The 71697-nt window shown below is 47.6% G+C and overlaps 1 protein-coding gene across 1 annotated transcript; it reads left to right on the top strand.

Annotated features, from left to right (window-relative positions):
* Positions 1 to 14621: 14621 nt before the first annotated feature.
* Positions 14622 to 67711, top strand: ADCYAP1R1 (ADCYAP receptor type I). The gene is given in 18 exon segments (XM_007945359.2): positions 14622 to 14675; positions 16450 to 16555; positions 31340 to 31447; positions 34029 to 34049; positions 35134 to 35175; positions 42818 to 42927; positions 43646 to 43743; positions 44264 to 44396; positions 45632 to 45785; positions 46187 to 46247; positions 46918 to 46987; positions 52432 to 52523; positions 59958 to 60041; positions 63368 to 63497; positions 65608 to 65649; positions 67523 to 67631; positions 67634 to 67665; positions 67667 to 67711. Coding segments are annotated over 18 exon segments (1491 nt in total).
* Positions 67712 to 71697: the final 3986 nt, after the last annotated feature.

Genomic DNA, 71697 nt, shown 5'->3' with positions numbered 1-71697 from the left:
TCTGACCACAGGGGCATCCTCTCTATGAGCAACATTTGAGGGCACCCAGACAGGCACTCAAAACTAGCTGACCTTCTCAGGTCCAGTCTGGGGGGTGGGGGCAAAGGAGCTCTAGGAGGGTCTGGAACTTGCTAGTAAGGAAAGCTTCCAGAATCTGGAGGAAGAGCAGGCTGACAGGGAAGCACGAGGACGTGGGACGCAGAAAAAGGAAGCTGACTTTCTCTTGGTGGGTATCTTGGACAGCACAGAAAGGAGGACTGTAAGCCCCCTGGGAAGGCCTGACCCCGGAAGTTCAGCGACCAAGAGGGGGTTGTCTCCGCCGCACGCCCACCTCTAGGCCTCAGCGCCCACCTCTAGTCTCTGCGCCCATCTCTAGGCCTCCGCGCGCCGATGGTCTTATTTGTGTTTGCCACGAGGCCAGGCAAGCACGGCGGGCGGGGTCCCGGTGGGCTGCCGCGAGTTCCCCACTCTGTTCTCCTCTTTCTAACTCCGCCCCCGGCCGTTCATTGGCCTGCACCCCAGCCCCCAGCCTGAGAGAGGTCCACGGGTGGAGGCGGTGGTCTGTCGCCTCCCTCCAGTCCCTAGCCTGGGTTCGCCGCGGAGGCGGCGCCTCTCCTGCGGACTCAGCCGGGCTGGGTGGCTGCGCGGCGCGGAGTGGGCAAGGGCAGGAGGGGGGCGCAGCGCTCGGGTCTCGGGCTGGTGACTGACAGCGGCGGCGGCTCTAGGATAGCGCGGTCTCCGCGTGCGCACACGTACACGCCGCCGCGCATAGACACACGGACACCCGCCACCCCCGACACACCGACGCGGAGACCTAGGCTCGGCGCGCGTGCTCCTTGGCTCACACGCTCTCAATCCTCGGCGGCGAGGGGCGCGCATCCACCGCTGTGTGCCCTCTCGGTGGAGTCGCCCCAGGCGCAGGTCAGGCGGGCAGCGGAGAACCGGGGCTTCAGGCTGATCATAGCTTCGCAGCCCGGCGGCGAGGCTTCCTGGGACCAGGTAAGGGCCGCCCTCACTTGCCCCTTTCCTTCTATAGACCCCCATTCTGGGATCCAGTACCTTCTGAGACCTAGTTTCAGAGACCTCTGACCTCCTCCTCCAGCTCGGCGGTCTTCGCAAGCCTCGTACTCGACCGACTGAGAGCTGGCAAGAACCAGTGCGAGGCAGAGGCAGAGCTCCCGAATTCGAAATGAAGCCTCCTCCCGCCATAGCTCGCATCTGCGTGTCAGTCTAACCCCATTCCTATACCCCACAAAAAATGGCTCTGGGGCTATGCGTGGGTCGACCTATCCTTGTAGATCCCGCGGCAGATGTACTTCTAGCCCTTCCCGGTGCTGAGAAAGGAGAACCAGGTCCGGGGACTGGGGCGGGGGGGTGCATTACGGCCGCAGGGACCCAGAGGGACCTGTTTCCCTACCTCCAAGGCGAAAGGACGCTCCTACACATATCCGGGAGGCAAAGCTGGAGGGTCCCAGGGTGCTGGATACCGCCGTCCTCAGAGGGTTTGGGAGGTGGGCAAGAGATGTGCTGGATAGCGGGTATTGAGACAAGCATAGAATGCCCCCCCCTACGGTGCTACATTTGCGATTGTGCAAAAGAGCCCCGTCTCTCGGTTTCCCGCGGCGAAGAGGGGCTGGGGTCGGGATGCTCGGGATTTGGCGGTTTCTCTAGGATACGCCCTAAGGGAGCCCCTAGGGGAAATGCGCAGGTCTCCCAGGCCTCAAGTGGGATTGTCTCAGATCCCTACGAGACCCTTGCTGGCCTCCTTAATGGCACAGGCTTCTGCGGCAGATGCAGTAGGGGGCAGAACCCACATTCTCAGCGGGACCTTAGAGAGTAGGGTGAGGGTGGAGGTCAGAAGGCACCAGGGCTGTACTGGATGGAGTAGACCCTTAGGAAGGAGTTCAGCCAAAGGCTGATTACATTTTACCTGGAGCTGGGGAGTGGTGCCTCTCCACTGGAAGGGGCTCAGGCTCCCTCTGGAAGACCCTGGGGATAGAGGGGTAAACCCCTGCTGATTCTGAGACCATTCCTACCGTTTTAGGGTCCATGTGCCAGTTTCCCTTTCTTTGCCTCTTCCAGCCTTTTAGTGTCACACAAGGCCACCCCCATCCCAAAGCAGGACATAGGCACTTGGCTTCTCCTGGGAACAGCCAGTATGGGATGGAGGTTAGGAGGGGGTAACACACAGTCCATGTGTCTTGTGTTGGGGCTGCAGTCTGGGCCCAGGCAGCCAGGCGTCCTGAAGGTCAAGCTGGAGCTGTGAGCTTCTGAAGAGGACCCGGCACTATGTTCACGTATTTGTGGGGTCATCAGGCAAAACCTGGGTTTTCTCAGGAGGCCTCAGTCTGAATTTGGTACTGGATGTAGGTGGAGCTGCTGCAATCCCCAGTCCCAGGCTGAGTCTGGGGCTCTTGCTCCTCTCTGACCTTGGGTAGGGCAGGCAGAGGTGCCAGTCTGGACAGCAGCTGAAATTTGAACATACAAATTAGAGACAGAGGACAATGGAGCCGGCCCTGGGCCAGATTTTCCAACCAATCCATCAACAAGTGTGTGTGTATGGGGTGACCAGAGAGGCGGAAGGAGACTTGGTCCTTTTCTCCTCTGACATGCATGGTCTGTTTGCTTATGTATACAGTGAGGGGAGATGTCTGTGGTGAGCCTCTGAAGGACCCTTTCTTCACTCTAAGAAGCAATCCAGGCTGAAAGGTTGCATGATGGTCCTATTTTGTGTAAGGATCAGGCTGGCAGGGGGTTGATTGGAGAAACACATGGGAAGCCATCCTTTTTTCTCACAGTCTTTCCTCTGCCACGCTCCTACTGTGGAACACTCTTCAATTTGTGTTGAATAAATAAGCTCACAAAATGGGGTGTTTGTTTACAGATCAATATGTGCCACTATGAGGTAGGAAAGACATGAATTGATGTGGCTTCCCTCCTGGGGACAAGCCTCCCAGGGATGATGGTTATTCCACTGGTGGACGCCAGCAGTGATAGTAAACGACACCTTGTGCTGCCTGCCAGGGTGCAGAATCAAGGTGCACCAAGCACAGAAGCAGGGGCTCAGCTCAGTGCCAAGAAGGCTTTGCTTATGTTAGAGCCACCCATAATAGAGCTGACACCTGGGGGTGGCAGTGAGTTTCTTGTCCTGGGGAGGCATTTGAGCAGGGGCCTGATGCCTCAGACAGAGCTGCCTGAAGGCTGTCTACACAGTGGAAGGGCTAGAGGACTCGACCAGCTCTGAACAGAAAGTCAGAGATTCCTGGGTCTTGGATGGGTTGAACTTAGTGGTCTACCTGCCTCATTTTTTTATGTGCATAATTTTTTTGTGTGCCAAGCTGTGGATACTGTCAGAAGCACACAGTGACAGCCACCCCCGCAGTGACACACAGGGAGGGAGTGACACACTGCCAGGGAGATATGTAGGCTTCCCATGACACCTGCCAGAAAGCTGGGGCAAAAGAGAGACAAACAACATCAGAAAAACAAATGGATGTTGAGATACACCATCTCACATAGATCTGGACCCACTTGGATGTTCACAGACATTATCCCAAGGAAACCCACAGAAATCTTCCATAATGAAAAGTCCAGGTACATGTTGAATGGAGGAAGAGTGTGTGTGTGTGTGTGTGTGTGTGTGTGTTGCATGAAGCTAGCGCAAGTAGAGCAGGAGTTGCAAACTTTTTCTATAAAGGGTCAGATACTAAATATTTTCATTGTAAACAAATGAGCATCCAATAAAACTTTATTTAAAGACTCTGAAATTTGCATTTCATACAGTTTTCACATCAAGATATGATTTTTCCTTTTAATTTTTTTCTTACCATTTAAAAATACAAAACCCATTCTTGGTTCACTGCCTGTACAAAAATAGGTGACAGGCTGGATATGATGTGCAAGAAGGCACTGCCAATCCCTGGGTCATAAGGTTGGAAAGAAGAAATGGTTGAAGGGAAGGCCTTGGAGCTGAGAGCCAAAGAGATGCCTTTGGCACCCGGATGCTTTCTTCCATTCTGCCTGGATCTCAGATGCCCGTATGTATAATGAGTTGGTCCAAATAGTGGCTCCTAGCCTGGCTGTAGCACCTCACTCCAGGCAGGCCTCTACCACATCCATAGGATAAATCTCCCACCCTGGGGATATCTACTAATGGAAAGGTTGGTGATTTGAATCCAGTCAGTGGTATCATGGAAGAAAGGCCTGATGATCTACGTCCATAAAATTGCAGCTGTTGAAAACCTCGTGGAACACAGTTCTGTTCTGAAACACGTAGTGTTACCATAAGTTGGAATTGACTTGGCAGCAATGGGTTTGATTTTTTATTTATATGAGGACACCTGGGAAAAAACATTCATGAGTAAAAAATTGAGTGAGGTCACTTGAACTCATTGAATACTTCCTTAGCCCCCTCTCCTGTTCACCTTCTATGCCCATGTCTGTGCCCACTTCCACTAGGAGGGAGACCAGAGGGAAAGCTGGGTGTACCCTTCTGTTTCCAGACAAGATTCACAGCTCACTGAGTATAGGACAAGACTTGAAACAGCCCAGACAAGAGTGAGGGGCTTATCTCAGGGCTTGGAGAGGGGTGGTCAGTGGGGTAGATATAGCCTGGGAGGGCTTCCTGGAGGGTGTCGAGTTGGCTTTGAGGGATAACCAAATGTGCTATCCTAACTCTCCACAGACTCCATGCTTTGCCTTAGCAGTCCTCACCTTTCCCCCTGACAAATGGGAACCGGGGAAGGTTGTGTGAGAAAAAAATACATGGCTGCTTTGTGGGCCCTTCTGAATTACCCAGCTTCTGATTTCGGGTTTGTGCAGTAAACCCAGGTCCTGTCTTGTGTGTTTTTCCCTCTCTACTGCCCTCTTCTGACATTTTCCTTCTTTTACCTCCTCAGAGGTAGGCCATTCAGACTGCCCTTTCTCCCACTTTCCCAAGTCTTCTGGATTCTGTCCCCACCTTTCCAGTGCAGCTGCCCTTGCCCCCCCCCCCGGGCCCTCATCACCTCTATCCTGGATCTAGAAAATAGCATCCACTGTGGATTTTCTGCCTGCAGTATTCCCTTCTATTCTGCTCCCAGCCTTCCAAGGGATATTCCCTAAGCAGGAAGCCCTACACTCTTCAGTGTCCATGCTCTGTTCCCATGGAACAGCCATCAGCTTCATTGGCTCCAGGACCTGGCACCAGAGCTTTCCACCCTCTCTTCTACTCCCTCTGTCACCCTCGTATATCTTGCCTTGCTCCCAACACCCCTGAATCACTTCCCAAATCATCCACTAGACAAGTCATCAGAGTTTTCTGGGCACTCATTGTGTGCCTGCTCTTGTACCAGGACCCAGGGCTTGGACCTCCCTTCCAGGGGCTCACTGCCTCAGAGGGACTGCTGGTTATCAAGGCATCACAGTGTGAAAAGAGAGGTGCTGTTGGTCTGGCCTCCACCCCTCTCCCAGTGTGTCTGTTTAGTAGGGCTGCTATAACAAAAGATCACAAAGTGGGTGGCTTCAAAAAAACAAGTGTGTTTTCTCACGGTTCTGGAGGCTGGAAGCCCAAATTGGAGTATCTGCCGTGAGAGTTCCTTCTGAGAGCTTTGAGAGAGGAACTGTTACATCTTTCCCTTCTACTTCCTGGTAACAATTCTTGGCATTCCTTTGCTGCTTATAGGAGCATCTGCCTTTGTGGTCACATGATGTCTGTCTCCCCCACCCCCATATATGACCTGGTTTTCTTGTATGTTTTCATCTATTATGAACATCACTCAGAAGGGGTTAGGATTAGGATCCACCCTATTCCAGTAAGACTTCATTTAACTTAACTGATAACATCTGCCAAGAAAAACCCTATTTCTCCAAACATGGTCCCATTCACAGGTGTGAGAGTTAGGACTTCAGTGTTATCTTTTTTGGGGGGCACAATTCAATCCATAGCATAGAGCTATGCCTCCTGCCCGGTGGTGGTTGTTGTTAGGTGCTATCGAGGTAGTTCTGACTCATAGTGACCCATAGTGAGCAAAACACTGCTTGGTTCCATACCATCCTCATAATTACTGCTGTGCTTGAGCACATTGCTGCAGCCACTGGGTCAATCCATCTTGTCGAAGGTCTTCTTTCCCTTTTTCGTTGACCCTCTACTTTACCAAGCATAGATTGGTCCTTCTGACAACATGACCAAAGTATGAGAAATGAAGTCCTGCCTGGTAGATGCTCAGGAAAACATCATTTTGCCGACCATTGACACACAAGTACCTCCTGCTGGCTTTGGCTTCCTGTTCCTCTCCCATCCCTTCTCTCTCCCTCCCATGCCTTCCAGCCCCCTTTGATCACTTCCCTTCCCACCTTCCTCTTTCCCCAACTTTTATCCTCTACTCTTCTTTCTCCTTATTCCTCCTCCCCTTTTTTTCTTGGTTGGCCCAGGGGGTTCTCAGTATTTGGAGAACCCCCATGAATCCCCCAGTCTTGTCAAAGATTTCATATTACTTGGTTGCACAATCAATACCAATGGAAGCAGCAGTCAAGAAATTAGATGACATATTGCACAGGGCAAATCTGCTGCAGAAGACCTCTTTAAAGTGCTGAATAGCAAAGATGTCCCTTTGAAGACTAAGGTGTGCTTAACCCAAGCCAGGTATTTTCAATTGCCTCATATGTCTGTGAAAGGTAGACATTGAATAAGGAAGACCTAAGAAGAGTTGATGTTTTTGAGGTGAGGTGTTAGCGAAGAATACTGAAAGTTCCGTGGACTGCCAGAAGAACAAACAAATCTGTCCTGAGGGAAATGCAGCTGAAATGCTCCTTGGAAGTAAGAATGGTCAGACTTTGGTCACATGGTCAGAAGGGACCATTCCCTAGAGAAGGATATCATGCTTGGTAAAGTGGAGAGTCAGTGAAAAAGGGGAAGGCCCTCAATGAGATGGATTGATACAGTGGCTGCAACAATAGGCTCAGATAGAGCAAAGATTGTGAGGTTGGTGGAGGACCGGGCAGTGTTTTGTTCTGTTGTACATAGTGTCTCTATGAGTCAGAGCCGACTCGATGGCACCTAACAACAACAACATGAATCCCCCAGCATAAGAGCTGTCCCTGTAGTATTCAGTGTGTGAGGGGGCTCTTCATAACACATCAGGGAGGAGGACTTCACAGTGTGACTTTGGGAGCACCTCCTGGTCTCATGGGGCTCAAACTCAAAGTGCACTTGTGCTCTCCAGCCAGGCTCTTCTGTGCTCTGAGCTTGCCACCCTGAACTGATTTCCTGTCTGTGAAATACAGGGCTTGGGTAAGATCATCACAGAGTCCTTTCCAATGCCCTGGCTCCTGTCAACTGCTGTGGGTAGGACCTGGGTGGTCAGGACTCTGGAAGAAGAAAGTTTGAACACCAAAGAGGAGCTTTAGCATCAATGCTTAACCCCATGATTGCTTTGGCACTCCGCCCAGGCATTTGGCTCTGCCCTTACACAGTTCTGGCCTCTTTAAGGAGCAAATAGGTTCTAGAGATTCCTCCTTCCTTCCCAGAAGCAACTTCAGTTCCTTTCTTTGAGGGATGAGTTGGCAGAGGACAGTATTTTCAGCTTTCAGCCTTCCCTCCCTGTTTCCCAGGCAAAGAAAAGCCAGTGATAGAGGGGAGTCATTCTGAGGTTTCATTAATAAAGAGAACATATTGTGAGCCGAGGAGATGAGTGATCTACTGGGTCACCTTCTGTCTGGTGTCCAGTCTTGGCACTGTCTTGTGAATAGGAGGGATGTTGAGCAGCTCAAGGATTCTCATAAGAGGTGTCATAGATGGTCCTGGTCCCATGGCTGTGTGGCCCAAAGAAAAGGGAGGGTAAGGTACTGTCCTCCCCTCTGTGGGGCTTCCACCAGGCAAAGAAGCATGTACTTCTCAGGGATGACCAGAACATGGAGGACACCAACTGCCCACCAAGGGCCTTGGGGCCAGCTGCTAGCCCTCAAGCTTCACAGCCCAGGAGCCAGATCACCCTCCACTGGGGTGCTGCAGAGAGTCCTGCCTGGTTTGGGGCAGTGAGGAGATGGCTAGAGGATCTCCAAGTCCCCTCCCATTCAGAGAATCAGAAAGTTGGCAAACCTGGTGAGTCACTGCTCTGGTGTTCAGGCTGATGATGCCAACTTCCTGTGTGCATGGAGGACAGCTGCGTGGTGCAGTGGGTGACAGGAGGACATGAGCTCTGTTATCACTACCCACTCCTGGTACTGCTGGGGTTGTAAGGCCTGAGGTGGGTGGGCCTTCCTGCATCTGAAAGGCAGGTTTGTGTGCCTTTGAGGTCATCTGAGCTTCCCCCAGGCCAGGTATCTGCCACACATCCCATTGTGCCTGGTGGGGTACCAGGGCTCTATACTGTGTGACCTTTGGAAGTGTCTTCCTCTTTGTAGCCTTATCTGTGGCCATCTGTACCATGGGAAAGTGACCTCTGAAGTCCGTTTCAGGTCTAACATGCTGTGTCTGTAACTGACTCTTCCTAAGGAGGAGCTAGAGGAATGTGGGTGGGGGATAGCAGAGGGACTTACCAGCTCTTGAGGATGTAAGGGGTGTCACTAAGTGGAATACCCATGGTTCTGTGCTGATTCTCCTTACCAATAACAGAGAGTGGCAGGACCATAGGAGTGAAGTGCACAAGTTTTGGAGCCAGCTGTTTGGGTGTACTTCCCAGCTCAACCACATACTTGCTTTGTGGCTTGGGGCAAGTTACTTAGCCTGTCTGTGCTTCAGTCACCTCAGCTGTAGAATAGGGATAATGCTAGTACCTACTTCTTAGGTTTTGGGTAGGTTTAGTTAGTTGATGCATATTTATTGCTCAAAAGAGAGTTTAATAAATGTTAACCATTAGGAAGTAAAGGTGCAGCAGGCTTGCTATTCCCATTTTGAATGTGAAGCAGGGCTATAGGGAAGGAGGTGGCAGCAAGGGAGTTTGAGAAGGCTTAAACCAAAATATTAAGATAATAATAGTAGCTGATACATGCATGGCCCTTACCAGGTGCCAGGCTGTTCTATACTGTAAAGTTTACTTGTATAAACTTGTTGATGTCTTACAATAACATCTGACATAGGTATTATTATTATTATTCTCATTTTACAGATGACAAAATTGAGGCATAGAGAGTTGTGACTTGCCCAAGTCATAAGTTTAAAAACTGAAAAATGGTCCCCAAGTTCACTGCACTAAATACCCGGAAGGAGAGTTTAATAGTTTAAGATCTGCTGCAAAGCCAACTGCCCTAGCAGAGCCAAGGGAGAGAGCGTAGGGAGAGTGGGAGCCAGGTCTTCCTAAGCCATTTGTGTGGCTGGACTGAAAGAGACCAGTTTGCACCCCCAGGGAAGGGAGAGTTCAACCCTGCCTGTAGTGGCTGGGCCCTATGAGGGGGACACTGACATCTTGGGTGAGTCCAGAGAAGAGAGGCAGCTGGGATGAGGAGAAGGAGGAGCAGTTGACAAGGCTGAGGATGACAGACCCAGGGGACACATCTTGGAGGACTGTTCTGGGGGAAGAGGAGCCATGTTTGTGGCCCAGAGGAGCATAGGTTCAGGGCAGGATTAAGACTGTAGTCACAGGGAGTGGTACAGGATGGCCTCAGAGTGGAGGTGGGGCCAGGACTGCCTGGAGGGGCTGAAGAGATCCTGCCCTGCAGAGATTGGATGAGCTGGTCCCCGAGCTGAGATGGGGAGCAGGAAGGCAAAGGCCCAGGGGCTCCCAAGCTTGATCTCTCAACCTTGGAGCTGGTGAGCATCTGTGTCCATTTGGGGAGGGGTCGCACAGTTCTGTGTTGGAGAGAGGGTGAAGAGAGAGGGCAACAATGAATCAAGGACCCTGGGTCTGTTCTAGGGGAGGCCCAGGGCTGAGAGTGCCTTAGCCCCTCCACCTATGTCACTCACATGGGGCACACTCCTCTCCTGATTCACGTCATTGCCTGAGCAGCCTGGTGACAACTTAGGGAGCTCGGGGTGGGAGGGGGCTGAAGCCCTTCCTCCTGCTTGTTCGTAATCCACTGCAGCTGTGACTGAGAAGCCGCCAGGCCTGGAACTGTGCTGAGCATCTTGCAAGCCTGGGCACTTCCGTGGCACGTGCCCGAATCTGAATCTCAATGAGTCTGATTACTTCTCTATATCAGAGCCCCTTTGCAGGATGAGTGTGTGTAAATGTGTGTGCCTTATTACGTATATGAAGACTTTGATAAATACAGCTGAAGAGCTAAATCGCTGTGGGGTTGTATCTGCACGTATCTTTGCTCAGTGAATGTGCTGTGCCTGCATTTCTGAAAGCATGGGGGGGGCGTGGGGCGGAGTTTGTATGTGCAGTTGGATCACCTTCTGAAAGAATCCCATCTTTGTGTATTGCATCCGGGGTGTTGCATTGATTGATACCTTTAAGTAGGTACCCTGGGCATAATAAATATCTCTTTGTTTTTGTGAGGTTGACAAGTCTTTCTGCTCATTCCTGTGAACCTGTTTCTCTTTCTCTCTCAATCTCTCTCTCTCTGTATTTGTGTGTGAGAAAGAGAAACACAGAGGACGTGATGAGAAAATCAGCCAGCCTTTAAAGCACAAATTCATTCTCTGTGTGCCCCCTGCCACCTGCTTGCCCTCTAAAGCCACCAGAGCCATTCAGGCCATTAGTTCTTCCATGCCAACTCCCTCTGTCCTAATACAGGTTAAAACAGAGGCTTTACAAAAGGTGAAAGCAGCTTAAAAATCTATCAACAGATGAATGGATAAACAAAATGTAGTGCATACATACAATAAAATACTTTGTTTTTGTTAGGTTCTGTTGAGTTGGTTTTGACTCATAGTGACTCTGTATACAACAGAACTAAATACTGTCTGGTCTTGCATCCTCCTCATGATTGTTGGTATGCTTGATCCCATTGTTGCAGCTACTGTGTCAGTCTATCTTGTTGAGGGTCTTCCTCTTTTTCACTGACCCTCCACTTTACCAAGCATGTTGTCCTTCTCCAGGGACTGGTCCCTCTTGATAACATGTCCAAAGTACCTGAGACAAAGTCTTGCCACCCTTGCTTCTAAGGAGCATTCCAGCTATACTTCTTCCAAGACACATTTTTTCATTCTTCTCACAGTCCATGGTATATTTAATATTCTTTGCCAGCCCTGTAATTCCTGTTACTCAGCTGTAAAGAGAAAATAAGTCCTGGTACATGCCACAACGTGGATGAACCTTGACGACATCATGCTGAGTGAAATAAGTCAGTCACAAAAGGACAAGTATTGTATGGTCCCACTTATATGAAATCTCTAGAATAAGCAAATATCTAGAGATCAAAGTGTATTAGTGGTTACAAGTGGTTACCAGAGGAAAAGGAGAAGAGGGACTCAATACGTAGGGGACAGTGAGTTCCTGTTAAGGGTGATGGAAGGATTCAGGAATAGTTAACAGTGATGGTTGAACAACATGATGAACATATTTAATGTCCCCTAACTATATATGTAGAAGCTCTGGTAGCATAGTGCCTAAGGCAATTGACTGCTAACCAGAAGGCTGGCATTTCAAACCCACCAGCCACTCCTCGGAAGGAAGGTTGGGCAATCTACTTCCGTAGTGATACTGCCTCGGAAACCCGAGGAAGGGTTGCATCAGGGCAGACTTGACGGCACATAACATCAACAACTATATGTGTGAAGATTGTTGAAATGGCAAATGCTTTGTTACCTATATATTCACCAGAAGAAAGGAACAAAAATGAACAAAAAGAAAACCCAGGAGCTTTATAATCCTATCTCTATAGGAAGCTTTAAGAAATGTTGACACCTGCTGGAGCCTGAGAGATTCTGTTTCATTTGGGCTGGGTGTGTGGCTTGGTGCCACATGAGCTGAGCTATCTGAGCACATGTGGATCCAGGGCAGGGCTGAAGAGGAGGCAGTGAGTCTCCATGTGGAGGAGCCCAGTCCTGAAGGGGTCTTGCTGCTGCCATCTCAGTTGTTGCTGAGAGCAAGGAGAGCCCATTGCATCTCTGAGCTTTTGTCCCTCTTGCCAGGCCTCCCCCTCAAGGAAGTTTTCTTTCTGCCCCAGAACAGAGATCTCCCCCAGGAGACAGACATGGTGGCCGGCTGGCTGTTTCTCAGGGAGGAAACCCTGTGTGTCCCTATGGTGGCGTATTCTGCTCACTCATTTCTCTCCTCTTCCTCCTACCTGGGCCTTGTTGGCTGTGAAGCAGGCCCATGAGGAACAGAGACAAGGAGATCTCTTCCTATAAGTTAAAGGAGCTGAGACCCAAAGAAACAGAGAGCCCAGACTCTGGCCATATGCTGGGACCAGAATCCAGGCTCTGCCTATTTGTACCCCCGACCAAAGTAATTGAAGGGGGTTGCTGGAGGTTCCTGGAAATGGGCGTTGCCCAGGTTGGAGGCTTCCCTGACCTCAGTCCTCATCAGCCTTTAACTGAAGGTTGTCTGAGGTATAGGAGAGGCCAGCCTAGTTCTCAGAGGCCTTCTGCCTTGCACTAGTCTCTCTAACCCCTTACTGGCCAAGAGAGATGACCTTCAGCTTCTGCTGAGGGTCAGTGGGGCCAAGCCTTCTTCTGTTCCAGCCAAGCAAGTCAGGATTGTCATCTCTTTGCTGGCAGGAACTTGGGCTGGCAGAGGTGGTAGAGGTGACCAAGCCCTTGGAGATTGCTGAGGTCAGACTTGTAGCTCATGCCCAAGGCAGTCAGTGGCCACCAGGGCAGAGTCCTGGGGAGGAAAGGGGCTTGGAGGGCCTGGATAGGGGCACAGAGGCTGAGGCCTGAGTGGCCAGTGCATTGCGATGACTGTGGTCCCTTGGGCCTCTCTTGGAGATATCCAATGCCTCCCTTAGCATCTCTGAATGAACCCTGAGTAGGCAAAGGAGGGAACAGCTGAGACACGGGCCATTTTTTGTGGCCTTCATACAGCTGGTTTTGTTTCTTTTTTGGATTCTTGTTTGTCACCAACATGTGCTTAGAAGGGCTGGGAAGGAGGCAGGGATAGGAGGGAGGAAGGCATGGTTAGGCAGAGCACCAAAGACTCAGAGGTAATGACATTTCTGCTCACTGGTGGGGGGTACAAGGGCAAATGGTGGGGATGCAGATGAAGGGGTTCACTCTGTCCTCTGATGTGTCTCCTGAACCAGGCACCTGTGGGCAAGTGGTGCCCTGGGTATAGACCTACTTCATCTTTTTAATAACTGCATAGTATTCCATTGTGTGGCCATGCCATGGCCTACTTAACAGTATCTGCATGATGGATGTTTTGGTGCCCCATTTTGCTGCTGTTATTTTAATTATGCTGCAGTGAATATTCTCTCATATACAGTGAAACTGTGAGAAGTGGAACTCGATGGGACTGATTGTTTTTCTGAGTCTCACACATTTTCCACCTTTGAAGGGTACAGTCTTACCACTTTTCTATTATTTGCTTTAGTGGAAAATATTTGAGTGAGCTTTCCTTCTCTGACAGCTTTCTGCCTTATGGGAATTCTGGCTTTTACAGGTTTTGACTGTACTTCATTTTGCACACGTATAAATATTTCTCTACAATAGATACCCAGATGTGGAATCTGTGGGTTGAAGGGTATATGCATTAATGACTGATTTTAAAAGCAGGCCAGACTCTCCCCTGGGAATGTACCTGTGCTTCCCCAGCTTCCTGCCCTGTGACCAGTCTGGTCCTTACTAGCAGCTCCAGTCCTCCATCCTTACAAACTAACCCTCTGGGAGCTCTTACAGCTCTGAGGCTGGAACCCATTCTCAACACTTACCTTGTTTTGTACATCATGGTATTAAATGTTTTCTCCTGCAGGATAAGTGGGTTGAGGTCGGGTGAAAGAAAGGCATATTTGTTAGGGTACAAGCCTAGGCAGCTATAACAAAGTGGCCCTCTAACATGACTTAAATTAGATGTAAGCTTATCTCTGTCTCACAGAACCATCTGGAGATAAGTAGGCCATTCAGGCTGGTGAGTGGCTGTCTTCCGTGAGATCACTCAGTGATCCTAGTTAATTTCAAAGTGTTGCTCCCAACCCTTAGGTATTGTCCTTGTCTGCATGGTCATAGCTGGGGATAGCACTTGGGAAGCGGAGTGGAAGTGGAAGGCATGCACTGCTCTTATGAACAAGGGGTGTAGAAGTGGAAACCATGTTCCATGTGTGAGAACTTCATCACATGCCCACACCTGACAGCAAGAGAGACTGGGCAGTCTCTAGGTGGACATGCATGTCCCCAGCTACACTCTCTGTGGAAGGAGAGAGTGAAAAGATTGGAGGAGACCATGCATTTTCTGCAGAGGAGAAAACCATTCCAGACTCTTCCACTAGAGTGACAGAGGCTTGAGCTAACCTTGCTCCTCACTGTATTCCCCAGTGCCTAGCAGAGTAGGTACTCAGCAAATGTTTGATGCACAGTAGACTGAAGAACAGCATGAATGAAAGCATGGAGGTGGGATTACATGTGGTTGCTGAAAGCCTGGTTGCAGGTAGAAGAGGGGTAATGAAGAAAAGAGGTGGCTGGACCCAGGTTGTCTCCAGCCCAGCTACTGCTGGACCCACAGAAGTCATACCTTTTCTTCCTTTCTAGCCCAGATATTCCTGGGGGCTGACCAGCAGCTGTGGGACGTGTGAGACCTGCACCCGCTTTCCAAAGAAGCACCATGGCCACTGGTGTCCTGAAGGCCTCCCTAGCTGCTCTCTTCCTGCTGCCTATGGTAAGGGCCAGAATGTTCCCTTCCACCATCAGCTGGAGCCCCCACCCTGCAGGACCTGTGTCTCTTGTGTCCTCTCAGCCAAGCTCTATTCACCTGGATGCTGTCTCTGGATCTAGAGTAATCAGGAACAGCATCGCCCCTGAGTTATACAACACCTTTGCATGAATAAGGCACTCTGGTGACACAGTGGTTAAGGCATTCCGCTGATAACCAAAAGGTCGGTGTTCGAACTCACCAGATGCTCCATGGGAGAAAGATGAGGCAGTCTGCTTCTGTAAAGATTTACAGCGTTGGAAACCCTATGGGGCAGTTCTGCTCTTTCCTATAGGGTCACTATGAGTTGGAATTGACTCGAAGGCAGTGGGTTTGGTTTGGTTTTGGTTTCTGTATGAGTTAGAAAAGGGGTCCCTTACTCAAGACCCAATACTGATTTGACCAGCAATTGTCATCAGACTTGCATGTCTATTATGATGATGATGGGAGTGGCAACTTTTAGAGTTATGTAGTGCACAACCTGCTTAGCTGTGTGCAGCGACCCTCGTCAGGGCTTCCAGTTACCAATAGGGAGCTAGAAGCAGGGGCTTTGAAGTCATTTGGTCCTGTGTTTGAATTCCTGTTTGCCACTAACCAGCTGTGTGGCCTTGAGGCTGTATCAGGTTAGAGCTCAGAGCAAGGTCAGGGAGAGGGTTCTCAGGCATTAGTTCCACCACCCAAGCTGGGCGTTCAGACCAGCCATGGGTGAGGTTGTTCTCTGAGCCCTGAGTGCCAGTCCTAATTCACTGTGTGACCGCAGACTAGTCCTTTCCCCCTTCTAGAAACTGTCTACAGTCAATGGATGCCTTGTAACTGCTTCCACACTCACTGACACCCCCTGCAGAACCATCCCTGCCGTGGAGTTTTGAGTTAAAGTGGTAGCACTAGGAGTAGCTGTCCTTTTAGCAAAGCATGGGCTTTGAAGTCATTTGGTCCTGTTTTTGAATTCCTGTTTGTCACTAACCAGCTGTGTGGCCTTGAGCAGCAGTTTCTTAACTTTTTTGAGCCTCAATTTCTTCTTCAGTAAAATGGGACAAGAGTAGATGATATACATGAGTAGGCCTTTCAGTGAAACCTACCCCTGGACTTCCCTTGATGCCTTCCTTGCCTGCAGCTCCTGGGGGATATACCTCCTTCCTGAACTCCAGGGGGGAGAGGAGCTCCTCCTTTCCTCCACACCTATCTTTCTCCCCTAAAGTGCAGTAGTAGCCTAGTAATCTTCAGAGCCAAACTGTCTGGGTTTGAATCCTCACTCTACTGTGTACTAGCTGTGTGACTTTGGGCAAGTGACTTAACTTCTCTGGGCTAAATTTCTGCATCAGTAAAATGAGAAATGGTAAAAACAGTAGTACCTGCCTCTTAGTACTCTAACATACATACACACACACATACATGTATATATATATATATATATAAATATACACTTACAATAGTATTGCATCTAATAAAGTGCAATATATATATTTACTAACATCATTATAAGATGTGGAAACTGAGGTCCAGGGAAGGGTTGGGACCCATCCAAGGGCTTACAACTGAGTTGGTGACTGAGATGAGATTTCATAGTATCTGTGACAAGTTGGGTCAAGGCCTGTGCTAGCCTGTAAATCTCAATGCCACTATCCTCTTTCTGCTTTGGACTCCCTCCCACTACAAGACACCGTCCTAGGGCTTAGATAGCAGGGCTTGCAGATGGACTTCTCAGCCCCCTCCCGCCCACCTGTCTATGTGTCTCCTGTAGGCCACTGCCATGCACTCTGACTGCATCTTCAAGAAGGAGCAAGCCATGTGCCTGGAGAAGATCCAGAGGGCAAACGACCTGATGGGCTTGAATGACTCCTTCCTTGGTGAGAGGGGTGGTGGGGAGGGTATGCCATACCCAGCATATCCCAGACCAGTCTTTGAAGTCATTTGGTCCTGTGTTTGAATTCCTGTTTGTCATTAACCAGCTGTGTGACCTTGAGGAGGCCAGTCTTTCAAACTGGTTTCCCTGCCTTGGGCCCAGCTTGTTAGACAGTGATGGAGACTGCTGGTCCCTGGGTACTTAAGAAAGCCCCTTGGGATGACAGAGTCCTGGATCTACTTTGGGCAGTGACACTGGGGTTCCCCACTTTGGGGCCAGCATGCCTGGGGCTGTTCTGGGTGGCTGAATGTGACTGCCTTCTTTCCCACAGGGATTGGGAAAGAGCTGGTGTCTGGGTTCAGCAGAAGCTGTCAGAGAGCTTGTTAACATGTAGCCTGGGCCAGCCTGGGCCTGGTGGCAGCAGGGACACAGCTGTTGCCAGTGGCTGAGCTGGACAGAATCTGGTCACCCAGGGCAGGAGGTTAAGGAGTCCTTTGCTTACTCCATTAGAAGTCAGAGAACAAAGCCACAGCAGCAACCCAGACCTAAAGCCTGTCTGGTGCAGTGCTTCTCCTGGGGCTGCTGATAATATCTGGGGAGGGGTAATGCCTCCTTGTGCTGGCAGAGTCATGCATTGCAGGCACTTAGCATCTTCAGCCCCTCCCCCACTAAATGCCAGTCATACTCCCTGGTCCCAAAAACAACCAAAAATGCCTCCCAACATTTTTCAATGTTCCAAGGGAATGACATGAACCCTGGCTGAGAACCAGTGGTCCCATGTAACCCCTCTCCTCCTGCCTGCCCCACTGTGCAGATGGGAACAAAGGCTCCCTTAGCTTTCTGACTCCCAGTGTCATCAGGGGAAGGGTCTGAGTGGGAGGTTGGAGGTTGGGGGTAGAGACATCTTGGAGAACCCCCCAGTATCACTTATGTCTCAGCTGCTGAAGGGCCAGCTTCCCAACAGATAGGGTCGGACTCTCACTCAGGCCAGAGAGACCCACTTTTCCTTTTGGACCCTCCACTGGAGCACCATCTGTTTAAATACTTAATTAATTTGCAGTCCAGTTAGATATAATAGTCTCCCTGAGCCCCAACTCCCTAGCCAGTTGCTGCTCTGTGAACACTACCTGGTAATGGAGCCACTCACAGCCTTGCAAGCCTTTTCCTCAGTCCTACTCTTTCTCTGCACTAACGCAGTGTTAGTGTACTGAGGTAGAGAATTGATTCTAGTCTCCACCATCTGGGGAGACTGAGGCAGGGAGATGTCCAGATGGGCAAACAGTTGGAAGAGGCTGAAAGGAAATCTAGTGCAAACTTCTTGTTTGGTGAGTGGGAAATGGAGCCCTGAGGGCAAGTGCCTGTTTAGGTCACTGGATGGGTCAGGCTTAGAATGGTCTGCAACCCAGGCATGCTGCCTCCCAGCCCAGGGTCTTCTTCCTGCATCATACATTTATGCAATAAAAGCATGTAGGAGGGAAGAATAGAGGTGAGAGATGTGGTGTGGGCAGGAACTGTGGAGAGAGCTGCCATACTTTGATCCCATGCCTGCATTGAGCCCTGGCTGGGGAGAGGACAGGACACAGACATGTCCCTAGCGACATCCTGTCAGAAGCGTGAGAGAGGGATGTGTAGATGAACTACCCTCCCATGAGGAGGGCAGGCCAGTGCTAGGAGGAGGTGGTGCCCAATTGGTGGTCTCGCAGAGGGAAAGATGAGTTTTTCATGGAAGGGGGTGTGATTCATAGAGAAAGTGGCCATTAAACTAGATCTTTGGTTCTCAAACCTTAGTATCACTAGGGAAATTTTTAAAAAATGTACCCAAACTGTATCCAACTAATTAGATCAGACCCTCTGGGGTGAGACTGGTTATTGGTAAGTTTTAAAAGCTCCCCAGGTGATTATAATGAGAAGCTAGAGCTGAGAACCCCTGAGCTAGGTCTGAGGGATGGGTAGGCATTTGGCTGGCAGATGAAAATAGAGGGCAGGATGGATGGGGAGAACATTCCAGACTAACAATACTTTAGGAGGTACCTGCAGAGGGTCAGGCAGCATAAGCCTGACTTTTTTTGGGGATAGTGAATAATTCCCTATATTTGACTTTGAATTGGAGTGGGTGGGGTTAAGAGGTAGGCTAGAGAGAGCAGCGTTCTGGAAGGGCTGAGAGTCCAGGGAACAGGTATCTGAGCAGGAGCTAGCAGTGATCCGCCTGCCATAGGATCCTCCCACTGAGCTGACACCCTACAGCTCTCCCTTAAGAGTTTACTTGACCCTCCTCTAGCCCAGCCTCAGAGGCCGTCACTCAGGTCACCTCCAAATCCTGACCTTGGATGAGACCGCCAGCATGAGAAAGAAGCTCATTCATCCACCCACCTGTTTATCCATCCATCCATCCATTCATCCATTCTCTTATTTTCTCAGTTTTCCCATTTGTTCCCTCACCCTCTCACTCACTCATTCAGCTCACAAGAGGAGCTGTATTCTGAGGTCTGGGCTGGGTGGAGTGAGGGTAAGATTAGGATTAGAAGAATGCAGAGAGACATTGGCACTCTGATAGCTCTGATTGGCAGTTCAGAAAGGTATGTCATTTGGGGGAGGCAGAGCTAGTGTTATGGGAATGAATTTGGTGGCGGGAGAAAGCACTTCCTTCTGGATCTGTAGGTGGTGGGATCAGGGAAGGAGGGAGTGGCATTCAGGCTGGACCTGGAGGAGGTCAGGATGTGAAGAGTTGTCCTGGAAGTAAGAAAACTGCTCTTGTCTAATCCTGAGTACTTAGAGGGGAGAAGAGGCAGCCCCTTCCCATGGTCTACTGGACGAGAGGACCTCCCCAATTCCTTCCTAAATGCCTGCTTGACTCAGGGATGACACTTTATAGTATAGAGCTGAGACCTACTTAAGCAGAGTCAAAGGGAAGCCATTTGGTGGAAAAGAAGAGGAGACTGTGGGCCCAGGTGGGCCACCACCTCCCTGGCTTTTTCCTGCTCTGAGCTTCAGGACCCTCCTATTAAAATGAGGGAGTGGGGATGGATCTTGTTAATAGTATCTAGAAAGGCTTACTAGGTGCCAGCTACTGTACTAGTGCTTAATTACACCACCACAGCAACCTAGGGAGTAGGATCCATCACCACCCCTATTTTATAGAAGAGGAAGCTGAAGAACACTGAGTTATGCATCTTGCTTAAGGACACAATCCAATAAGAGGCAGAGGTGGAACCTGAACTCAGGCAGCCTGTGCACTCAACCACTATGCTGCACTACCTTTGAAAAATGTCATGCTCTGAGTCCCAGCTTCCCCAGCCACTAAGCACAGGATTTTATGAAAGGAACTTAACACCTTCATTTTCTTGTCTGTAAAATGGAGGAAGGAAAACTAGCTTCCCCATAGGATTGTTGCATTAAGTAACAAAATCCACAGGAAGTGCTAAGGATAGTGTGTGGTGTTTGCTAAGTACTCAACAAATAACATTGTGTCATTAAGAGTAGTCTTAGTGTTGAGTGCCTGAGATATCTCTCATCTTGTGCTGGATCAAAGTATTTTGGGGAAATTTATGGATCTCTCTACGAAATAGGATGGTGCAGTTTGAAACAATCTGAAGTTTTCTGGAAGAGTAGGGGCTTAAGAGGGCAGATGGAGAGGCACAGGATGGTAGGAGAGCAAGCTCCAGGTGGGAGATGATGTGAGTAATGGCAGAAAGCAAGCTATGAGTATGGGAGTTTGCAGTTGTGATAGATAGCACTTGACTAACAGGTTCCAGGTTCTAAATCTTTACACACACACACACAGCTCATAATAAACTTATTTAAACCTCATAAGAGACCTATAGGATGGGTAGAGTTTTTACCTGACTTTTCAGGAGGCAGGGTGTGAAGGATTATCCTGGAAGCAAGAGAACTGAGAGAGTTCAGACAGAGAGAGGTTAGGTTACTTGCCTCTTACCTAGTCATTCATGTGGAGTCCCTGTGTGATTCAAATAGTTAACATGCTTGGCTGCTAACTGAAAGGTTGAGGGTGTGAATCCACCCAGACACGCTTTGGTAGAAAGGCCTAGTGATCTACTTTGGAAAAGTCAGCCACTGAAAACACTGTGGAACACAGTTCTTCCCTGACACACATGGAGTCCTCATGAGTAGGAGTTGACTCTATGGCATCTGATAAGTGATGCAGCAAGTAAGGGTGTAGCCAGGATCCACATTTGAATAGTCCCAGAGTTTACGCTTTTAACCACTTTGCTCTGTTGCTGCTTAGAAGGGGAGTGAGGATGCAAACACACACACACACACACACATACACACACACACTATCCCTGTTTGCCCCTTGCTGGAAAGGTCAAACAGCTGAGGAAGTTGAAATGGGGCTGGAGAGAGACTTTAGAAGAGGGCCTTAAGTGCACCCCTTGAGGCCTGCATTTTGCGTAGCTACAGAGAGGCCAAAGGGTGTTTGTTTTCTTAAGGGCTGGGGTAGCAGAAGGTCTCCTCTGTGGACCTGCCTGGCTGGCTTGCCTACGCCCCAGCTTTATGCAGCTCTTGTGGGAGGAAGAGGGCTGAGCGAGGGGAGGCTGACACAAAATGGTGCATCCCAGCCTAGCTTATCCTTAACCCTCTGCTATGGAGTTGATTCTGACTCATAGCAACTCTACAGGACAGAGTAGAACTGCCCCACAGGGTTTCCAAGGCTGCACATCTTTATGGAAATAGGCAGGCTTGTCTTTTGCCATGGAGAAGTTGGTTTGTTTGAGCCAATGACCTTTTGGTTAACAGCCAAATGCTTTAAGCGCATCCTTAAAGAGAGCCTTTTCCCTGCAAGTTGAAGTTGGAGGACCCCTCCTCAAAGAAGGCTTTGGAGCAGGTGGTCTCTGGGTGCCTTTCTGCTGCTCAAGTTCTGGGAGAGTGTTGGCCTTGCTGTTAGCCACTAGGGAAGAGCTTGCCAGGTACTTAATTTTCCCCAAGTGCCTGCTAAGAGCCTGAGGCCTGCTCTGCTGTTCTTACAGCCAAACTGGACATCTTGGTCCCACATTAAGCATACTTGTGAACCGTGGGCCGCACTTCACCTCATTGCTTGTGTAGCACATTAGAATTCCCAGGGAGTGTATGGAGTCTTGGGGTGGGGGGAGCATTGCAAGTAGTTAACACACTGGGCTGCTAACCAGAAGGTTGGAGGTTCAAGTCTACCCAGAGATGCCTCAGAAGAAAGACCTGGAGATACGCTTCTGAAAAATTAGCCACTGGAAAACCTATAGAGCACAGTTCTACTCTGACACATGTGGGGTCACTGTGAGTTGAAATCAACTTGATGGCAACTAGTTTTGGTGGAGAGCAGTTAAAGATACTGATGTCCAGGACCCTCTCTAGACCAATGTGATCAGTAGTTAGAGGTGGGGGGCTCATTGCTGGAATGTGTTAAAATCTTCCAGATGATTCTAAAGTGTATCCTGAGTTAAAACCCACAGTTGTGGCCTGAGAACAGCATCTACCAGGGCCCTTGTCTCTGGCCAGAAAGCAGCCCCCCAGGTTACAGGCAATCCAGGCCAGCCATCTCAGTGACAGAGGCCTGGGGTTTAGTCCTAGCATGAATTGAATTTTAGTGTAACAAAGAATTTACAGTTGTGTGCTATGTTGTTCATCTGTACTTGGGGTGTATTGTGGGGGGCCGGTCCTCCTGTAGCCTTTCCCTGCACCTTTGCTGACCATTGTGCTCCTGTGAAGACCTCCGTCCAGAACACTGGCTAAAGGTTAGCAGATGTCCCTGCAATACACTTCAACACAAAACAAAACAAAACAAAAACTTGGCAGCTTATTCCAATGCCTGATGTCATTGCCTGATATTCCAATGCACTGGATGTCACAACAGTATTTATATATATATATATATATATATATATATATATATATATATATTTTACATATTTTATCTTACATGTTTATATATAAGCTTATATATGTGATGGTTGTTGTTAGTTGCCATTGAGTGAATTTTGACTTACGGCAACTGCATGTGTTACAGAGTGGAACTACTCTATAGGGTTTTCTTGGCTGTAATCTTTATGGAAGGAATACTGGGCAATCTGCTTCCTTTGAGATACTGCTTTGGAAACCCAAGGAGTTGTCACTGAGTTGGAACTGACTTGATGGCAGTGAGTTCGGTTTTCTTTGAATCTTTACTGGGGCAGATTGCCAGGCCTTTTTCTGCAGTACTTCTAGGTGAGTTTGAACCTTTAGACTTTAGGTTAGCAGTTGCACACAAACCATTTGTGCCACCTAGGGACTAAGCTTATATGGAAAAATCTATACATTATAATATATGGGCATATATACATATATGGAGCTCTGGTAGCACAGTGCCTAAGGCATCTGACTGCTGACCAGAAGGTTGGTGGTTCAAACCCACCAGCCACTACACGGAAGCAAGACTGGGCAATCTACTTCTGTAGAGATATACCATCTCAGAAACCCAATGAGAGTTGCTAGGAGTCAGAATCAACTCGATGGGAGTGGGTTTGGTTTTATCTACTTCCATAGTGATACTGCCTCGGAAACCCAAGGAGGGGCTGCTATGAGTCAGGTCCGACTCAATGGCACATGACAACAACAACATACAAAAAATCTATATATTATAATATATTACATGTGTGTGTGTATATATACATATATGGAGCTTTAGTGGTGTAGTAAAGAGCTCTGATGACATAGTGCCTAAGGCATTTGACTGCTAACCAGAAGGTTGGTGGTTTAAACCCACTAGCTACTCTATGGAAGAAAGACTGGGCAATCGACTTCCATAAAGATTTACTGCCTCAGAAACCCAACGGAGGTTGCTATGAGTCAGAATCGACTCTATGACAGTGAGTTTGGTTTGAGTGGTGTAGTGGTTAAGGCATTTGGCTACTAACTAAAAGGTTGGTGGCTCAAACCACCAGCTGCTTGGTAGAAGATGGGGCGGTCTGTTTCTGTAACGTTTATAGCCTTGGAAACCCAGTGGGGGTCATTATGAGTTGGAACTGACTTGATGGCAGTGAGTTTGGTTTTGAATCGGACTCAAGACAACAGTGAGTCCAGCTCAATCATGTGACACACGGGTAAGCTGAAGGCCAGACATGGCAGTCACTGGTCTGAGTCACAGCAAGGGACAAGGCCAGCTCTGGGATGGGGCCCAGCTGCCTTGTCCAGCCAAGGACTTCCTTTTCTGCTACAGCACTTCGTGCCCAAAGAGAAGGAGGATGGCTGTGCGTGGGAACAGGCTTCTTCAGTGTTACACGTTCAGGGCCCATACAGCCACGAGCACTGCCCGCTGGGCCAGATGCTGTTTTCTCTGCTCAGCCCCGGCTACCTGCCTGCCCGCCTGGGGCAGGGCCATCAGCACTTCTCTTTGCACAGCTGCAGGCTTCTATCTGCCTGAAAGGTTTAAGCAGGGCTGGCCAGGTGTAATCCTCATGTGGGTTTCCCACATTCTGGAGAAGATGGAAGAGGGATGCCTGAGGATGTCTAGGCTGGGGTAGGAGGGAGGAGGCTTGAAAAGAGGATAAGAACACTAGCTTTTTGCTATTTGGACCTGGTCTCTGAGGCCTTTCCAAGGTGCAGGGGGGCCTTGGCCTGGCCCCTACCTCTACCTCAACCCTGGAATTATCTGAGGAGGAGAGAAGTCTAGAGGAGGAGGAGGAGCCACTTCAGGGCTAGGCCCAGGCTTCCTCTCCTTGGAATAAGTAAGCTTCCTGTATGGGCCTCTCTGCTGTTCCCAGATTGAAAGGGATCTGGGCTCTCAGCAAGGGTCCACAGGATCACTCACTCTGGGAAACATATTCATTGTAGGGCTTGAGGCCATATCTGACAAAGGATTCCATTTCTGCCCATATTGTGTTTCCTTTGGTCTGGCAGTTCTCTAAACTTAGCCTGCATCAGAATCCCCGGGTCTGGGATAGCTGCCTCAACCCCTTCCCCCACTCTGATTCAGTAGGTCTGAGTGGGGTCTGAGCTCATGCATTTCTGCCAAGTTCCCAGGTGGCATTGCTGGTCAGGTTCCACACATTGAGCACCATTGCTCTAACCTTTTTAGACTCCCAGATGGGAGGGGTACATCCTTTGTGTCCCCCTATTTCTTCTCTACTCCCTTACCCCAGCTGCCTGCCCTCAGAGCTGATAGGTGCTCTTTACTTTAGGGAACAGAAACACTGACTGTAAAGTAAGTTCCAGTAGATTGGATCATTTTTTCCTTGAATTACATGCTAAATGGGGGACTTGTTCTCACTGTACCCATGCACCCTCGGCAGCCTCTCAAAGGAAAGACTATGACTTCTTCTGAGTCCCTTTGATGCCACTGGTCTCATGAGTTTTGAACACTATGGAACCTGACAAAATCATCACCATGGCAACCTGAGATTAGCTCCTTATTTTGTTTGAGTCCAAGGGCTAATAGCTTTTGCCTTCTCTCTAAATTCAGCTTTCCTAAGTGGACTTCTTTCCTCCCTGCTGTCACAAATCACTGCCACTCCTTGGCTATTTTATGTATAATGTCTTCGGAGGGAGCAACCCTAGAGGTTGTCCATAGCATTCTCCTACCAGAGGCAGGAATTCCCCAGCTCCTGAATTCCTGGAATAAACTTCCATTATGGACAGAGCCAGGAGGATATTGTGGTGGTGGGGGTGGTGGTTAGGACACACTCTCAGGGCTAGCATGTTGTTGTTACGTGCCGTCGAGTCAGACCCGACTCATAGTGGAGTAGAATACAAGGGTAGGGATGAATAGAGAGGTTTTTTGGGAGGCTGTGTCATGAGTAAGAAATCCTGGTTGTGCAATGGTTAAGCACTAAGCCACCAACAAAAAGCTCAGCAGTTTGAGTCCACCAGTTTGAGTCCACCAGCTGCTCTGTGGAAGAAAAATGTGGCAGCCTGCTTCTGTAAAGATTATAGCCTAGGAAACCCTATGGGGCAGTTCTACTCTGTCCTATAGGGTTGCTGTGAGTCGGAATTGACAGCAACAGGTTTGGTTTGGTTTTTGGTGTCAGGAATAGGGAGCCAGGTGGTGCAAGCCATTTGCAATCAGTTGCTAACCTAAAGGTTAGCAGTTCAAACCCACCCAGAAGTTCCACAGAAGAAAGGCCAGGTGATCTGCTTCTGTAAATATCACAGCCAAGAAAACCCTACAGCAGTTCTACTCTGTAATGCATGGAGTCCCCATGAGTTGGAATTGACTCTTGGTGTCAAGATTATGAGGTCCCCCAGGGAAAAAGGCCTGGTCTCCTCCTCTGGAGGAGGCAGTGGAGGAAGAAGACTTTTGGGGTGTCTCAATGACATTTGATACACTTGACCTCCTTCTTGAAGCACTGTGTTCTAACTGTCGTTTCACTGGCCTCCCCTGGTTTTTCTTGTGTGGCCCTGGCCAGCCCTTCTCAGTCATCTTTTCCAGCATCTCTCCTAAATGCTGGCATTCTTCACTTGGGGCCAGGCTCTCTTTTATTGTCTACTCGAATCTACACACTCTCACTAGACTAATGCTCCCATTTTGTGGCTCTCAACAGCATCTCTGTGCTTCTAGTCCTAGTCTTCTTTCTCCAGTTCTGACCTACCCTCTGGACACCAGACTATTATCTAACTGCCTTTTTGACAGCTGTCTCCACTTGGCTCTTAGCTCCATCTCAAACAAAACCTATCTCACCTTGCCTAATACTACCTCCTATCTGCTTCTCTTCTAGTCTTCCCCACTGTGGTAAATGCACTCCTCCAAACACTAAAGCCAGAAACTTGGGTGATGTCCTTGTTTCCTCTCTGTCCTTCATTGTATTAGTCAGGATGACATAGACTATGCTGCAGTAACCAATAAACCCTGACATCTCATGGACTGAACACAATACCATTTATTACTTGCACATGTCACCTGCCAGTAGTGTCAGGGACATCCACTATTGAAACACTAAAGCCAGAAACCTGGGTGATGTCCTTGCTTCCTTTCTCGTCTTCATTGTATCAGTTAATGTAACCCTGACATCTCATGGACTGAACACAATACCATTTATTACTTGCACATGTCACCTGCCAGTAGTGTCAGGGACATCCACTATTGAAACACTAAAGCCAGAAACCTAGGTGATGTCCTTGCTTCCTTTCTCGTCTTCATTTTATCAGTTAATGTAGCCTAGACTGTGCTGCAGTAACAAATAAACCCTAGCATCCCAGGGACTTAGCACAATAGCATTTATTATTTGCATATGTCACTGGCCAGTAAAGTTATCAGTAGTGGTTGTTGCACAACCATACAAGGATCCAGGCTCCTTCCATCTTGGAACATTGCCACCCTCAACATGTGGCCTCCAAGGATGCTGCAGAAGTAGAAGAGAGAGGGTGTGGAAGCCAGTAAGAGATGTGTTAAAGGCCAATTCATGACTACCACCCACATACTATTGACAAGAACTCAGTCCTGGTATACTTGTGAGCACTGTGTCCAGCACACTTCTCATGCTCAACCAGTCTGTCACCAAGCCCTGTCAATCAATCATGACTCAAGACTTCCCTGTGCAAGACTTTTTTCCATCTCTTTTGCCATCACTCCAACTCAAGCCCCTTACTCCCCCACTTGGAACCATAGTCATATCTTAACAAGTGTCCCCCTCTCTGCTTTTCTGCCTCTGAAAGATATTATCTTCCCTACCAACCTAATAAAAGCATGTCACTCTTTTCCTTAAAACCTCCTGTGTTAAGTTAAATAATGGCCTGCGAAGATGTCCACATGGCAAAAGGGAATTTGCAGATATAGCTAATGATCTTGAGATGAGAAGATTATTCTGGATTATAAAAAAAGTTACTGTCAAATGGATTCTGACTCATGGTGGCCCCATGTGTGTCAAGTAGAACTGTGCTCCATAGGGTTTTCAGTGGTTGATCTTTCGGAAGTGGAGTGGCTAGTGAGTTTGAGCCACTGACCTTTTGATTAGCAGCCAAATGCTTTAACCACTGTGTCATCAGAGCTCTTGCTTATTCTGATAAAACCAAAACCAAACTCACTGCCTTGAGTTGATCCTGACTCATAGCGACCCCATAGGGATTCCGAGGCTAAAAGATCTGTATTTTAAAATTTCTGTAAATCTTTCCAGAAGCACACTACCTCATCTTTCTCCCATGGAGCAGCTAGCTGGTGAGTTTGAACCGCTAACTTTAGTTAGCAGCCAAATGCCCTAACACTGCACCAGCAGAGCTTCTTTCTGATTCATAATACCAAAAAAATCCATACCCACGGCCATCAAGTGGATTCTGACTCATAGCGACCCCCTTTGGGTTTCTGAGGTGGTAAATCTTGATAGAAATAGATTGCCTAGTCTTCCTTCCCTGGAGTGGGTGATGGGTTTGAACTACCACCTTTCTGGTTAGCAGTCAAATGCCTTAGGCACTACACCACCAGAGCCTGATTCGTACTAGGTACTTAACATTTCTTGAATAAATTAATGATTAAGGAAGAGGAAGAGGAAAGAGAAAGTGAGGAGAAAAAGGATAGAAGGAGGAGGGGAAGGAAGACCCAGTAGAGAAGGAACGTCAGAAGAAGAGATATCTTTAAATCTTCCAGTCCCCAGAAAGATAAACGTTGTTGGGATTATAGTGTGGAACAGATGAGGGTGTAGAAGCTGGATGTATTCTGTGGCTGTAAGTGGTTGAGAAAAACCCAACGCTTTCTCAGAGGCCAACTCCCACCCTCCTAGGCTCCAGGGAAAGAGCCCCATAAGGCATCAAAGCTGAACCTCCTGAGACCAGTGCTGGTCCCATCCAGAATGGAAGAGAAAATGAGTCTTTATCTCTTCCTACCTGCCTGCCTGCATCAGGCTGGGAGGTGATAACTGCAGGGGGAATGTGCAGGCATGCATTCTGGGAAGCCCTAAGGAGGTGGCCGTGAGTCTCCCATGACCCAGTAATTCAAGCCAGAGGGATGAATGGGGACTGTGAGCTCAAGGTACCCCCTAAACACAGACACTGGTATTTGGGCCCATGGGGATAAGGTTTAGTTTTAGGTTTCTTCTTGTCCTGGTATGGCCAGAGATGTCCTTAGGACTCGTAGTCTCTAGAGGGGACCCTGAGTAGGAACAGAAGGGGGCATCAGGAGGGCTTGGAGAGCTGTGGGAGATGGATCCTGACATCAGGCTTCAGGACAGCAGTAGGGATGAGAGAATTGGCAGACACCTCTTTTGGAGGGAGCCCCAGTCTCCCCCAGGCCATCTTTTGAGGTACCAGCAGATTTTGAATGAGTCTCTGGTCCAGAATTGAGCTCTAGTCACTAGAGATTCAGCCCTCACTATGCACCCAGGAGAACTGAGTCGTGGGAGGATGGAAACTTGCCAGGGTCATGCATTGAGCTCGTGGCAGAAATAGACTGAGCTCAGGTCTTGTGGCTTCTGGTGCAAGTGCTGAGTGAATATCCTCCCTGCCTTTTTCTGTTCCTCTGCCCTCAAAATAACCTTCAAAGTTTTTTATTCCACCCCTTGGCCCCGACCCCGTAGCCCTGGTACCTAGATGGTGCCTGGCATATGGTAGGTGTTCAGTAAATAGTTATGGAAGAAAGAGATTAATCCCTGCCCTGCCTCTGTACCTCAACTCCCCCAACCTGGGTGTACCCCTCTCCCCTTCTGCCATCTGGCCTGAACCTTGCATCCATCCCTCCCTGAACCTCAATCCTTGAGACTCTGCTCACTCCATCTAAAGTGCTTCTGTGACCTCAAGGAACGTCATCTGGCAATAGCAGCTGGCCGTGCGAGAGCCTAATGTTCCACATTAAGGCAACATCTGCTGGCTGGAACTCCTAGGGCATGAGTCCAACATGACCATGCACTATGGCCATTCCGCAGTCAACATGGGACACGGCAGCCAATGATGGGGAAATGATGTCTCAGGCAGCCATGTGCTGGCTAGATGTCACACTATGATGGGTGGACAGGAATAATTGATAACTGGCCTGTTGCTGTAATACTGGGGCCTAGCTTCCTCCCTTTGGCCCTCAGTTCCCTCATGTTCTTGTTTTGTTGTACTCAGAACTTTCCATGGTCCTCTGGCTCCCACGTGCTATCATTCCATGAGAAGGAGGCTAGAGGCCCTCATGATGGTGTGAGTTCCAAAATAGCCAGGTCTGAATACTGATGGACAGGGTTGTCTGCACCAGAAGTTGAGGGGTGCCGCACCCAGAAGTTAGGGACTAGAGCAGAGAGGATGTGGACATGGGAGGATTCCCAAGCCCCTTGCCTGACAGCTCCCTACCCAGGATCCCTCTAAGACCTGTCAGCACCCCTCCTTCCTTCGCACCTTGCAGGGCTCTGTTCCAGCTCCCAGCTGGGCCTCTCTCGGGAATGATTCCCAGGGACACCTGATTGCAATAATAGAATTAATAATGATAATAACAATGATGCATATGCACACAGTGCTGACAGCCCAGTTTTCCCATCTCTGGCACAGAAACCCCTTTCACAGCCCATCCTTACAGATCCCTCGGCACGGTATAACCCTTTCATGAAACATTGTCACACTTCTGCTCCTCCCCACACACACCTTTGACTGCTTACTCTGAATTGCCTCACTATGTGTGAGTCTTCTGCCCCTCTCATAAACATGGAAGTTCCCTTCTCCAAGCTCTTCTCACCTTAAAACCCTTTCTCTGGGTGAACTCTTCCATCCCATGCCTTAAACTACTTCCTGTTATGCTGGAATGAAAATCAAGAGATGGGAGGGTTGAGCCATGAGGCAAGATGGAGGGGGCCTTAGGTACCACCATAAGGGATATGAAGGAGTCAGGAAGCCACTGGAAGGTTTCAGTTGATGCTAGTGAGGTGTATTACATGGCCAGATGTTCATTTTGGGAAGATCACTATTAGCTTTGCAGGGAGGCTTTGAGTGAGGAGACCACTCAGGAGGCTGTCACCACAGTCAAAGTGAAAGTAATTAGAGCCTTAACTATGTGGGGGTAGGGGAGACAGAGAGTAGGGGGTGAATTCCATAAATATTTAGAGGTAAAACCAGCAGGACTTGGTGACTGATTGGATACAGAGATGGAAGGAGGAGGAGACAAAAGACGGACTCCCAGATTACCACCTGGAGGCTGGACCAGGCAACCAGGTTTTAGCAGGAAGATGTTGAGGTGAGTCGCTGGTCCTTCAAGGCGGGGGTATCCAATCTTCTGGGGGTGGTTGGAGATGGAGGATTGGAAGTCTTCCAGTTATTAAGTCAATGAGCATGATGACTCCATTTAAGGTGAGTGGGGCAGATGGACCAAGGTTAGGGTGACAGCAACATTTGAATTGCAGCTGGCAGAGGAATTGTTCCCAGAGACATGATGTCTCATGAGATGAGTATGGCCTGGTGCGGCCCTGTAGAGTAAGGGCTGAACACGTTTGCTGGATTTGGCAGTTAAGAAGTCAGTGGCGACTTTAGTAAGAGCCATTTCAGAGGAGGGGACAGAAGCCAGGCTGCAGCCATGAAGCACAAAGGGGAGGCAAGGAGGTGGAAATAGGGAGGGCATGCAGGGAGCCCTACTGAGAGGCTTGCAGGGCCAGTAGGAGAGAATGGACTGTGGACAGAGGGTCCAAGGATCACTCAGTCCCCAAGGCCCAAAAATCTGAATGCCAAGCTTGATATCTTCTCCCTCCCAGGTCACATCCAATAAGTCACCTCACTATCTCACTGTGTGTGTGTTTGTGTGGGGTGTGTGTGAACCCTCCCTCAGTGTACGTGTGTATGTGAGTCCTTCCTCACACTGTGTGGGTGAGCCTTCCTTCAGTGAGTATGTGTGTGTGTATGGCTGAGCCCACGCTTATCATGGTTCTTTTCATCACAGGCTGCCCCGGGATGTGGGACAACATCACATGTTGGAAACCCGCCCGTGTGGGTGAGATGGTCCTCGTCAGCTGCCCTGAACTCTTCCGAATCTTCAATCCAGACCAAGGTATGTTTATTTAGCCCAGGGCTGTTCAGGATACATTCAGTCTTACCTGCTCTGTAAGCTTGGGCCCAGGCTTTGCTGGGCATCAAGACACCAGGAACTAACTGCCTTACCAGTAGATGTTCCCCACTCCAGAGCTCACATGCTGGTGGGGAAGATAAAGCCATTGACACACATGCACGCAGGTACATGGAAACATCCCTCACACTTGGCACCAGGTGCCTGTGGGGATACTTGTGTCCCTGGTAAGAGCAAGGCTGTGTTCTCAGACTGGATCAATCCCAGCTCTATCACTTACCTACCTAGGGACCTTGAACAGGATAATGTACTTTTCTATACCCCAGGTCCCTAATGTGTAAAAGGGAAATAAGAATAGTGTGGCTAGTATCTCACAGGTGGCTTTATGAGGAATAAAGTAAGATAATACACATAGAAATCACTTAGCTTGAGGGGCCTGGAACATTTTGCATGTTCCGTAAAAGATGTTAGCTGATCCTATCCTCATCACTCATACTGACAAAGGCAGAATGAGATATGTGATAAAGGCAGCTGGACACGAAAGACCCTCACCCACATGCCACTCAAAGACCTACTCAGATACAGGCTCTGAGCCGCAGGGCCTCCTGTGGGTATGAGTCCCAGCCGGTTCTAGCCATTTGGGCAAGGCCCTGTGGACCCTAAAGAAGGCTCATGTTCAGCCAGTCCAGTGTGACTGTGGGAAAGAGCCTCTCCACCACTCCTCCTAGTGTCAAGGGAGGCAGGGCTGAACACTGAGAGCACTGACTGAGAGCTGGGCAGGAATTCATGGGGGTGCTGGCCTCCAGGCAGGTGATGATGGCCTGAAAACCACAGACTCAGAGGTAGATGGAGTGCGGGGCCCTCTGGGAGGATCAGGAGGGGTCTGAGTCATCTGCGTGGCCATACACAGATGCCTTCTGACCAGGGCTTCAACTTTCTCCTCCACCTGCCTAAGGTTTAGGCTGTAATCTGCTGAGTAGGGAGTTCCCAGGCTCTTCTCCCATCAGGAGCTCTGCCTGCCACAGTTCCCTGGCCAGGCTTCCCTGGCAGGCTCTTTCTGTCCTGTGTGAGGCAAAAGGCATATTCTCTTTCTAACCTTGGAATCCAGCCACGTTGATTCTGCCCTGGAGGGGAAGGTGCTTCAGGGGGGGTTGCAGAAGGAAATTGCAGCTGTGCTGGGGCCCCAGGCCCCTGTTTTTGGCTCCAGTCTCAAGACCAGAGAAACTAAAAAACCCAAGTCATTTGTCATCAAATTGATTCTGACTTCTGGTTACCCCATATGCATCAGAATAAAACTGTACTCTACAGAGTTTTCTGTGGCTGATTTTCCAGAGTGAGGTCACCATGACTTTCTTCTGAGACACCCCTGAGTGGACTCAAACCTCCAAACATTTGGTTAACAGCTGAGAGCATTAACTGTTCGAAACACTCAGGGACTCTGAGACCAGAGAATGCAGGCTTATGGATGGTGCACCCTGTCTCTCCCCCCACCACCCTCTCGGGCATCTGAGCTATACCTTCCACCTCCAGACCTCCTGCCAGCCCAGAAGGAGGGTGACAGTTAAACTCTTCCACCCTGAGTGCTTGGGCACTGAGATTGGGACAGAGCAGGAACTGGGAATGGATTTGAAAGAGGAGACTGACAGAGTGATGCTGAATTGAGGGTGCATGGAACTAGGGGTGGCAGCCCCTGTGGAGGCCAGGATGCCACCCATCTCTTATTCGTTTCATAGAAACCAACTGAATCACTTCCTTAATTTGTACATTCCTTCCATTCAGCCACTTATTGAAACTTTATCAAACACCTACTTTGTGTCAGCTACCACGTCAACACAGCCCCTTTTCAAATTTCAACAGGAAAAATGCAAAATGAATCAACAGGGAAACATGATTTGTTTCAGCTACACTTTTCTCCAGTCTGAATCCCTCCCTCTCCACTGGCAATCCCACAGAGCTTGCTATTTACTTGGTTTAGTAAGGCAGGAACCTTTTAGCACCTCTATTCCCAAATCTTGATTAGTAAGACTTTCCTTACATGTATAGAAGTGGGAGCGTGGAATTTCTCATTTGATTTCTTGGTTCTCTGGTAGCACAGGGCTGCATTTCATGTTCATCATAGTAATTGTCTCTTTGCAGGATATTGTAGCACTGATCTCTCTGATGGTGTTCAGTGCCCCTACTTATTTCTCCTTAACTCTGTTTTTTCCCCTGATCTGGAGGTAAAGGTACAAGTCATCAGTGTCCCTAGTTGTTGTCTACATTATAGTGTTCCTCCCTTCTGGGCCCCCAGCAGTCTCTCTGCAGTTGGTGGAACCAAACCAAACCAAACCAAGCTCACTGCAGTCAAGTCGGATCCAACTCATAGCGACCCCTCTATCACTATGGAAGTAGATTGCCCAACCTTCCTTTTGAGGAGTGGCTGGTGAGTTTGAACCGCCAGTCTCCTGGTTAGCAGTCAAATGCTTTAGACAGAGGTAGGGAGAAAGTGACCAGTGGGACCCAGTGAAAGCAGACCCCAACTTCAGTCTCCTCAATGACCTTTGTGTTCTCTTTCTCTCTGTTTCAGTTTGGGAGACTGGAACCATCGGTAAGAAGAACTCTGGTGAGGTAGACTGCTGTCCATATGTCCGTCTGTCAGAAACTCAGCATCAGGAGAACTCAGTGTCTAGCTATAGGGATTGGTCAGGTGGGGTGGAATAACAGACCCATCAGGGATCTGGTTCTGTCCTCCTGCCCCCTTCCCAGCTCACTTCCACCTTGGCCATAATGGAAGTGGTGGTGGTGGGCACAGGAAGATGGAAGACACAGACTGTACCTCAGGGCACTCATGCGCTTGTTTGGGAGGATGAGATTCATAAATGGACAGGTTAGAAAAGAAGCCCATGCATTTACATAGGCAGGTGTGTGTAAACATTCAGGCTTGAATGTGTGCATGAATCCACAGATATTGGCATCACCGGTGGCTGAGAAGTTGAGATGTACAGTAGGAGAGAGAAATGAGAGGCCTAACTATGCTACACACAGACAGAATAATGAAGAGGGCAGGGAAGGCTTCCTGGAGGAGGTGGTATGCTAACTGGGTCTCGGATTTTGAGAAGTGGAAATGAGGCTTCGTTGCTAGCAACGGATTCAGCATAAGGGAAGGTTGAAGTGGAATAAATGGTAGGGAGAGGAGGAGGAAACATATTCTGAGGAAGTCTTTGGAGTTCTGGGTTCCTTTTGATGACATCAATTCGGAGGCTAAGATGGAGAGTTGAACACTGAAGAGGAAACCCCAAAGCCTGGACCCAGGGCAGGCTTCTCTTCTTTGCCCTTTTATTGAAAAGGATTAGTTATCCTTTTCCATTTCCTACCACTCTTCCTATGCTCCAGAGACTCTCCACCATTACATACCCCTGATATGGTCCCACTTTCTGTGGTTCCAGAGGGGAAACTGAGTCATGGACTAACCTGAGCATCAAAGAAATGAGAAGGAAGTGAGGCTGGCTTTAGAAGGTGTAGTGTGTCATAAGGGTGTGCCATTGTTGTGAGGGATGCTACCTCTTGGTCAAGACCCCACCCTCTGGTTCCAGGAGCAGTCCTGGCTTTCCAGGGTGGAGAGTAAACAGTGGGTAGTCCTTGCATGCTGAAAAGCCAGGAATTTTGACTTGTGTTACATCTGTGTTTTGCAGGAGAGTTTGACTTTGCTGACAGTAGCTCGTTGGATCTCTCAGGTAAGAGGATAAACTGGGGTTGCTGATGGAATGAGCTAGTTAGAGGGAGGACCTCTTTTGACCTTTGAGCTTGGGGACCCACATTCTAGCTGGGTTTTGCCCCTCTGTGGCTATGTGATCTTTGGCAAGTTACTTTCCTTCTCTGTTAAAACTATGGATTTTGTTCACTAAAATTGACCTTAATCATACACGCTAAACATTTTGCCTTCCATTCTGGGGAGTTTCAAATCTCTTAAAGCCCCTTCTTGGATTTCAAGTGAAGAACTCCTGCGTTAGATGGTCTCTAACAGCTTTTGAATTCTGATCTATAGAATCCACCCATTGCCATAGAATTGATTCTGACTTATAGTGACCTTATAGGACAGAGTAAGAGTGCCCCTTAGAGTTTACCAGACTGAGAGAGAAATGAGAGGCCTTTAAGGATGTGGACTGCCACATCTCTCTCCCACGGAGCTGCTGGTGGGTTTGAACCACCAACCTTGCAGTTAGCAGCCACACACTTAATCACTACACTGTCAGGACTCCTTACCTATTGAATAGTAGTTCTCAAACTTTAATTGTGCATCAGAGTTACCTGGAAGGTGTGTTAAGTATAGATTCTTGGGCCCCATCCGCAGAGTTTCTGATTTAGTAGGGCTTGGAATGGGGCCTGGTGATTTGCATTTCTGACCACTCTCCCAGATATCCTTGAGTGGTGCAAACAGACCAGCACGTGATTGTTAACTGAAAGATTGGAGGTTTTAGTCTACCAACAAGCTCCTCGGAGGGAAGACCTGATGATCTACTTCCAAAATTCATAATTGAAAAGTACAGTTCTACCCTGACACACATGGAGTCCCTATGAGTTGGAATTCACTTAACTGCAACTGGTTTGATTTTTTGGTTAACCACACCTATAAATGATGCTACTGGACTAGGGAGGTCACAAATTGAGAGCCACTGCCCTAAAATTCAAGGAGCTCTGGTGGCCCTGTAGTTAAAACATTGGACTGCTAACCAAAAGGTCAGCAGTTCAAACCCACCAGCCACTCTGGGAGAAAGATGAGGTAGTCTGCTTCCATAAAGATTTACAGCCTTGGAAACCCTGTGGGACATTCTACTGTGTTCCTATAGGTCAGTATGAATCAACCCTATGGCAGTGAGTTTTGGCCCTAAAATCCTATGTCCACTGTGAAGTTAGTTGTTAGAGCAAAATGGCCTAGGTAGTTCTCAGGGAGTAGGCACAATCACTGCGGGGTTTTGACAATCTGGAGAGCACTCTGTGTGCTAGAGTTTTTTTTTTTTAATCAGAACAATAGAAGTGCAGATTCACGGAATAGCCCTGAACAAAATGGTTTCTGAGCCCACACTGTGTGTGTTACAAAAATAAGAAAGAAGGGGGAAAAAAAATAAAGGAAGTGGCTTTTATCTCTAGGACACTTTTATTATTGTTTTTAACGAAACTTCCCTTTCCTCTTCCCACCACCCTCTTGGAGGCACAGCAAAGAGGAAAGGAGGCCCAGGGTAGGGATGGGACTTGGCTGAAGCAGTGATTCCCCAGGGACATTCAGAGTTTCTCAAAGGAGTATTCAGAGGGACTGGGAAGGAGGTTGCCAGGAGAAGTCTGAGACAGCTTTGCTGAAAGAAACTGGAGTTTGGCATCGTACTGTGGGACACAAGTGAGATCCTTTCTCTCGCTGGGCCTGCCAACCCTCCTGCCTCTCCTGTGACAGAGAACTTGGATTTGGGGAAGTGATGGAGACAGTCTCCCTGGGAAGAACTGCTTAGGGCCAGCTCACTCAACCCTCTGCTGCTTTCAAAGACCCTGGGAATGTGATTCTAGCTCTCTTGGCTTAGGAGAACTGCCCTCAGACCTTTGAGCTCAACACAGCAAGGGTACAGAGATTGGAAAAATGAAGAGGTCTCCTCTCTTGGCCTTGCCTTCTGCCCAAGTATCTGGCCTGATCTCCTCTATGCCTCCGTCTTCCTTCCCCATCGATCACCCTTGGCCACAGAGAGGAGACATCTGCACAGCAACATGGATACAGGAGCTCCTCTTCCCCAAGTGTCTCTTGTTTTATACAATTTCCTGGTCCCTGAGTCCTAAAAGGGTCTCTGGGGATGTCAAATGGTTAAGTGCTAGATTACTTGCTGAAAGGTTGGTGATTTGAACCCACCCAGAGACACTTCTCGGAAGAAAGGTTGGGCAATCTACTTCCGTAGTGATACTGCCTCAGAAACCCAAGGAGGGGTCGTTATGAGTTGGGTCCAACTCCATGGCAGTGAGTTTGGTTTGGTTTGGTAGAGACGCTTTATAAAAAGCACCTGTCAGTCTGTTTCTGAAAGGTCACAGCCATGAAAGCCCTATGGAGCACAGTTCTACTTGCAACACTGTTAGTTGAGATTGACTGTTTTTTTTTTTTTTTTGAGTCCTATGAAAGGGAGGCACTTGACTGCTAACAGAAGGTTGACAGTTCAAACCCACCAGCCACTCAGTGGAAGGAAGACAGGGCAATCTACTTCAGTAAAGATTTACCACCTTGGAAACCCAATGGGCATTATTATAAGACAGACTCAACTCAATGGCAGTGCTTTTTTTTGTTTTTTAATGAAAGAGAGCCACCACTTGTCTATTGGTTTGTCATACTGTGGTGACTTGGATGCTGCTGTGATGTATGCCACTGGTATTTCAATACCAGCAAGGTGAACCAGTTTCAGCAAAGCTTTTAGACTAAGACACTGGAAGAAGGATTTGGCAATCTATTTCTACAAAAATTCACAAGTGAAAACTTTATGAATAGCAGTGGAACATTGTTTCATATAGTGCCAGAAGATGAGCCCCTCAGGTTGAAAAGCACTCAAAATACAACTGGGAAAAAGCTGCCTCCTCAAAGTAGAGTTGACCTGAGTAAAGCTTTTGAAATCTTCATTTACTAATGAGGCATGACTCAAAATGAGAAGAAACAGCTACAAACAGTCATTGATAATTGGAATGTGGAATGTATGAAGTATGAAACTAAGGAAATAGGAAGTTGTCAAAAATGAAATGGCACACATAAATATCAATATCCTAGGCATCAGTGAGCTGAAATGAACTGGTATTGGCCAGTTTGAATCAGGCAGTCATATGGCGACCCCCATTGGGTTTCTGAGGCTGTAAATCTTTATGGAAGTAGATTGCTCAGTCTTCTTTCCATGGAGCAGCTGGTGGGTTTGAACTGCTGACCTTCTGGTTAGCAGTCAAGTGCCTTATCCACTACACTACCAGAGGTCCTTTCTACTATGCTAGGAATAACAAATTTAAGAGGAATTGTGTCACGTTTCAAGATCTATCCTGAAGAGCAGTGCTGTCAGTGATAGGATAATATCCATATGCCAACAAGGAAGAACAATTAATAAGACCATTATTCAAATTTACGTATCAACCACTAATGCCAAAGATGAAGAACTTGAAGATTTTTACCAACATTTGCAGTCCCAAATTGATCAAACATCCAATCAAATTGCATAATTACTGGTGATTGGAAAGTGAAAGTTGGGAAAAAAGAAGGATCATAGTTGGAAAATATAGTCTTGGTGATAGAAATGACACTGGATATCACATATAAAATTTTACAAGACCAATGACTTATTCATTGCAAATGCCTATTTTCAACAACGTAGAAGGTAACTTATACACATGGACCTCGCCAAATGGAATACTCAAGAATCGAATACATCAGTATAAAGAGATGATGGAGAACAAGGCCAGGGGCTGATTGTGGTACAGCCATCAATTGTTCATATACAACTTCAAGTTGAAGCTGAAGAAAATTAAAGCAAGTCCCTGAGGCAAAGTATAACTTTGAGCATATCCCACCTGCATTTAGAGATCATCCTTAGAATAGATTTGATGCATTGAACACTAACGACTGAAGACCAGATGAATTGTAGGATGACATCAAGGACATCAGACATAAAGAAACCAAAGGTCATTAAAAAGAAAGAAAGAAAAGACTGAAATGGACGTCAGAAGAGAGACTTTGAAACTTGCTTTTACACTTAGACTAGAAAAATGAATGACAAAATTATAGTGTAAAAGAGCTGAACAGAAGATTTCAAATGGCAGCTCAAGAAGACAAAGTATTATAATGAAATGTGCAAAGACTTGGAATCAGAAAACCAAAAGGGCTAACCAAAAAGGCAAACATACTTGACCTTTCTTAAGCGGAAAGAACTGAGAAAATTTTCAAGCCTCAAGTTGCAATATTGAAGAATTCTATGGAGAAAATATTCAACAATGCAAGAAGATAGAAAGAATACCGAGTCACTGTACCCAAAAGAATTTGTCAACATTCGACCATTTCAGGAGGTAGCATATGATCAAGAATTGATGGTATATAGAAGGAAGAAGTCCAAGCTGTAGTGAAGACATTGGCAAAAAACAAGCCTCCAGGAATTGATAGAATACCTATTGAGATGTTTCAATAGACAGATGCAAGTGCTCACTTGTCTATGTCAAGAAATTTGGAAGATAGCTACCTGACCAACTGACTGAAAGATATCCATATTTGTGCCCATTCCAAAGAAAACTGATACAGCGGATTACAGAAATTATCAATTTCATTGATATCACACATAAGTAAAATTTTGCTGAAGATAGTTTAAAAATGATTGCAGGAATATATTGATGGGAAACTGCTAGAAATTCAAGGCAGATTCAGAAGACAATGTGGAATGAAGGATATCATTGCTGATATCAGATGGATCTTGGCTGAAAGCAGAATGCCAGAAAGATGTATACCTGTGTTTTACTGACTATGCAAAGGGATTCAACATAGCAAATTGTGGACAGCATTGCAAAGAAAGGGAATTCCAGAACGCTCTATTGTGTTCATGAGGATCTTGTACATAGACCAAGAGACAGTCATTCAAACAGAGCAAGGAGATCCTGTATGGTTTAAAATCAGGAATGATGTACATCAGGGTTGTATCCTTTCACCATACTTACTCAATCTGTATGCTTAACAAGTAATTTGAGAAGCTGGACTATATGAAAAAGTATGCAATGTCAGGATTGAAGGTAGATTCATTAACAACCTGTGGTATGCTTGTTGTTGTTGTTGTTATGTGCTGTCGAGTTGGACCCGACTCATAGTGACCCCTCCTTGGGTTTCCAAGGCAGTATCACTACGGAAGCAGATTGCCCCATCTTCCTTCCGAGGAGTGGCTGGTGGGTTTGAACCGCCAGCCTTCTGGTTAGCAGTCAAGTGCCTTAGGCACTATGCTACCAGAGCTCCCAGATGACACTATATTGCTTGCTGAAAGTAAAGAGCATTTGAAGCATTTACGGATGAAGACAAAAAACTACAGTCTTCAGTGTGGATTACACCTCAACATAAAGAAAACAAAAGTCCTCACAACTGGACCAATAAACTACAACATGATAAACAAAAAGTATTCATCCACAATCAACACTCATGAAAGCAGTAGTCAGGAACTCAAATGACATATTGCACTGGGCAAATCTGATGCAAAAGACTTCCTTGAAGTGTTAAAAAAGAAGATGCCACTTTAAGGACTGAGGTGCTTCTCACCCACGTGGTATTTTCAGTAGCCTCATATGCATGGGAAAGCTAGACAGTGAATACGGAAGAGTGAAGAATACCTGATGCCTTTGAATTATGGTGTTGGTGAAGAATATTGAATATACCAGGGACTGCCAGAAGGATGACAAAAACTGTCTTGGAAGAAGTACAGCCAGAATGCTCCTTAGATGTTAGGATAGTGTAACTTCATCTTACATACTTTGGACATGTTATCAGGATGAAGAAGGATACCATGACGGTTAGTGAAAAAGAGGAAGAATCTTAACCAGATGGGTTGACATAGTGCAACAATGGATTCAAGGATTGTAATGATTGTGAGGATGGTACAGGCCTAGGCAGTTTCTTTCTGTTGTATATAGGGTTATTAAGAGTCGGAATCAACTCAATGGCACCTAACAACATGAAAGGGAGAGGAGTTCCTGGTAGTGCAAATGGTTAAGCATATGACTACTAACCAAAGGTTGGTGGTTGACCCACCTAGAGGCACCTTGGAAGAGAGGTCTGGTGATTTGCTTCTGAAGGTTACAGCCTTGAAAACCCTATGGAGCAGTTTCACTTTGAACACAAGAACCAAAAACAAAACTTCCTGCCGTTGAGTTGATCCCAACTCACAGCAACCCTATAGGACAGACCAGAATTGCCACATAGGGTTTCCAAGGCTGTAAATCTTTATGGAAGCAGACTGCCTCATCTTCATCTCACAGAACAGCTGATGGGTTTGAACCACCAACCTTTTGCTTTGACCACTGCAGCAGCAAAACTCCCTGCACACATGAGGTTGTCATTAATTGGCATTGACTCAGTGGCAGCTAGCAACAACATAAAAGGGAGAACCAACCCCATGCACCTGCTTATAAAGTGAGCTTATCTCGTGTCCTAATGTATTAGGTACTCTCCCTGGGCAGCAGTCTGGGAACAGGTGCTGCAATGGAGCTAAAGGGGGCTGCTTGCTTACTCCCCTTCCCTGGACATCTGTGGCCCACTTTTGCAGACCATCAGGGAATGCAAGAAACAATTGTTAAAGCCTAAAACAGCCTCAGGCAGAGCAGAAAAATAGCTGAGTCCCACTCCGCAGCCAGCAAATGACTCTTGATGGCCACAACTGGTTCCGCCCCCTCCCCACAAAATTGCCTTTAAAGTCGATCATAAGAAAATTACAGACCAGGAAACAAATCCCAAGCCCTTTGAAAGGCAAAACTTATTTTTTATTTTTTTTTAAAGCCTAACCAGATATCTTAATCAGATCTTGTGGTAGGTTAGTGGAGGTCTGGTGACATGTTCACCAAGCACCAAGGCCAGGTCCTCATCTATCTGTCCCTGTAGGCAGTGAGGATATTGCAGCTGCCGGAAGGCCCAAAGCTCCAGGTACAAGTGTCACCTGAAGCTGTGTTTCTAAAGGTGTGGGAAGGATGGCCACTCACAGTCCCCTGAGGTGATTCTGGGGGTTCACCTCAGGATCCTTTGAACAGAATCCCTGGGGGAGTTGGGCCAGGAAACTGCTTTTGAGTCTCCTGGGTGGTTCCACACACTGAAGTTTGAGAAGTGCTGCCTTAAGGGCTCAAGCCTTGCCCTGGTGGACTTGTGCTAGTTCCAGAAGGGAGGGATGCAGTGCTGCTAGATCAGGCCGGCTTGGTCCTCTCACCCCTTGTTAAGATATCAGCTTACTTCTTGTACACCCCCAGCCTCCCGAGGTGTCCTTAATAAAGGTTGAGGTCATGAGCTCCAGGCCCTCAAAAACCAAAAACCAAACTCACTGCCATTGAGTTGGATCCGATTCATAGCACCTCCTCCTTGGGTTTCCGAGGCAGTGTCACTATGGAAGTAGATTGTCCAATCTTCCTTCTGAGGAGTGGCTGGTGGGTTTGAACTGCCAGCCTTCTGGTTAGCAGTCAAATGCCATCAGCAGTCACTAATTTCCCCAGACAGTGGAGGATTTCTTGGACTTTCAGTTCACATGCTTCCTAGATGGGCATAGGGGTTTCCAGGAATTCCCACTTTAGAAGTGATTTTCTAATAAGAATTGCAGGGCCCTGTGAAGTGCCTTTGTGCCTTACTGAGTTCTCTGTTCACTGCAGACATGGGGGTAGTGAGCCGGAACTGCACGGAAGATGGCTGGTCCGAGCCACTCCCTCACTACTTTGATGCTTGTGGGTTTGATGAATATGAATCTGAGACTGGGGACCAGGTAACTGTCTGGGCTCCCAGATGGAGGGGTAGGGGTGTAGGGCATGGTGGGGGGTGTTTTCCCAGGGACCTTGACTCCTGGTGGAACTGCAATGAACTCAATTCTCTGGGCAGTGTATGCAATTCTGCCAGTGTTCATTGTCACCTGCTGTGTAATCAAGCCATATGTGCTGATTGAGGGCAGGACATTCACACATTCAGCCTGGGCTGAGAGAAATAGCTGGTATGCTACTTGAACTCCCTTCCCCACCCCACCACCCACCATGTGTCCTCCACCACCCTGGCTCCCTGGCTCCTCTTCCAGGACACCTGGCTTCCAAAAGATCTAGCAATTGAAGGATTAATGCTGGGCCTATTAGGGGGCGTCTTGGTCTCTCCTGCTCTAAGACTGGTGCCAGTTTTGACTGGTCACTGCCCCTGCCATGCTAGAATATCATCCTTGCATGCAACAAGCATTTATCAAGCCTCTTCTGTGTGCCTGGCACTATTCAGAGAGGAGTAAGTAGCTCAGTGCAGGTGGTGGTGGTGGTGGTGGTGGTACTCATGTGGGTGTGGAGGAGCTGAGAGTGGGAGGAGATGAGTAGTAGGCTGGAGGTGGGCGAGTCCTGGCTTTGGAGAAGGGTGCTGGGATGCTGGGTGTGGTTCCAAGGGGGGAGACTAGGTGGCCTGGTCCTTGCAAGGCATCACGTGGAACCCCCATATCCTGTGCTCTGCTCCAGGACTACTACTACTTGTCGGTGAAGGCCCTGTACACGGTTGGCTATAGCACATCCCTCGTCACCCTCACCACTGCCATGGTCATCTTGTGTCGCTTTCGGTGAGACCCCCAGTAGCATTGGTACACCTGTAGCCCCACCCATGCTCAGAGCCAGTGATGGGGGCCTCAGAAGCAGGCCTTGCTCTATCTTTTCCCAGCCCACTTGTCTGTCCCCCTTATGTCAGACCTAGAACATCCTTTGGAAAATATTTCCCCCACCCCTAGGATAACAGATGGGAAATTTGACCCCAGAGAGGCAATTGAATTGTCTGGGGCCACACAGCAAGGCAGAATCAGAGCAAAGAGTCCTACCTTCCTCACTTTTGATCTAGGGCTCTTTTTTTCTGGCTAGTATAGAGGGAAGTCATAAGAGGGAGGAAGTCTGGCCAAATGGAACACTGAGGCCAGATTGCAGGGGCCAGGAAATGAGTGGGGATCTAGAGAGCTGGAAGAGGGGGTGGGAGATCCCATTGTGACAAAACTCTGGAGTTGGCACTGGGCAGACCCCAGAGTTGAGATTTTGAAATGCTCCTAGGTTCACTGCTTTATTGCTTCCTCCTTCCTTGGCCCACTTGTGTAGGAAGCTGCACTGCACTCGCAACTTCATCCATATGAACCTGTTTGTGTCGTTCATGTTGAGGGCGATCTCCGTCTTCATCAAAGACTGGATCCTGTATGCAGAACAGGACAACAACCACTGCTTCATCTCCACTGTGAGTGAACTGAGCCAGAGTGTGGGTTTGAAGGTTCAGGCCAGAGGCCAGCCTTCAGGGACCCCTGCCAGGAAGGCTCCCCAACCTCCCATCAGGAGAACTGTCTCCCTGGCTGCCTGACACTTCACCATCCCAGTGTTTTCCTGAAGAGAAAGGCATTGCCCCCAGTTGACATGGAAACCCTGAGCAACCCATGAAGCTATTACAAATCAAACCAGTTGTCTTCAAATCAATTCTGACTCATAGCAATCCCATGTGTGTCAGAGTAGAACTGTGCTCCATAGAGTTTTCAGTGGCTGGGATTTCAGAAGTTGATAGCCGGGACTTTCTTCCAAGGTGTCTCTGGGTAGACTCCTTTCAGTTAACAGCCGAGCACATTAACCGTTGCACCACCCAGGGACTCCTATAAAATTATTAGTAGCCAGTAAACCTCTGTATGACATCATTTCTAGCCAAGATGTTACCCACTTCTCTGGTGTGTGTTTTATTTGGCAGAACGGTTGAGGAAGGTAAGATGGGAATGTCCCATTTCATTTGACTGATGAAGAAATAGGCTCAGAACAAGGGCTTACCTAGTTCCTGGTCATGGCCCTTAACTGGCCTATCATGGTTCCTTAACTAGCCCATGATGGCACTGAGGGGCTAATTTGCTGGGGTCTCTGTCAGGCCACACCTCAACTCTCATACCTGTGGAAGAGATGGTGCACGGAGAAGATGAGCTTTGATGTGGAAGGATAAAAAGAAGTCTAGAGTTCAGAGCCTTGTCCTGAGCAGGCACACTTTGATGAGTTGGAATTGATTCAATAGCAATGGGTGTTTTTGATCTATGAGAGAGATTCCTGAGGGCCAGGTATCTCTCACCTGTGCAATGTCTGAATCCTCTTTACACTGAGACCTTCCTGAAGGGACCACACACTGTTTCTCTTCCTGCTTGCTTCATCTGTGGGAGTTGGGGGCAGGGGCAGGAAAATAGGAGGAGAGTGAATGTGAGGCCTTAGAAGGGGAAGGCAACTGTGTTTGTACGCCCACCCTTTTCCTTTCCTTACATGTGTAGTTGTGCCTCCATGGGGAGCTTCATCTCACAGGATCCTAGGAGGCTGGAATGTTAAACCCTTCAAATCCCAGAATGTTAATTCTCAGATCTTTTGGATATTTTAGTCTTTGTACACCAGTGTTGAAGGGCTGGTCCTGTTGAGCTGGATTGTCATGGGGCTGACCTTGAGGCTCTCCTGCAGGTGGAATGCAAGGCCATCATGGTTTTCTTCCACTACTGTGTGGTGTCCAACTACTTCTGGCTGTTCATTGAGGGCCTGTACCTCTTTACCCTGCTGGTGGAGACCTTCTTCCCTGAGAGAAGATACTTCTACTGGTACACCATTATCGGCTGGGGTAGGTTGCTTACTGTGGCCAGATAGACTTGAGCCTCATGGTCTGGTATGCCTTTGGTTTCCCTAGGCTGAGTCAGACTTCTGGTTCTTGGATCCCCACACTTGCTTTTTTTCCCCTCAGGAAACCCACTATCTGAGGGAGCAAATAGGCATGGGAGTCCATCTGAGAGGCAAGATTGGTACTGCTCCTGGGAACTCTGAGTCTAAGGAGAGACATGAAGCCCTAGAAGGCCTGGATCTGAGGGATAATTAGGTCCCCAGGTCTGAGAGGGAGGCATGTCCCCACCCATCACAGCCATGAGTCTGAGGGGAACGATGGTTCCTTGGAGTGTCAAGTCTGAGGGACATACTCAGCCATATGGTTTTCCTGCTATTTTGAGACTCCTTTTCTTGTTCTACCAGGGACCCCAACTGTGTGTGTGACAGTATGGGCTATGCTGAGGCTCTACTTTGATGACACGGGGTGAGTATATTTCTGTGAGACAGAGCCCAGGACACAGATAGATTATTCCAGAGGATTTCTCAGTGACTGACCTGATTTCAGGGTAACTGTCTCAAACAAACCATCTAACTCTGGGCCTAGACTGAACCCCTAGCTCTAGTTACTGACTAAGCCCTAAGCCCACCTCAGTGGACCCAGTCAGACATCTTAATTGGGAGCCCAACGAGAGAATGTGCAAGGTTTGGGAGCCTCTCTCTGCTTCTAGGATTCAGGAGTGTCTGTTTTCCTTTTTAGGAGGGGAGGAAAACTGTGGAGGGTGGGGTCGCACCCTGGAAAGCCCATGTCTAAGGAAAACAGGCCCTTTTCCAGGAGTCTACTGATGATCCCTGACTTGGGCTCCACTCCCTGCTCTTTCTCTCCAGAGGCAACGTAAGCAGGCAGTGGAGTAGGGATACCTTGCCAGGGTAGCAGAGGGAAAAACCAAGGCTCAGCTAAAGGGCACCTGAAAAATCTAAAGGACTACACTGGGGCTGCAGCTGCCTGAGAGATCTTCTTCCAGCCAGCACCCCCATGGGGAGCGGCAGGAGAAGGCAACACCCAGGGAGTGGGGGACCTTGCCCTGCTAGTGTTCTGGCCCCTGGGCACGATCTCTCTTCTACGTCTGTATCTCTTTCGTCTGTCCATCTTTCAGCTGCTGGGATATGAACGACAACACAGCTCTGTGGTGGGTGATTAAAGGCCCTGTGGTCGGCTCAATAATGGTGAGTGTTCTTTGGAGGAGGAAGAGGGAAGAGACAGGGACCTGGGCAGAAAAGCACACGAGGAGAGGAAATGAAAGATCATCACACAAACTAACACCTCCTCTTTCACGGCTGTGTCCTAGCCTGTAATATGGTACCTCAGTTACTTAACTCTCCCCCTGTGTTGGGCATTTCTGTTATTCCATTTTTCTTTATTATGCGATAACCTACTGTATTTTTGTGCATTATTTTGAGGTTGTGTGAATCTTTCATTAGCAAAAAGGCCTAGAAGTAGAATTGCTGGGTCAAACAGGGTATGCATTTAAAATTTCAGGTACTAAATTGCCTTCTAAAAACTGTTTAAGTATTTACATCCTCACAAGAAGGGTAGTGCCTATTTCCTGATGTCATTGTGTGTGTGTATATATGTGTGTGTATGTACACACGCAAATCTAAAACACCCATTGCCAATGAGTCGATTCCAACTCATGGCAACTACATGCGTTACAAAGTAGAACTGCTATAATCTTTACAGAAGCAGATTGCCAGGCCTTTCTTCTATGGCACTGTTGGGTGGGCTCAAACTCCCAGTCACAACCACTCAGCTGCCAATTGCAAACCACTTGTAATAATCATTTAAATTTTTACATAATCTCATTAGGGGATAATGGTAACTCATTGTTTTAATATGCATTTCTGCATATTAGTACAGCTCAGCATTTTTTCAAGCATTTATTGACTCAGTTTGTTTTTTATTCTGTATAATACCTGTTTATTTCTCTTGCTTATTTTTCTAGCAAATTGTTGTTTTTCTTACTGTATGAACAAAAGTAACCCCTCATCCATTACACACATTTTAAGTGCATTTCCAAGACTACATAGCTTTTCTACAGTCAAATCTGTCAGCTTTTCTCTTTAGGAATTCTGAGCCTTCTTTCTTGTTCATGGAGAACTTTCCCAGTCTAAAAGATAAAAATATTCTTCTTAATTGTTTTATAATACTATCATGGATTGGATTGTTACATGTACATGTATAATCCAGCTGAAATTTTATTTCTTTGCCTGGTCTGAAATGATATCTAACTTTATGCTCTTTTCCTGAATGGATACCCATTCCACCGTCTCGATCCTTTTTATTGAATTTCAGTCCATCCTTTCTCTATTATAGTGAAATGGCATTTTATCATAAACACTCAACATGCTGTACTTGCCTTTGTTTCCAGACTCTCAATTCTGTGTCACTAATCTATTTACCTATTCTCATGGCTAATACTGCTAATTCTCCATTGTGCTAGTTACTATAACCTCGAAGTATGTTTTGATATCTGGAATGTTCATTTCTCCTTCATTATTTATTTTTTTCTTTTCAGAATTTGTTTTGCACATTTATTCTTTCAGATGAACTTTTGAATACCCTTGTCAAGTTTCAAAATACTCTGGTTGAGATTTTTATAGAAATTGCATTGAATTTATAGACTATTTTGGAGAATTGATTTTCTTAAAATATTGAGTATTCCTCTCTAAGAACATGGCATGTTTTTTCATTTATTCAGTCTCCCTTCATGGAGTCATTTTGGTAAATGTTTGTAGGTTTCTTTCTTATTCTTGTTAAGTTTACCTCTAAGGTATTTTTCAGCTTATGCTTTTATTGGCTCTAGGGATCATTCTGGGAGCTCTGGTAGCGTAGTGGCTAAGGCACTTGACTGCTAACCAGAAGGCTGGCGGTTCAAATCCACCAACCACTCCTTGGAAGGAAGATGGGGCAATCTACTTCCATAGTGATACTGCCTTGGAAACCCAAGGAGGGATCGCTATGAGTCGAGTCTGACTCTCTGGCACATAAAAACAACAACAACAGGGATCATTCTGTCAATATATATTCTAATAGGTTACTCTGCCAACTTAAGTAGCTATGGATGGCTATTGGTTTTTGTGTATTTTTTTTTTTCTTGGTTACCGTTCTGAACTCTATTCCTAGTTCTAATTACTTTTCATTTGGTTCTTATGGATTATCTCAGTAGAAAAATTATATAATTTGAACAAAAATAGTTTTTGTACCTCCTTTCAAATATTTATACCTTTTATTCCTTGTTATTGTTGAGGATGATGTTTGCTATAGCTTTTGGCAGTTACCCCCCCCCTTTTTTTTAATTGTGATTTGGGTGAAAGTTTACAGAGCAAATTTGTTTTCCATTCAACCATTTATACATGTTTAGCTTCATGACATTGATTGTAATCCCCATAATGTAACAGGTCTCTTCTACTTCCTCCCTTTGGTGACCTTTTCCCTGTGTCCTTCTTTCCTATGCATTCCTGCCCTCTGAGCTGTCTCCCTGTGCAGATGCTGACCTTCTGATCTTCCACAGTTGATTTTTCTAAGGAGTGCACCTACCTGGTATAAATGTTCACCTTGTAAACCTGTTCTACTGTTTGTCTGGAAGCTACGGGTGTGAGTTCAATTCCATGCCTGAAGAGTGACTTGGGGCCATAGTCTCAGGGGTTTCACCAGTCTCTTAAGAGCGATAAGCCTGGTCTTTTATACACACACACACACACACACGTGTGTGTGTGTGTGTGTGTGTGTGTGATTTTGAGTTTTGTTTCACATTTTCCCCCATTCTATCCAGGATCTCCTATTCTGATCACTTTCCAAGGGTTGACAGTGTAGCTGGGAACCGTTGGTTCTTCTGTTCTCAGGGTCATGTAGGCTGAGGTTTGCATGGTCCACTAGTCCTGTAGACTATTTCCATACATCTTTGGTTTCCTTCATTCTTCTTTGCTCCATATGAGGAGAGATCAATTGCTGCACTTAGATGGCTGCTCACAAGCTTTGAAGACCCCACTTACTACTCACCAGAGTAGGATGTAGAAAAATGTTTTTGTGCAGTATGTTATGCCAGTTGAGCTTGATGTCCTCTGTGGCCATGTTCCTGAGTTTTGGCAGTTAACCTTGACTAAGTTAGGGAAATTTCTATTTCTAACTTGTTTCAGTGTGTATTTTTTTCTTTATTTTAAATCAGGAATGAGTGTTGAATTTTATCAAATGTAATTTGAAGTCATATATTGAAATAAATATTACCGTAGTGATTAACATATATAATATTCTGATTTTTCTTTACTATTAGCAATGCTAAGGAGCTCTGGTGGGATAGTGGTTAAAGCATATGGCTGTTAACCAAAAGATTGATGGTTCGAACCCACAAGCTACTCTGTGGGAGAAAGATAGGATTTACAGCCTTGAGAAAACATATGAGGCAGTTCTACTCTGTCCTGTGTGATCACTGTGAGTTGAAATCAACTCAGTGGCAATGGCTTTTTTTTTTTTTTTTTTAATGATCAATGCCAGAGTGAATATATCTATGCATATATTTGAGCATGTGAATTTTTTTTTTTTAATAAATCCCTAGGAGTGAAATTATGGGAACAAAGAGTATGTATACATTGAACATTTTCATGGATAACTTATTGCCCTCCATGAGGAGAGAGGGTTCCAAAGTGTCATTTCCCATAACTGTCAGCATTTGTATTATTGACCATTTTAATATTTATATAATATTAAACAGAGGATAATGGTAGTTTATTGTTTCAATCTGTTCATTAACAAATATTAGTAGGTGTATTTTTAAACATTCTTAGGATAAAACTTTATGGCCATGATGTTTGTTCTTTTAATACACTGCTAAATTCTATTTACTAATATTTTACTTAGAGTTTTTGCACTGTTGTTCTTACATTCTATGTATGTGTGTGTGTGTGTGTGTGTGTTACCCTTGTCTGGGTTAGTAGCAAGGTTTACTATCCTCATGGGTAGGTAATTTGGGAGATTTTCTGTTTATTTGCTTTGAAACAATTCTGTTGTTGTTTGCCGTCGAGTCAAACCTGACTCATAGCGACCCCTCCTTGTGTTTCCGAGGCAGTATCACTACGGAAGTAGGATTGCCCAACCTTCTTTCTGAGGAGTGGCTGGTGGGTTTGAACCGCCAGCCTTCTGGTGAGCAGGCAAGTGCCTTAGCCACTATGCTACCAGAGCTCCTGAAACAATTTTAGAGCATGTAAATTATATCTTCCTGGAAGGCTTTATGAAACTGGCCTACAATTTCTGGCCCTGGTGACTTTTAGTGCATTCTTTCAGTTCTTTTTAAATTTCTTCTGAAGTCATTGGTCTAGTGAGATTTGCTACATCTTCTTGAGTTAATTTTGTTACTTTATATTTCCCATTTTGTTTGATTTTCTTTTTATGATTTAAAAATATTGTCCATATAGATTGTCTCGCCCTCTTTCTCATCCCTAAATTTGTTTAATTTGCATTTTCTCCTTTTTGATTGATGGATACATGCATTTAGCAGTATACAGTGAGCTGTATTCTAGGTAGATTACTGAGAACAAGGAGAACAAGATGTCAGAATCCTGCCTTCCTGAAGTGTGCTTTATTTTTCTAATTGCTCTGTGAAACAAACAAAACAAAAATTAAGAGTATTTTTATTGATCAAGTCTACTATTTCTTTATCATGAATTTTTATCATTATTAATTCTCTTTTCCTTTTACATATTAAATTTATGGTAAGTTTTACATAGTTATTTCATTTGAGTGTTTAATTATTTTACTTTCAATAGTCTTCTTTAATAAGTTAGATTTTTACTTTTTTTTTTTTTTTTTTACTTTATCCTGCCATTGAGTTGATTCTGACTCAAAGGGACCCCTTTGGGTTTTCAAGGCTGTAAATCTTTATAGAAGTAGATTGCCTCATCTTCCTCCTGAGGAGTAGCTGGTAGGTTTGAACTGCCAACTTTCTGGTTAGCAGCCAAATGCCTTACCCACTATGCCAGCAGAGCTAGGCTCCCCATTTTTCTCTTGAGTTCTACTTTGTCCACATCCCAAAGATAAAAATAAATAAACTAGTTTCTGTTTATTTGTTCCCTCCCTCCAGCCTTTTCACCATAAACATCCCACTTTGTGTAGAGAGCTTTTGTTCTTGATCTTTTCTGAAGGCACCTGCTGCTATCACTATTCTGCAGGCAGCCCTTTCATTAGTAATGTTACAGTTGTCCATTCATGTTGCCCATATTCCATGACACTGAACTTGGAGTTTCTTCAGAGCTCTCACCACTGCAATTACCTCTTCTCTATGTTTTGGGTTGTAGTTTTTCCATCATCCTGAACCCATTTGTTCTTTCTCTTCTGGATATTGCTCAGTTTTCTGTTTACTTAGGATACTCTTTTCTGTTTTCTAGTACTATTACAGGATTCTTTTTCTTCTCTCTCTTCTGTCATTTCAATGATATTGGTGTAGGCTGGGGAGATAAACAAATGCTGTTATGCCACCATCTTGAATTAGAAGTCTAGATGGGATCTTGACAGGGGTAGGGGTAGGGGCTCTGTTAGGGAATAGCAGCCTATGCAGAGGGACAGGTATGGAGAGTCTTCCCCCAGAATCATTTCCATCTATTTTTTCTTTTCTCCTTAGGTTAACTTTATCCTTTTCATTGGCATCATCGTCATCCTTGTGCAGAAACTTCAATCTCCAGACATGGGAGGCAACGAGTCCAGCATCTATTTGTAAGTACTATTGTGTAGACGCTTCAGCCACTCCCACCAGTCCCATGGGCCCCACACTCAGGTCACAGGCAGGAAAAGGCCTGGAATTTGATGACCTAGTATGACCTAGTATGGGCAATTGCAAGATTTTTTTTTTTTTCTGGTTAAAGTGCCTTCAAAACATAGTTGCCTTCCCAGCTTCCAGCCAACCCAGGAGCTCCTAATCTGCATGGTCATTCCATGGAAAGGAAAAGAGAGAAAGAGACAGATCTTGCATGACTAGAAAAATCAAGATGGAAAACACCAGATTCCCTAGGGTTCTTGAGGTCTTGGTTGTTTAGAAGTTGGATTTCCTTTGAGGATCTAGTGTCTGTGGGAAGATCATAAATACTGCTGGATACACAGTTGTCTGATATCTCCAGCCCCAGGCCAGTGTGCCAGAGTTGCTCAGGGTCCAGTGGAGAGCCAGTCTGGGTGTGAGAAGGGAACGGTTCTTTCTCTTTTCCACCTCCCTTCAGGATGGTTCCACTTCTGTGTCTGATCCTATTTCTGCAATCTCCTTCTCCCTGGGGGGGAAAAAAAAAAAAAAATCTGATTTGCTTGGGATTGATGGGGTTTGCAGGCAATTTTTTGACATTGAATGTAAAGCTTTTTCTTTTCATGGCCATTTGATTTTCTAGACACATCTTTGAAGTCATGTCCTTAACAGTTTGTCCTGAGAAATTTCTTCCCTCCTTTGCTCTCTTCCATCCTTCTCTTAGCATTTGTCCCATTCTGAAATCCCATGGAGCTCCTCTACCTCATCTCTCTGGCCTCAGGAGGGGTATCATGACCAGCTGGGGCATTTCTGATGCTGAGGACGAAGATCTGTCCCCTGTGGTTGGCTGGAGAGGCCAGATGGGCATAGTCTGATCCTGGGGACAGTCTCTGGGAGTCCATCCATGGACACTGTAGAACCATATGTGTTACTTATTCAGTTCCTTCAGAAAACAGGAAATTAGAAGGATCCAGGATAGTTTCACAGCATCAGTGGATGCTTGGTCTTACCTTCATTAGCGGTCCCAACCTCAGTCTCAGAACCTTGATGACTGCCTAGTGGGACAAAAAGTGGGGCAGAAAGGGACCCCAGCAGAGAGCTCCTTACCACCCAGCCATTCTCCTAGAAGAAGGGATGTCATGAGCTTCTCAGAGATCAAATCCCAGATCTTCCCCTGGAAATAGATGAGGCGTCCATGCTCTTAGTCTGTCTGTCCAGCCCTTCCCCTGTGGGTGGGAAATTGGCACAGGGCCTGGGTGGTTCAGTGACATTTTCTCTATGTGCATGATGATTCCATTACATTGGAAAAGACTTTTTTTCTTTTTTCTTTCCATTTATTGTTTTTTCTTTCTTCATGTTTTGCAAGTTTCACCAAATTCTCTGCTTGTGCATATGTTATATAGTAGAAAATAGTTCATCCATACCAGTCACAGTGTCTCAGAGGCCTGTACCGGAGGGCCAGGGAGGCAGTCTTCTGTCCCTAACTAATCAGCGCAGGAGAGATTATTCCTGATTTCTTCCCTAAGATTTTTAAAAACCAGGGCTCCACTACCCCTACCTGCTTTTCTAGTGGAAACTACCTTTATGTGACCTCAGCTTCTCCTTTTTAGTTGTGAATCTGAGGTATGTAGATGGGTTGGGTCCTCCATCAGCAGTCGTCATCGCCAGCATTTGAAGACATGGGTAGCTAAGTCAGTCTCACATCTGATTTGAGCTCTGGCTGCCTCAGTCCTTTCCCTTTCTGGTAGGATCTCTTTCTTCTGAGATCCCCTGAGATGACTTCTTTGTGGACCCTTTCAGTGTTCTCCTCTATGCCAGTGAAGGGACATACATAGAGGCTCTAAATAAGGAGACTATACTGAGCCTTGGCGATTAACACATTTGGCTGCTAACCGAAAGGTTGGTTCAAGTCCTCCCAGAGGATCTGTGGAAGAAAGACCTGGCCATCTACTTCTTAAAGGTCACAGCCATTGAAAACCCAATGGAGCTCCCTTCTACTCTGACACACATGGCGTCACCATGAGTCAGAATCAACTTGCTGGCAACTGGTTGGTTTTGTTTTTGTTTTTCTCTGAAGCCCAGCACTTACTTCATCAGCTCAGGCATCCTGCCCCAGGCAGCAAGAACACCCAAGGGTCTGGTGGTAGAGAAATATGGGGCTATGATTTTCAAGTTATCCACAGATTGGGAGCTATAGAGTATTATCAGGCCTTCCTACTACACAGATATGAACCATTTGCAACTAGCACATGTTTTATATACAGGAAGGTGATGTATGCCCCAGTCATTTTAAAGAGCCAACTGGTTGGTTTCCTTCTAGAATCTAAATTAACCCTTTGAAATCTCAGCAGATATTTTCTTTACAGAAAGCCCAACCTCTGCTAGTCTTAAATCCCAAAGATTGAAAACTTGAGCGGGTGTGGTCTGTAAGCCAGGTGGGAGGACTCACACAAGACAGGGCAGCAACTTGATGCCTTTGAATTGAGCAGCTTGTGTGAGTGTTTCCAGGGTCAAGGAGACCCTGTTGGTGAAAGGAGCCTATAATAAAAATGATAGTGCTGCTGAGAACTGCACGGCACTTAAAAACACTTGCAATTCAGCTCATGCACATTTAATGCTCACAAGCACTCAGTAAATCTGGTGGGATAGGACATCAACTGTAAAATGTAATCTCCATCTCACAATTGTAGGAACTAATTATCAGGGTAGTGAAATGATTTGGGTAGGAAGGAGTGAAGACATAGCTGGAATGCAGGCAGGCCCTTGATTCCAAGCTTGACTACACCATCATTCTTGCCCTCAAGGAATTTACAGATGGGAAGATGGTATAAAACAAGTATACAAATAAGGTTTCCCGGAAGATTAGTCCCTGGTGGGTTCTAGCCTTATGTAAAAATGTCCCCCAGCCCAGAATGCTTGCTAGAGGAGTTGTCTTTGAGCTGGGAGGTGTCTATACTGGTGAGGGTGTCGGGGCTTGGAAAGGGCAGAGCATGGTGGGAGAGGAAGATTCCAGGTGTCCAAGGCCCTTTGGGGCCCAGAGTTATATGTTGGGCTGAGAAGCCTCTTCAGATCTGCCCACAACAGCTCTCCAATTTTTTTCCTCTGTTTCCAGAACAAATTTAAGCCTGGGAGTCCCCAAGAAAACCCGAGAGGATCCCCTGCCTCTGCCCTCAGACCAGCATTCACTCCCTTTCCTGTAGGTTGGTTCCAGCTGCTCAGATGATAAAGGGCTTGTCCTCCATAGACCAAGACAGCGCTCCTGACCCAGCCTCAGAAGGACCTGTTGGGGGCTGGGGCCCTCTGGGGAGAGGGTGGCACTGAGCCATCATACTCTCTCACTTGATGCTTCCGGTTGAATGACTGGCCAAGGGCAGGCTTGGTGTAGGGCTGGGTCAGACTTGAGCAGAGGCTCGAGATAGGACAGAGTCAGGGTCTGGGTCAGGGGCTGGCCTTGCTTGGTGTCAGACTTGGTCTGGGGCAGGGGTTATGGCTCAGCCTGAGGCTGAAGTCAGTGTTAAATTTGAAGGCAGGGGCAGGATTAGCCTGTCTTTTTGGGGAAGCAGAGTTGACATCTCTGAGGTACCAGTGGGCTCAGAAAGGAGAGGGGTGAGGTTTCAGGGGCAAATGCCAATTGTGCAGGGAGATCCCAACTTCTGTGTTCATTCCCAGTGCATTTTCCCAGGTGGGCATTGGGAAGGGGCATCTTGTATCTGGGTGGGGAGGAAAGAGCCCATCTGTATTCTCTTCCCTTGGGCCCCACAGAACAGCCTCCATGGCCCCTCAGGGTAATGGAAGAAGAGGAGACTAGACCTTGCGATGTCTGTAGATTGTCCAGTAGTGTTGTGATGGCACTGAGTGTCAGGAGAGACAGTCCTCACCTACGAAGGACAGACTCTTCCTTGGCTAGGTAGGAAAAGTGCTGCCAGCAGGTTCTCACTCCAGGAACTCAGCCCACAGCCAGGGGCTCCCAGTTCATGTGGAGCACCACCTTCTACTTCCAAATCTCCTCTACTCTCAGCCTAAGCACATCCCATCTTTACAACTCCTATTAGGGGTTGGCAGCAGGGAAATGTTACCTATTTTTCAGATGGAGAAACTGAGGTCCAGAAAAGGAAAGTGGTACCGTAAAAGATCACCCAGCTAGTTAGTGGCCAAATGAGGCCTTGAGCTCAGGGGCCTGATGTCCCAGCTGGGATCGTCCAAGCTTATCGTGGGGCACAGATGGCTTGGGTTGAGATGCTTGCTGTCAAGATCTGCTGAGCTGTGCTTCTGGCTGGGGTAGCAGTGTGATGGGGAGTGCTTACCTGGGCACTGAGCTGGGGTGCTGGGGTACACAGGAGCTTAGCAACGGGGTGGTGGTAGGGATGCCTTTTGGAGAATGTCCAACTCAAACCACCATGTGGACCTGCCAAGTCTCCAGAGTTATGCTGATCATTAGGACCACCGTGGTGGATAAGACAGGGCTGCAACCTTCACATAGCCCCCTCTAAGGTCCTGCCAACCCTTCTGAGGTCCCTGGCACCCCATCTCACAAAGGGCACTGAAGCATTACTGGTGTTTGACCTGAGACATAGACAAGCAGGGACCCACAGAAACCATGGACCAGGTCTCTGGATGTAGATGTTGACACTGAGACCTGGAAATGGCTGTGGCTTCCCTGTAGACACACAGCAAAGCTATGGAAGGGCCAGATCTGGAAACCAGGGCTCCCTGATCTTCAGAGAGGAACATGGACCCTACTACATCTGTCGTGGGATCTTCAACCTTCTGCCTCATGCTCCACCACGCTCCATGCAGCTCCCAACCCAGCATCCTCATTGGGGTTTCTTGTTTTCCCTTGAATCCAACTTAAAATTTGTATCATCAGCCAGCTTACTTTTCTCTGTTCCTCTTGATTAAATTCCTTTTCCCTTTTCACTAATTGTTCTGGCTCATCAGACACTGGCATCTCTTTCTTTCTCACGCCCTGGACTCTGGCTTCCCACCCACCATCTTGTTCTACTACTTTTCCATGAGTCCGTGGCTTTTGCACAGAGGCACTGAAGGCTTGGGATAGGGGGAGTGTGTGAGATAGGGCCTCCTTCCCTTTTCCTTTTGATCTGTCTCCCCTGAGAGCCTCTCAGGTTTCCCTTCCCAGAAGGTCCTCCCTTCTGCCTCTTCCTGTTCCTTGTTATGCCCTTCTCCTCTGCATAAGAGTCACACATTCTTTCCCAGGAGGCAGGATTGCCCACCAAACTTGTCACTCATAGATTTATAGAATACTTTGAAGAAACCAGAGGAATCTACGTTTACTGCAAAAGTTTTCAGGGCTCAGGAGGGGCAGCGACAATCTTGTAGCTTAAGAGAGATTCCAGGGGAGAAGGGCTAGGTAATTAGAATTTGGGGCTGGGGGCTTAAACTTGGCACATAGGAGGTAACACCTGGGGTTTGGGGGATCACCGACTCCTGGGCCCTGCCTTCTGTTGTTTACCCAGGCAAAGGATGAAGTCAGCTATAAAGGACAAAGGAGTCACTAACTATAGAAGAGACTATCTAGCTTTTCAAATTCTGAGCAAGATAGATAATAAATGTGAAGAATAGAACAGCTTTCATTTTGGAATGCCTCATTACGTTCTTTTAATTATCAAGAGCAACATACTTATATGTGTTGTCTTCATAGGTATAAAACAAACCTTTGACATTCATTAAGGACACAGTGAAGCAACTTCTCAAATGCTTGAGCACCTTACAGTAGTTCTTCACAAGCCCTCATATGCATGTGAATCACCCGGGGATCTTGCTAAATCCCTAATTCTGAGTCAGCAGGTTGAGGTGGCCCCAAGATTCTGTATTTCTAACTAGCTCCCAGGTGATGCTGATGCTGATGGCCCATGCCCACCTCAGAGTAGGAAAGCATCATAATATCTCTCACTTTCTTCTTCTGTAAAATGAGGACAGTAGTGTCTACCTCACAGTATGGTGTGAATTGAAAGGTCCCATTTATGAATCAGAACAGTAAACCTAACTGAGGCACAGGCTGCATGTACAGGGGCCATTGCCTCAGTCAAATGACACATCGTCACATGTTGAGGACCTTCAGGCTTGCTCTCAGAGGATTGGAATCACAAATCCATGAATGCCAAGTCCATGCGTGTGTCTGTTCTCATTTGTAGCATCCGATTTATCAGTTTACCAGCAACTTCCATGAGCCTCCCTAAGAAAGATTTATGAAGTAGGCAACCCTGTTTTGGAGTTTGACAAGATGGTACCACTCTTAATCTACCATTTACATGTTTGTCAGAGAAGGGGAAGAAGTGTCCACAGCTTGTGACAACGCAGGCATCAGCAGGACAATGAAGACTAGAAGAGGTAGAAGGTGTGAACCTCTCTGAGAGATGGAAGCTCTGTGCCTATCCCAGTAGAATGAGCTGGACTGGCTCCCAGCCCACCGACCTGTGGACCTTCCAGAAGATGACTCCATATTAGAGACAATGGAGAAGTGTCCAGGGGTGCTCCTCAGCCTCATTTCATGCCCGTTGAACTAGTATTAAGTTTAATCAGTAACTATCCAGTAGAACTCTCCAAAATGATGGAAATGTCCTGTGTCCATCCTGTCCAGTATGGTAGCCACTAGCTACATGTAGTTACTGAGCCCTTGAAATGTGGCTAGTACAACTGAAAGACTGAATTTTAAATTTTATTTCATTTTAATTAAAATCAAAGGGTCACATGTGGGTAGTGGCTGTCATATTAGATAGTGCAGGTCTAGACTAACTAACAATCATTTTTAGACCCAGACCTTTGCTACCCCCATACGTCTGATGTTGAGTACTTGGGGGCCCAGAAAGAGGATGGTGTGGTAGGACGGTGTAGCAGGAGAAGAGTGAGTGGTGTAGGGATGCAAGACCATGGACACCTTAGACAACGTTCATAGCCAAGCTCCCAACTGGCCTGATTCAAGGCTCAGTCAGGCCCTACACAGCCTGTGAGGGCCATGACGTGAGCTTCCAGCCACCCATCTCACTGAGTGACCTCCAGCAAGGCCGTGCTCTGAGCTTGGAGCTGACTCTGGAAGTAGACAACCTCTGGCTCCCTGCATGAAACTCAGTCCAGGCCCCATCTTCCAAGCATACTCTTTCACTTCCACCCCACCCCACCTTCTGGTCATTGTGTGTGAGTTCCTGTGTGTGTGTGTGTGTGAGAGAGAGAGAGATAGAGAGAGCACATATGCACACACATGAGCCTGCATTTCTGTGTTCCGAGCTGACCCTGTCTTGGCCTTCAGCTTATTTGTTCTCCTCCCCACGAGTGCCCTGGCACCATTTATACACCCTCCTTTCCACTACCCTCCCCTTGAACTGTGCTGCCCTAAATCCGACCCAGTTCCTCCACTGTCCCAATGCCCCAGCTGACAGAAGTGCTAATCTTGTCACACCCAGCAGCTGCGTGCAGAAATGCTACTGCAAGCCACAGCGGGCTCAGCAGCACTCTTGCAAGATGTCAGAACTGTCCACCATTACTCTGTAAGTGTGCATGGCCGTGGCTGTGGCTGGGGCCTCCTGGAGGGGAGGGGGACGCATGGTGTTGCTGCTGCCTCAGGCTTGCGTCCTACCAGCCTGGAAGCAAGTGGAGAGCAGGCCTGTGTCTCCCAGCCTGACCTGCCTCTGGCTGTTGCATGTTGACGTTCTGTGTGTCTCGTGAGTTCTCTGCAACCAATGCCATGGGTGGGAGTGGAGGGTGCAGGATGGAACTGTGGCCATTGATGGGCCATCCTTCTGGGGCTGGGCCCTTGCAGCCCTGTAGCTTGTGTGATGTGTGGCTTTGTGCAAATCCCAGCATTCCTCTGGGCTTCAGTCTTTGTAACTGTGAAATTATTTCTAAGAGTCTTATGCTTGAGTTCATTCAATCTGTCCCTCCTGCACAGGGCAGGACATCTTCACTGATACAGCACTCTTATGTGCCAAGTAGTCACTGACTCATTTAATCCCCACAACAACCCTAATAGGTGGATACTTGGGTTATTCCCATTTTACAGACGAGAAAGCTGAAGCACAGAGAGGCTAAGTGACTCACACAAGAGTACATGATTGGCAGGACAAGGATTTGAACCCAGGATTCCTAACTGCTCTGCCACATGACTCTCTGGGAGTGAGCATCAACCTCTGTTTAGGCATCTGTGTAAATGGGAAGGTCACTGCCTTCCTGGGTACCCCACTGTAATCTCGGCAGCTTTGACCAGTGGAAGCTCTTACTGGTATTTTGCATTCTTCTGCCCACTGATGGCTCCCGAGGGCAGGAGGACCTCTGTCACTGTTTCTCTGAGCTAATCAGATCATGTTATTGTCCTCAAAGAGGGATCACATGTTCCTGTTCCTAGGTTTCTGATCAACCCTGAAGTAGAGGTCCCAGACTCCTGAGTCCTAGAGACCCCATTGTCTACCCCACTGTTCCTTCCGCCAATAGGACAACAGAGATGACCTGGGTCCATGGGATAATTTCCTGACTTTACTGGGGCTGCTGCAGGGCTTGAAACCATATCATAGGATACCTTTGCTGTCAGTCACCATTGAGCCCTTATTCACACTGGGTCTGTTTTGTTTGATGCCACCAAGAAAGCTGGAGAGATTTGGCCTTTCAGTTCCCAGGGCACTTTGCACACTGTAGGCACAAATACACAGACATGGTCCTGTTTGTGGGAGTGGAAACAAGGAAGGAGGCAGGGAGGAGCTGATGCCACAGTCATGTTCCAGGGCAACTTGCCTTCCTTATATCCTTATATTAAGCTTCTCTTTTAAAGTGATCCTTCTAGGCAGGATCCAGACTTGACCCAAGATGTCCATGGGAATGCATTTCCAGGCCATTTTCTTCTTTTTTTTTTTCAGAGTTCATTCCTTCTATAAACACTCCCTGTTGTCTACCTGGTGCCAGGCACTGGGTACCCAGAAATGACCAAGGCCTGAGCTGCCTTCATGGACCTCCCAGCCATGCTCAGTTTCATGGACTCCAGGCTTCCTTTCTGGCCTCTGTGGTCCCTGGGTGGCACATACAGTGAAGTGCTCAGATGTTAACCAAAAAGTTGGCAGTTCAAGCCCACCTACAGGTGCCTTGGAAGAAAGTCCTGGTTATCTGCTTCCAGAAAATCAGCCATTAAAAACCCTACAGAGTATAGTTCTACCCTGGCACACATGGGGTCACAGTAAGTTATAGTTGACTCAGTGGCAGTGGGTTTAGTTTTTGGTTTTGGTGGTCCATTCATTCCTTCCTTCATGGAACAGGCATTTTCCAAGTGTCAACTTCATGCTTACCATGGGTGATAATAGACATGAGTAGGCACCACCCCTGTATTCAAGGAGCCACAGATCCAGAAAAGACAGGTAGAGGTAGGATGAAAGGACAGATCTGGCTCTTTCAGACCTTAAATCCTGTGGAATGTGTCTCTTGTGGGCAACAGACATCTGAGGCAGCCTGAGAGCAGGAGTAGATGCTCAACTCTAGGGACCTCTTCTTTCCAGGCTGAGCTTTGGCTCCACCTAAAGATCTCAGGCCATTCCTCCTCATTATCACCGCCCCTCTTCCCTTCTCTTCCCTTCCCTTTCCCTCTGTCCTCTCTCAATAGGCACTAGGAAGCCTAGGGCCTCACACAAGTCCATGATTCAGCTTCTCCAGAAATCCAGAGTCCCCACATTGCATCAGAGCTGGTTGTGGGAACATTTTTCTGAGATATGATGAGAGGAGGGTGATTTAATTGCTCTAAATCCCATGGCTGTCAATCCCTGTAGGACCAATTGGACCTCTCATTCTCATCTCATCTCATAGAGGGGCCTGGGCTGGCACAGAGATGGGGCTGACCACATCTTCAGCACAAAGCTGGGCTCTTTGGAAAGATCCAGAAGAAACCACTATGCTGGGTGGGCAAGGATGGGGTCCACCTTTGCAGGGCCTCTGGGTGCACTCTCCCCCACCACAGTCCACCAGCTTATGCACACACTCTTGAAGTCTTAACCATGGGCCTTTCTCTGACCTATAACCTCAGATAAGAGTCCTACTCCACTGTGGGCCTAGGAGCCTCTTGCAGGTAGGAGAAGAACTTGTCTCAGGAGGCATGGAGGTCCTTTTGGACCCTTTCTACCTGCCCCCCACCTCAGAGCAGACATCTTCTCTGACTCACACTTCCCTGGGCAGCAAATCCCTGCGACTCAGCTTACAGTTCTTTATGCCCAGAATAAGTAAGTCCTTCCTGAAATTCATCCCAAGTTGCTCCTTTTATGGCCCAGCCCCTGTGTACTCCCTCTCACTCCTGTTAGCACCTCCTATCGCCCAGTGAGTGTCCCTATCTAGTCCTACTCTCAGATAAGCCCACTGTCTCTGTCTCAGGCCACTCTTTCAGACACACGAGACCTCTTTGCAGAGCAGGGGAATGTTGGCTCTGCTGGAGGATGCATCACATACCTCAAGCCTTCCCTACTCCATCCCTTGGTTTTGTCCTGACCACTGCACACCACACAGGGGCTCTGTGAACTACATATTCCATGTGCACTGTTAGTGACACCCAACTCTTGGGACCTCTACAGGATAAGATGTGGCTTAAGGGTGGGGTGCCCTGAAGGCTGGGAGATGTCCCCCCCAGAATAACCCAGGGTAGCTCTTCACATTGTCAGCCTCCATCTCTCCCAAGCCCCTTGTGCTGGCTGGGTTAGGTGAGAATGATCTGGGTCTCTCTTAGCAGGGTCTTGATGGGCCCTCAGCTCTGAGGGAGAAGAATATCCTGGGGCTGGGGTTCTCTACCCTCTGTTTCTTTGGTGCCAAGCCCTAGTACCCCCCCAGCAGATGTCTTTCTTTCTCCTGACAGACGGCTAGCACGCTCCACTCTGCTGCTCATCCCACTATTTGGAATCCACTACACAGTCTTCGCCTTCTCCCCAGAGAACGTCAGCAAGAGGGAGAGACTCGTGTTTGAGCTGGGGCTGGGCTCCTTCCAGGTAGGCCGGTGTGCATGGAGGGCAGAACTCACAGGACGCCAGGGACGTGGCTTCTGACCTGCTGGTTCTTCTAGAAACTTCTTTAACCTAGACTCTGGGTCTCAGTGTTCCCACTTCTAAAGCAAGAGGACTAGAATTGAGGTGAGCTGTGAGAGCCCTTTCTGTTCTCTCTACCTTCTAGGCTCCTGTAGAAAGACACACAAATGTCTCCTGACCATGCACTGGGATATCTGAGCCAGGCCACGCTTGGGCAGTTTAAGGAGGCAGCTCTCCATCCCTCGCCTTCTGCCCTGTGCAGTGTCTGCAAGAGACCTCTGTCCACAGCCTGACTTTGGCATGTGAGACTGTGTACCTAGCAAGGGCTCGAGCTCCTTCTTACCCAAATTGGGGTCCCTAGCAAAGGACATGGCCACAGAGAGCAAAAGGAGCTGAACAGGTGGATGGGCAAATGAATGCATCAATAAATAAATGAGCCAGGGACTGAAACAGTGACTCAGTGATGGAGGGAATAAATAGGGCTGTAAACAAGTGATTGAAGGAGTGGATGAGCCAGTGAGAGAATGCATGATGAGTACATGAATGAGTGAAGAAAGAGATGGTCCATGGAAGTAGGGGTGACTCTCCAAGAGTCCCCAGGATACAGCATCTCTCCCTAACAACTGTTTCCATTAGTATTTGATTTTCGTGATCAGAAAGTTACTCTTTGCATCTGACTTTATTCTTCCTCTGCCTTCAGTTTAAATCAAGGCCATTTTACCTGTTCAGCGTTCTTGGCCCTGGTGATCCTGGGAGCTTTTGAGACAAAACCCTGGCATATGAGTCAGAGTCTAGGGTTCCTATCTCTGCTCTCACTGATATATCCTGGGGCCTGCATCTTCATTCCTCTAATGCCTCCAAAGACATCTTGAGGGGCAGCAACAGAGAGGAACTAATAAGCAGTATTTGGGAAAATTCTGTTGTTTTGGTTGGTGATGTGAAAAAATATACAGGCATACCTCAAAGATATTGCGGGTTCAGTTCCAGCCCACTGCAATAAAGTGAGTATCACAATCAAGCAAGTCATGAGTTTCTTTGGTTTCCCAGTGCACATAAAACATGTTTCCATGTTTACTCTATACTGTAGTCTGTTAAGTGTGCAACAGCATTATGAAAAAGTTTGAAATATTGTGTAAATTACCGAAATGTGATACAGAGACACAGAGTGAGCACATGCTGTTGGAAAAATGGTGCCGATATACTTGCTCAGTGCAGGGTTGCCACAAACCTTCAATTTTGTAAAAAAGCACAGTATCTGCAGAGTGCAATAAAGTGAAGCACACTAAAACAAGGTATGCCTGTATGCTGTTGTTGTTGTTGTTATGTGCCGTTGAGTCGGACCCGACTCATAGCGACCCCTCCTTGGGTTTCCAAGGCAGTATCACTATGGAAGTAGATTGCCCCATCTTCCTTCCGAGGAGTGGCTGGTGAGTTTGAACCGCCAGCCTTCTGGTTGGCAGTCAAGTACCTTAGGCACTATGCTTTACCAGAGCTAAATACCTACCTTGGGCCAAGTACTTACTCCATGTGGTGTTTTTTGTGTGCTGTGTCTAAGAGCATTGGGTGGAGGGAGGCAAAGTGGGGACGTGGTGGAGGATAAAGATGGCATAGGTCTGTTCTGTCTTGGAGGGACAGAAGAGAAACAGATGGGGTCCTGGCCTCAGGGAGCCTGCAGGCTGGTTGGGGAACCCAGAGAATAGTACCAGCTGCAGTGGGAGTTCAGACTCTCAAGACTGGGGCTTCAGGGGAAGCCAGTGGGGGCTGGGACATACAGGGAGGGTTTCCTATAGAAAGTGGGCTAGACCTGGCCTTTGGGAAATGGAAAGGGAAAGTGACAGTGGGAGGGGGACTTTGACCAGCCACTGGGCTTCATGAGTGTGCCCATCTTCATGGAGCACAGCTTGTCTCATCTTACCCCAAACCGCTGGAGAGATGCCCCCCCCCCCATTCAGTTCACTAAGCTAGTGTTACTTCTCTGCTTCCTGGGGTTTCCTCTCCTCCTACCCACAGCCGTGCAGTATTCTGGAAGATGTTTTGCTAGCATTCTAAGGTTATTTTTGCTCTCTCTCCCTAGGGCTTTGTGGTGGCTGTTCTCTACTGTTTTCTGAATGGGGAGGTAAGACCCTGGCCTTTTGGCTTCTTAGCAGAAGAGATGGGGCCATCTGGGGAGCAGACAGGGGACCACAGGGCCTGCTGGTAGTATAGCACAGAGTTTATTCTCCAGGTCAGGCTCCCAGTACCTAGAGGAAGTGGATGGTCACATGGACCAAAGAGGCAGCCTCCAGCATCAGGCGGATACTCTCCACCCTGGACCAAAACCTCTCCCACTTTGCTTGCTGTGCAGCTCAGGCACATTATCTAGGCAGAGGTCCCCCCAGGGAAGGGATCAGCTCTGTGGAAGGTAGATCTCCCTAAGGGGCTCTCATGGCATGTGGTCACCACACACACCTTAGTGAGGAGGAGTTGATAGCAAGGAAGAGAAAGGGCCAGAGCATGGAACCCACAGTTCACGAGGCTCTGAATGGGTAGAAGTCTTGAGTGGGGAGCCAGCCTACCTCACCCAAACTAGTCCTTTGGTAGAGAAAAGACTATAGGGACTTAGAAAAGGCCTTGGCAGAGGGGTCTAGAACCCTCTAGAAAGGTTTGTAAGGTTTCATTTCTAAAGTTATGGTTTGGGAACTCCCTCTCTAGCCTATTTGGGGTGATGCGTTTGAGCAGAGATCAGAACAGAGGTGCTGGACAGGGGCATGAGCTTGATGAGTGAGATGGACTCAGAGAGAGACAGGGGTCACTACCACACCAGGGCTTGAGTCTTAGCTGTGTGACCTCGTGACCTCAGCAGGTCCTTCCCCTTTTTGGCATTTCAGAAACAAGAAGCTTGGACTGTGATCTCCAAGACCAAGCTATAGGAGGGTTGGATTAGGAAAGACAGGGTGCTTCCAAGCCAAGACATGGAAGGGGGAATAAGCGCAGCTTCTTCAGGGCCTGGTTCAATCTACAACCCATCATTGGGATGGCAGTGCACCAGACAGTGTTTCATTCTGTTGTGTATGTGGTCACCATGAGTAGAGGCCTAACTCAACATCAGCTGACAACAGTCAGAGGCCTGCAGTGGGAGTGGGAAATCAAGGAGAGGGTGGGGGTTCACTTACAGCTGGGCAGTTCTGCACCCTCCAAGGTGCTTGGCAGAGGTGGAGGCTGAAGCTCACCCTGCTGAGAGCTATATCGGGGTGTGTTCAGGGGCTCTCCATTCTCACTGCACATTGCAATCACCTGCTTTTAGACATACAGCTTCCTGTGTATTAGAGAGATTTTGATGTACTCATTTGAGGGCTTGATCCCAAATCTCTTCATGTGGGTAGGGCGGCGTTTTGTTCTGTCATACATAGGGTTGCTATGAGTTGGAATTGACTTGACAGCACCTAACAACACAAATGATGACCATTTGAGAGTGGGGAGCCTTTTTCTGATATATCTTATCCAAGAGGCTGCTGTATAAAGATCCCCTAAAAACCCCAAGGGCTAAGCTCTGACTGCCATCAAATTGATTCCAAGTCATAGTGATGCCCATTGAATTTCTAAGGCTGTAGATCTTTATGGAAGTAGATTGCCTCATCTTCCACTTGTGGAGCAGCTGGTGGATTTGAACCACTAACCTTCTAGTTAGCAGCCAAATGCCTTGCCCACTATGCCAACAGAGTTCCTTTTAGGCTCTGAGTATAAAATGTTAAATGCCAGGAACAGATGATAATGGACCACAGTAAGCCATTACGGGGCTTTGCTCAGAACAGCAACTTGGGCAAAAGGTTATTAAGGTTGGCTCTGCAGTGGTATTCCTTTCTATAGTTGGTAAAAGCCTCCACTGGTGACCTCAGGGCTGCAGGCTGCACTTGGGTAGTCAGTGGGGAGTGGATATGGCAGTACCAGCATAGAGGCCTCGTGGAGGGAGAGGACATGCATCGCAGTAACTGCCAAGTTTCTCCTTGCAGGTGCAGGCAGAGATCAAGCGTAAGTGGCGGAGCTGGAAGGTGAACCGCTATTTCGCTGTGGACTTCAAACACCGGCACCCATCCCTGGCCAGCAGTGGGGTGAATGGGGGCACCCAGCTCTCCATCCTGAGCAAGAGCAGCTCCCAGATCCGCATGTCGGGCCTCCCAGCTGACAACCTGGCTACCTGAGCCCCCGCCCTCGCCTCCTCCTCTCCTCCATAGTACAGGCTGGGGCTGTGGCCAGGCGGGCAGTGGGTGGCCCATACATGTTTGCGCCTCTTCTCTCCCCTCGGGCAGGCCCTGGGCTGGTAGCTTGGCTTCCTGAGAGGGGAGGAGGATGCAGGACGCAGACTATATTTTCCCTCCCCATTTTTGACACTGGCCCTGACCTACCATGGTCCCTCAGGCCCTGACCCCAGGCATGTAAATATTCCTCAAATTTGGGAAAGTTGCCACATCCTTTGCTCCTTTGCCCAGAGTCCCTGCTTACCTCCAGCCAGGTCCCCAGCTCCACCCCACTGTGTCTTCACCAGCCTCAATGATGGCCTGACCCCATGTGTGAGGCCTTGTGAGCTGAGGCTGAAGAGATCTTGCTTTTGGGAGGCCTGGATGCGCCTGCCCCTGCAGCTTCCATCATTGTCTGCCTCTGGGTGTGGCCTCCATGTGAGTTTGCCCAGTCCTGGAGCTTACTGGAGGGGCAGCATGGTGGTCATCCCAGAGGCTTCCTTGTGTTCACCTAATGTTTTGGTGTCCAGTTGCCTGGCTCCTGGATATATCAGGTCTGTGGGACCGCTCCAGAGTGCTTCCATTAAGAGACTTCAGCTTGGCCAGGAATTGAAGGTCAGGGAAAACCCTGGTCCTTTTTTGTGTGGCCCAAGAAATGCTGAGAGCTAGAAATATGGATCTGATAGAAAGGAGATGGAAGGAGTTTGGGGGATCCATGGAAGAAGGCCTTCATGTCTCCATCATTTTACTGCCCCCATGCCCCAAGATGGGCAGGGATTCATCTGGTAGTCTCCCTTCTTCTCCTCCCACTCCCAGCATCAACTACAGAAGGTGAGAGATAGTTGCCTCACAGATGATGTTCCCCAACATGCCCACCACAAAGAACCCCTTTCTCTCACATCTAAGCCATGACTAGGATGAACCAATGAATCAGCCGCCTTCCTGTGATGTCATTGAATCTTGAAGCACCTTCCATGCGCCCAAATCCAGGGCACCTCCTGCCCCCCCGGCCAACATGGACAATGAGGAGCCTCAGCCACCAGCTCCTCCAATCTGGGCTCCACTACTGAACTCTCTCTCAGACCTCTGAAGACTAACCTTTTGTGTACCCTTGATGTTGGGTCACAAGGGGGCACTAGAGTGTCTGGAGAAAAAGCCACACCCACCATACTCACTAAGCAGATGCTACTGATGAGGGAAGAGTGGCCACTGGCTCCCCCGCTGCAAGTTGCACAACCACAACCTAAGAATTTAAAATGAGGCAGGACTAGGTTTGGGAAAGGTGCCAATGAATGTTGGATTGCCATGGCCCTGTGTGGGCCCAGCTAATTCCATGTCTGTTCTTGGTTGTGTTTCTGTCCAGATATGTTTGCAGACTTGTATCACGATCATGTTCTGTAATGTCTGGAGTTTAGGTATAGGGGGATGTTGGTTTGCCTGATATTATAAAGAGGCAGGGCCTAAGGGACAGGTGGGAATGTTTCTGCCTTCTAATGACTGGCAAAGAGCTTGATTACTGTGATTTAGAGATATGTCTGTATCCTTGGCCAGTAAAGCACAGTTGGATCCCTGCTCTTTGACAAAACAGGGAGGAAAGGAGTTGTCACCTTTCCCAGGCACATTTGGTGACCCAGACTGACCATGGCGTGTGCAGTGGCCCATCCTGCACCCAACTTAATTATCCTTAACCTCATTCTGGGAGCCATGTGTATTACCCAAGCAAGCATCCACTGGACACCTCACACTTTGGACACTGTTAGGGGCCTGGGATACTTGGAGGGAGCCATAGCCTGGGGTTCAGAGACCTGGGATCTGCCCTAGTCAGGCTTGGACTGCTGCCACTGTGGACACAACACTACAGCTTGGGACCTCAGTTTCCCCATTTTCGAGCTGAGGCACTGACTTCTAGTACTTCTCCAGGCTCTGAACATCAGCAGTTGTCCAGCTCAAAGCCACAGCAGGTGAAAGGGCATGGTACTGTGTGTACCATCTAAAATTTTGATGTGTGTGTGTGTGTGTGTGTGTGTATTGTATGGAGTGCTGTTTATTTTCCATTTCTTAGAAATGGAACTTCTGTCTCTTCCACTTGGACACCACAAGGGAAGCTGCTGAAGCAGGCTCTGTTTCAGAGGGAAGGACCAGGCGTGGACATTTGAACAGATGACTTGGGCATGATGTGCAGACTCAGGCCTACACTTGGCTATGGAGGAGCACCACGACAGTGGGCAGTAGCCACCCCCAGATTGAAGGAGCGATCCCCTGAGGAAGGACCTCAATCCTTCATCATTGCCCCCACGAGGAGGTTTACATCACTGTGGAAAAAGAACCCTTGACTTTGTAGATGTATCATCATAAATGCAAAAATATAACCCTGAGGCCCACGTCCCATGCTTCTGCCTGAACCCTGAGCCTGCCTCCACATAGAGGTTCTGGTTCCTGTTGGTGTGTTCTTCTGTCTGGAATTACTGCCAGCCTTGTGAGAAGATATGCCCAGTGTGTTCTGAATGTTCTAGGAATTGAGGCAACTGGCCTTCGGGATCACAGGCAGCGTGGGAATTGCATGAAGTCTGAGTAAGACCTTGCCCTTTCTGACCCTTTGTTTCCAAATCTGTAAATAGACATTGAGATTTGATGGTTTATACAGCCCATGGCATCTCTGAAATTCTCTGTCTAAATACCAGCCATCAACTCAGAGTGATTCCCAGGTAGGATCGAGGTATTCCCTGGAACAAAACTCATGTCATGTGAAGAAGGACTGGGAGACGTGGGGATGGTTACATTGGAGAGGAGCAGACCTAGGGTAACCTGATTCCTTGTCTCTAGAGGATGATTATTGTCAAGGAGGTTGCTCTTGTTCTATGCAATCCAAAGAACAAGAACTCAGACCCATGGGAGGCTGAATTCTGCTCGAGACAAAGATGTTTCTCATTCCTATCACAACTATGCAGCCATCAAACAGTGTCCAGAGAGTTACTCCAGCATCGTGGAGATGGAATTCCAAGTCACTAATGCTAAGGCTATCAGGGAACCCAGGCCAGGGTCAGAGTGTGGGATTTGGGTGGTTTTCTGGTGGTCCTCAAAGATGGTGGCCTTCTGATGCATCACTCATGGCTTGAGGCTAACTGTGTTCTCTATTTCAGTGGGCAACTCTGTGCCATCCTTGAAACTAGTCCAAGGGTCCAGAGTAGTTCCTTCTCTGAAAATCCCTAAATTGTGTTCTCTGGGGAATGGAGCCAGGCTCAAGGCTTAGAATACCCTGCAACCATTATCAACCACCAAGGTCACTGGCTCACCTCATTGCTCAGACTCTGTCAGTCCCAGGGGGGGAGAATTGAATGAAGCTTTCTTTGGAATTCTCTGAGTACCAATTCCCCCTTCAGAGCCACTCCAGATTGAGTATATTTGTCACCATAAATTCCTATTTCAGCAAAAGGACCATGAGAGCCAGTTGGAAGAGCCCTGAGCAGGAAATGGGGAATCGTGGCTTCTTACAGCTTTGCCACTGAACTGCAGCTTGACTTTGACTTACTTCCCATATAGACTTGGGGAGACTCACAAAATACTACAGCTTAGAGGAAACTAGTAGATCTTCACATCAAAGTTCTCCATTGGGCTGATGAGAGAACACTTAATAGGAGGGCCTAGCATCGTGCTTGGCTTCTAATATATTTTATAATGGCCCACAGATGAACCAGAGACTTACATGAGCCAGAATGACACACTCAAAGCATCCAATAAATGTTTAGCCTTGCACAAGAGAAGGACTACAGATACAGAAAGTTGTTCAGGACTCTGGTCTGCAGGAGCAGCAGTGGAATCCAGTGTGGTATGGGGAGGCCTGCTTTCTAATTCGAGCTTCGCCACCTGCTATGATCCAAGGCTTAACCTCTCTGGGCCTGAGCTTCCTAATGTGAGAAATGAGAGGAAAAGATTTATATGGTCTGTCTCAT

This window comes from Orycteropus afer, unplaced genomic scaffold, assembly GCF_000298275.1.
Source record: "Orycteropus afer afer isolate SDZICR_OR568_19922 unplaced genomic scaffold, OryAfe1.0 scaffold00008, whole genome shotgun sequence".
Lineage (NCBI taxonomy): Eukaryota > Metazoa > Chordata > Mammalia > Tubulidentata > Orycteropodidae > Orycteropus > Orycteropus afer.
The sequence above is the reverse complement of the archived record's forward strand: the minus strand, read 5'-3'. Positions and strand labels throughout refer to the sequence as shown.